We start from the raw sequence: 72,089 nt of genomic DNA on the forward strand, positions 1-72,089 counted from the left end.
CGGACTGTCAGTGTATTTATCCTCAAATAAAATAAATCTAAATGGTAAGTACCTTTCAATTCATTATTCGTAGAGCGTACATCAATAGGCCGTCAATTCGGGAACGTAATTATTACATTTAATTATTGATGAAATTCTTTTTTACGACACGAAATAAGAAAGTAAACTCACATATTTTCCTATTGGCAAACCCAGATCGCATTTAAGATGGCCGCCGTCTAATCAAAGCGCGCGCTTATTTGAAATCGTCATTTCGTGAACGGTCATTTCGGGAACGTTCCCGGACATGATGACACGTTCCCGAAATGACTGTTGCGTTCTCGGAATGATGATTATTATTTCCAAGGGCGAAACATTTACAATTTTTTAATAAATTTATTTTAAAATTTTGTTTCTTTATAATTACAGCATAATGGAAACTCCTGGTAAAGAAAAAAATAAAACAAAATCTCAAAAAAAGCTTAAAAAGGATAGTGCAGCTTATTTGCGCCAAAGAGAAAAGGCGAATGCTAGAAAAAGAAAGTTTTTGGATAAGATGACTGAAGAGCAGAAAGAAATTAAACGGGCTAAGGACAGAGAATATTATAGAAAAAAACGGCAGAGAAAAAAGTGAAGAAAATTACTGATATGACCGAACGAGAGAAGCGAAAGCAGAGAAAGGATTGGAAAAAAGCATCAAAAACATACAGAGAAAAGAAAATAAGTTTTGCAAATCAAGTGAGTAATACGCCACCACAATCAGATGACGACTTCGCCGCAGTACCTCCAGAGAAAAGACAAGTAGGTAGAAAAATCGTTCGAAAAGATAGGGCCAAAGCATACCGAAAAATAAAAAAACAGAATAAAATTATAATTGAAATGAAGCGGAAAATTGCATCTTTAAAGAAAAAACTAGTAAGAATAGATGCAAAAATAAAAACTGTTCCAAGTCCCATCAGGAAAGTTGATGCTTTAATTAAAGATATTTCTGTACCTCCTGAAGTACGCAAACAACTTATATTTAGCGAAGTATTGACTAAACAGTTGCAAGAAAAGGCTGACGTCTTACGAAAGAATTCAAAAGAGAGAGAAGCCTTTCATAAATGTATCAGTAGAAGCATTTTGCGAAAATACAAAATGTTACATATGGCCAAAAGGATTTTACCAACTAGACCGATGAAAATAAACTATACATCAATTTTAAAGTCTGATACCAAAGTTCGCAATATTGTTTTAAAGCAAGAAGTTCAACAAAAAGTCATTGATTTCTTCGAACAAGATGATGTAAGTCGAATGTGTCCATCTAAGAGAGACTCTGTGAAACATAATGGTATCAAAAAACAAAGACGCGTGCTTTTACACTCAGTTAAAAACCTGGTGTCAAGATTTGTAAAAGAAACTGGAATTGTGTTATCATACGCAACGCTGCTGAGAGCAAAACCATTTTGGGTCGTAGCACCAAAATCAAGGGATAGAGAAACATGCTTGTGTGTCAAGCATGCAAATTTTGAAGAAAAGTTCAATAAACTGAAATATGCAAAAGAGCTTAAACACGCGAGTTTATTGAACAATACACTTGTGATGTTAAGTCTCATGACTGCATGAATAGTTTATGTGAAAAATGCAAAATTCCTGAGTTCGAATCAGGAGATAATAGAGATTCTTTGACATATTTCACGTGGAAGTCCGTTCAAGAATATAAAATTGTAAAAGGTATTAAAAAGACTTTTAAAATAACAAAAAAAATCCTGATTTCGAACAGTTAACGAATTAAAAATTGCTTTATTTGAAGATATTCCGGCTATGAAGAAACACTTGTATGGCATTTATAGTTATAACAAATTGAAAAAAACTAAAAGACAATTTACGTGAAAACGAGGTGATGATACAGATAGACTTCTCAGAGAACTATACTACGAAGTACGCAAATGAAATACAGTCGACACATTTTGCTAAGAACCAATTATCTATTCATACAGGCGTATATTATTTGCGAAGCGGTAACAGTGATTTAAAATCAAAATCTTTTGCTACAGTAAGTGATAATTTAGATCACCAAGCACATGCCATATGGGCTCATATGAAGCCAATATTAACAACAATTTTGGAAAACAAACAAATTGACACAGTTCATATTTACTCTGACGGACCAACACCGCAATACCGGAACCGAACAAATGTAACTCTTTGGATACAAACATTGATTGTTGATTTTCAACAAGTGATAAAATCAACTTGGACTTTTAGCGAGGCTGGTCATGGTAAAGTCCCAAAGGATGGTGTAGGAGGATACCTAAAAAGAACAGCTGACAGACATGTTTTGATGGGTAATGATATTACAACAGCCTCAAAATTCGCCGATTTGTTCAAAAATGCTGCTATCGAAGTAAAAGTAATCCCAGAAGACAACGTGATTGAGGAGAAAAACCGCGTTCCAAAGTCTCTGGATGCTATTCCAGGTATAATGGACATCACAAAAGTGTACTGGCAAAAAGGACTAGACGTTTTAATACAATTATATCTATACGAACAAAGAGCTAAAACTATCGAAGCTTTCTAGCCTTTGTAATATGAGTGCAGTTGAACCTGAGGAAGTTTTTATACCTGCAATTGAATCTCCTGTTGACAAAGAGCCCATGATCACAGATAACGATTTCAGATTTAAAAATAGAGTAAGCATTTATAAATCTGTATACTGGTCATTTTCCTCGGACAATGAAGATTTAGAGACAATAACTCGTCGTCAGCAGATTAAAGTTAAACAGATTATTAATGAAGCAAATACGTCTTATGGCAAAGAAAATATACATCCAAATCTCGTATCCCCTGGGACATTCTTGCTTGTTAAAGTTCCTACTGAGAAGCCAAATGTTTGCTTCAGATATGTTGCTACCTGCCAGACATGTGTCGATGACGATGATGGAGAAATCTTAGTAACCTTTTTGAGATCTGTGCGTAACAATATTAGAAAATTTAAGCTGAAACCTAAGGATAATCCATATATTGATTTCGAGCAAATAATCCGTATTATTCCAACACCAACGCTAAAAAAAGAAAAAAGGCAAGAATATTATTATTTTGATAATGATATTGATGTTTTCGAAAAATAATAAGTTTTGTAAAAAATAAATAAATAAATAAATAACTTAGTTATTTAAACCGTTGTTTATAATTTAAATATTTCCTTATTTCTACCTAATTATATCAATATCATCATTTCGAGAACATTTTGGTCATTCCGGGAACGGTTGATCATTTTCGGGAACATTACAATATTTCAATAAAATACGCATAAATGGAGGTATTCCATATTATATATATATTTATTACATTACAGAACTTTTTTTCTTTACATATTACGTTAATTCGGTTATAAGAGTTTCAAATATTTTGAAATTTCTGAAATAGCAACTTCTTTAATTTTTTGACGTATTTTGCTTGTAGAAAATTTTGAATGTATTGATTTCATTATTGCTTATTCAATATAGATACATAATATACCCATGTTTTTAAACAAAGCTCAAATTCTGCGCTTTGTTTGGTTTTTGCGGATTTTATGAAACTTTAGGAAAACGTTCCCGAAATGATGGTTTTCTGCAAGATATTTACTACTAAGCAATATTACTAAAAAAATAAAGAATTCTGTGCGCTGCCCTGTAAAGGTTTAAAAATATACAAATTAAGCAACAGTATAAACTAATAGTCATCATTATAGCTTGCAATTTTTTTTGTCATAAAACCGATTTTGAAATTCGCAACCTTGGTGATTTTGAGCCATAAGTTCCTATATGAAGATATGCAACTCATTAGTACAAATGAAATTTAATACATTTAAGATAATAGGTCTATTTATAAGTTCGTGCGGTTTTACAACAGATGGCGTAACTTGATTATTATTCCATCGATCCACATTTCCAAACATTCATTGGAGAGCTACTGTCGTAAGGCACAAACGTCAGTATAAGTTTTTTATTTGAAGCGTAAACAACAATATTTTTACCACACTTGAAAATGTCGAATTTCGTGCCAAATAATGTGTTTTTGCGGGGAATTCTTCTTCATTATTTTAATATGAAGAAAAAAGCAGCCGAAAGTCATCGTATCTTGGTGGAAGTTTATGGTGAGCATGCTCTATCTGAGCGAACGTGCCAGAAGTGGTTTGCACGCTTTAAAAGTGGTGATTTTGGCTTGGAAGACGAAGAACGCGAGGGTGCGCCGCCAAAGTTCATGGATACCGAATTGGAGGAATTGCTCGATCAAGATCCGGCTCAAACGCAAGAAGAGGTTGCAAAAACTTTGGGAGTTGATCAATCAACCATTTCCAAACGTTTAAAAGCCATGGGAATGATCCGAAAGGTAGGCCATTGGGTGCCGTATGAATTGAAGCCAAGAGACGTTGAACGCCGTTTTATGGCATGCGAACAACTGCTTCAACGGCACAAAAGAAAGGGTTTTTTGCATCGAATTGTGACTGGCGATGAAAAGTGGGTCCATTACGACAATCCAAAACGTCGGGCAACGTATGGATACCCTGGCCATGCTTCAACATCGACGTCGGCGCAGAATATTCATGGCCTGAAGGTTATGCTGTGTATCTGGTGGGACCAGCTGGGTGTTGTGTATTATGAGCTACTGAAACCGAATGAAACGATTACGGGGGATGTCTACCGACGACAATTGATGCGTTTGAGCCGAGCACTGCGAGAAAAACGGCCGCAATACGCCGATAGACACGACAAAGTTATTTTGCAACATGACAATGCTCGGCCACATGTTGCACAAGTGGTCAAAACATACTTAGAAACGCTCAAATGGGATGTCCTACCCCACCCGCTGTATAGTCCAGACCTTGCGCCATCCGATTACTATCTCTTCCGATCGATGCAACATGGCCTGGCTGACCAGCACTTCCGTAATTACGATGAAGTCAAAAAATGGATCGATTCGTGGATTGCGGCAAAACCGACCGAATTTTTCACAAAGGGAATCCGTGAATTGCCAGAAAGATGGGAAAAAGTAGTAGAAGCGATGGACAATATTTTGAATATTAAATTTGTAACCATTTTACGTCAATAAAGTTTCAAATTTCGAAAAAAAACCGCACGAACTTATTCATAGTCCTATTATAAGATTTGAACAAATGTCGTAATTTTATATGTAGTTTTGCATTTGTGCAAATACTACCGCTGCTATTAGATTATAACACCTAATTTGCTGAATATCATTATATTAAGATAGATTGCAAATAAAATATTTACACAAAAACCAAAACAAAAAAAAAACTTTTCCGTTTCCGAAGTCCTGAAGAGCCAAAATCCTGTTGACAAGCCAACTAACTTTTTTTTTTAATTATTTTTGTATACTATTTGATGTCAATAATAACATACTATAGAATCAAAACGATCGCATTTTATTTTCTTAAAATAAAAATTTTTTTTTAAATATCTATAAAAAATAAGTATTTGACCAATCATCAAGCGTACATTTTTTTAATCTTCGTGAAGTGAAGCTGATATTAAAAAGGTTAACTGCTCGAGAACTTCAATGAGTGGCAAACTGACTGCTGTATCGCTGACGGAGTCTTCAGGTTACTTTGTAAATTGATTGTGTAGCGACAATGCTGGCAATGCCAAGTAACCAGTAAAATGAACAGAGTTTCAGCCCAAGTTGGCTTTAAAAATACATACGATCGCCATTTGAGACGTTTGTCTAGTAGAATACCTAAATATTTGACATTATCTGCCTGAGGTATTAGACCGTTGTGTAGAGATACGGCAGGGCACGCGCCGTAGCGAAGCGGGAAAATAAACTGCAGAGGTTTGGTTTCGTTAGCTTTCATACGCCAGGTTTTCAACCAGGAACTAACACTGTTGAGATTTTCTTGTAAGTAGTAAAAAGCAATTGAAGCATGGCTACTTTTGAACAATATAACTGTATAATCGATATAAGTGTCTGTATATGTGCTCTTCTTTAAGGGTAGGTCGTTAAAGGAGTGTCGGGTCCTAGGACACTTCCTTAAGCTACACCTGGAGGTTGATAGTTCCATCGTTTATTTTGAGAAGAAAATGTTTACTATTCAGGTATGATTTTAGAAGGATATAGTAAATATACAGTAGGCTCATTTTAAGATTATATAGCAGGCCTTCGTACCATACCTATTCAAAGGCCTGCGTAACATTTAAAAATACTGCAATTCAATATTTTTTCTTTTGGAGTGCTTCTCTAACTAATTTGCTACTTTTCCTAGAATAAATCTCAAAACTATTACATTTTTCAACTTACTTCTTACTAATAACCCAATTTTCATAAAAATGAACTACTATGCTTAAAATAGTAAACCCCTCAACTGTCGCTGTAAGTCAAAAGTGATGTGGTAATATTTTTTTTTTTTTTTGTAACCTAAAATTTTCTTTGTTGACTTTAGCAAAGTATGAGATGAGACTATTTTATGCCTTGAATTTTCAAAAGTAAACAAAACAATGAAAAATATACAAACAGATAACAAAGCATAATTGATTAATGGGTGGTAGAAAAACAGTACAAGTCAAAAAAGGAAAAAAAAGACACAGAAACTATAGAAACTGAAATAAATTACTTAAAAGGATATGTTGGATAAGTCAAGCAAACGAAATCAAAGTGTGAATTTAAAAGCACAAATCAGCATGTAAATAGTTCGTCTTACGCTGCTCTAACTTACTTAGCTGAAACAAGGCCATTACTGATGCTTGTTATTACTGATTTCGATTACTAGAGAAAACTGTTACCATCGTTTGCTGACTTTGTGTAAGAAGAGAAAATCTCAGAATAAAAGGTTGATGTAGTCACTCATTTGATTGATGAAGGCCGGTATAGGGCACACCTACTGAAATCATTACTCATCAACACATTGTGTTCAGCCACTTCTTCGATTTTTAGACGGAAATGTCGAAGCTCGAACTTTGCGATTAGCTATAAGGAAGAGTAGTCAATCACGTATGAGCTTGGATTTAATTTGTTTGTGACAGATGTCGTTGCTGAGCAGTGGACTGATGCCAACTTGAATTCAGATTTTGATAGATGAGAGCGACATTTTTTTTGCAAGAAAATATGTTGAAATGTATGTGCCTTTGCATATTAATTTTGAACTATTTTCTTTCCGCTTATGGTGAATTTTCTTTTAGGTTCACGGCCGTACGCATATGTACATCCACACTGGGTATTGAGCAGCGCTCCCTTTACTTGTACATATGTATGTGACTTACAAAACGAGGTGGAATGGTGAGGTTACGAAAATATTTCCTGACGTGAATTGGTACAGTAAATTATATTTTACACACATTTCAATAGTTAGACGGAATATGCTGTATAAAAGTACCTCGCATTCGATAGCAAAGAGATGGTAAAATGCAGGTAATAGCTGCCAACTGCGCTTTAGTCTAATGAAAAGTTCCGAACGATTGGTATCTACTAGCCTTTTTCATAGTAATATTACATTTACCTTCGCTAAGGCTGATTAGTTTTTGAATAGTTCTCTCAGGATATTTTCGATGGCTAAGTGTAGGCTCAGAAAACAGGGCGTGTGGGTAGAAAGGGGGCAGATTGCGGGTGGCGTTGGACGAGTGAGCTCAAGTGTACATGTGAAGAATTGGGTAGTGGCATGAATCGGGTAATAGAATAATATTAATTACTTTGTAACGGCAATTTTGAGACTCGTAACTAACTATGATGGCTTACAGATAGAAACTAACATTGAATCACGAAGCAGGCTCGTGATGTTTATATTTGATCCGACTATCTGTACACGACCTCAGTTCGTGATATTTACGTTTGGCCCGACGATCTATTCACATGTCTGGCTCGTCATATTCTTGTTTGGACCAAATTTTCATCACGAGTCAGACTCGTTAAGGCACGGAAAGGGGTTAAAAAGTAAAATTATTTAAGAATTTTGTTTTTCCAAATTTCTTTTGTATTCTTCCTTCACTCAATGTTTTCAAAGACATTGCAGGAGAAAACTTCTAAGCATGCATTTGAAATATTTTTAAAAGAAACAGTTTTTAAGAAACTTTTATTTCAATTTCCTTTATATTCTTCGTTCGTTAAATACTTTCAAGGACATTGAAAGATACAAATTTTACAAAGGACACTTTTCACAAAGGATACTTTTCACATGTTTTACAAAAGCATTTTTTTAAGAATTTTTTTTTATTTTATTCTTATTCTTCTCTCATTTCGAAAAAAATGCCTCATTAGGGACATAGTCTATTTAGACAATATGGAAAGTTAAAGGAACCTCTCAAAGCCGGTCGACTGAAGATGAAAAACTTCAAATGATATTTCTTCCATATTATGAAAAGAATAATCGAATAACAAAAGTAATATTTTCAAAGTTTTCCAAATTTTTTTTTTTTAATATATAATATTTAAGTACACCGAAGAATACAAATTTCAAAGAACACTTTTCAAATATTTTCAAACGCTAAATTTTATAAGAAACTAGTTGTACCCGGCGCGCGTTACTACCCCAACAACTAAAATAAATTTAAGAAAAATAACTTTAAAGAAAAATCAGTACACAAATATTCAATTCATTCTGAACCATTTTATGGATTTTGTTTGTTTATTTCGAAAAAATTGTGACATTACAAAGTTTAGTTTCAATTCGATGTTTATTGAAGTGCTGTGGGATACACAATATTTCTTGTTTTTTCATCTGGTGCGTAGACGAATAAATCAGAAGGTTTTCAGACACGTGAGCAAGCCGCATGGAGCTGTCCATGTCAGAAGCATGGATTCTCCAAATTTAATCCACACACTTGTAACGATTGTCCTTGTGCTTTGTTAATAGTCATTGCGAAAGCGAGTCGCACCGGGATCTGTAAGCGTTTGAATTCGAATGGCATATCTGTCGGGATCATTGGGATACGTGGCAACAGTACGTCTTCACCTTTGAATTTTCCAGTTAAAATTGTTGCCTCAATAACATTGTTCACCATTTTCTTGACTGAGTGTCTGGTTCCGTTGCAAAGTCGTAGTGGCGGCGGCATGCCTGACAAATCAAGCGAATTCAAGAATTCAGTTAGATAGCTGACAACCTCGTCTTGATTTTCCACAGCATCGAATGGTGAAGTTGATGGTATTGGCATCGATGTTTGCGGCTACTAATATAGCACCAGCCACTGATGGTCCTTGTAGTTTTGTGCAATGTTTGGGAAAACTTTTTACACCAATTCATCGATGCTTTCTGTGATCTTACAGCAGTTTGCTGGCAGGGTGATACATTGTGTAGATTCAACAATTTCCGGTTGCCCATTTCCAATATTCAAGAATTGTTTTGCCAAATTTCCAGCAGATGCATCCCGTTGTAGTTGTACACGCATGTTAGTTTTCAAATTCAATTTCTGTAAATTATGCCATAGTCTTAAATCATCAAGACATGCATTAAGTCCATCAATTTTTATGTCAATCGGTTGAACGGGGCAGAAGTTGCTACTCTGTAGCGCCACCTGGTGGCGAGTGGCATCAATGAGCATACTCTACAAACCTTCTCCGTGGAAAAATACATATATATACCAATTTTTATAATAATCGGTCTAGTAGTTTTTGAGTTCATCGATGACATACAGACAAACATTCTCTTTTATATATAAAGATTTTTTATTTTATAAGTTTCTTTTAAATTCTTCTTTCGTTCAATATTTTCAAGGACATTTTACTATACAAATTTCGAGGAGCGCTTCACACATGTCTTAAAAAAATATTTAAGAAACAAACTTTTTTTTATTTCCTTAACATTCTTCTATAGTTAGATATTTGCAAAGTACTAAAATTTCGAAGAACCCATTTCACATATTGTACTTTAAGGACCAAAATTTTTTTAAGAAACTTTCTTTGTAAAATTTACTTTATATTCCTCTTTTGGTTAATACTCATATTTCTATATCAAACGCATTAATTATTAATAATTTTTCGGATCCTAGCTATCACTTTGAAGTCATAGTAAACTACCTTGACAAGCTGAAGCGTAGTTAAAAACTCACACTTACTACAATTGAGCTCTACGATCACGCACGCATGGATTTTCTCATGTGTGGCAACAAAAAAAATTAAAACTTGCCGCACTGTGTAGTAAATATCCGAATACTAATATGCATATGTTCTTATACACACACACAAACATATGTGTTAAATGTTAATCATACGCCTGACAGCACTTCAGAGATTTTTTTTTTTAGTCCTTTCTTACTTGAGAAGAGTTTACCAGGTATACTATCGAACAATTTTAATTTACTCTTGCGAACATATTTGGTATGCATTGCCTCTATCTTCACTGCACACATTCAAGCAGCAAGCGAAGTGCGTAATTTCTTTGCAATAAGAACTGCACACAATTTTCCAGAATTTTCTGAAAATTGCTTACACAAATCTGTTCTGTGTGCTCTGGATTGTTGGCACGTTTCAATTTGCAATTGAATCTCGGACGCTGCTGTTAAATGTAATTAATGTAGAGCAAAATATACAATAGTGATATTGTGTTTGATGTGATAAAAGAATTTTCTTAACAAAACAAACAAAAAAAAGTTTTTACAAAATGTCCAAACTATAATCAACTACGAAAAAAAGTAAAAGAAAAATTTTTAACTTTAGGAAGCAGAGTAATTTTTAAATTAATGTTAGTATGTTTGAGATTGCAAAATTCACAACATAAAGATTTTGTATGCAATTAGTCTTTACGTTTTTCCATTAAACTCTGTTATATACAAATAGAATAGAAAATCCTTCAAGTTTCAAATTTAAACTAACCTGCACAGCAGCCATTTACAATATTTATTTTTGCTTAATATGTATAAAAACATGTGATGAATTCATTAAGTATTTTTGTATCATAAATAAATTGGTGCATTTATATACTAAAATCTTCAAGGGATATATTTTCAGTGAGAAATTTTTTTTTACAGTTTCTCAGTTTTTTGTTTACCATTATTCCGTTTTTAGATTTTTTCAGCACTTTCCAACATTTTTCTTGCATGACTGGCCATATGTTGCAAGGGCGGCCCTGCATAAGCGTGATTATAAAATGCCTGCTTACGCTCTCAATAATCTTTATTTACTCACTTCACATTAACTAATATTTAATTCCATTAATGAACTTGATGAACAGAAAGCTTCGAGGAAAAAGAATTTACTGATTATGATGAAGTGTGTTTAAAAATACAAATAGCTTTCTATTAGGATTCATCAGAAGCCTGGTTTGCTGCACTAAAGAAGCCATTTCATGTATAGAACAGTTCTATCATGAATACAGCAAGCAGTCAATTACTTGTTTAGTGCAGATAAAGAATGATTTAAAAACGAGGATGACAATAACTAAAGCTTGAAAATAATAGGACTATGAATAAGTTCGTGCGGTTTTACAACAGATGGCGTAACTTGATTATTATTCCATCGATCCACATTTCCAAACATTCATTGGAGAGCTACTGTCGTAAGGCACAAACGTCAGTATAAGTTTTTTATTTGAAGCGTAAACAACAATATTTTTACCACACTTGAAAATGTCGAATTTCGTGCCAAATAATGTGTTTTTGCGGGGAATTCTTCTTCATTATTTTAATATGAAGAAAAAAGCAGCCGAAAGTCATCGTATCTTGGTGGAAGTTTATGGTGAGCATGCTCTATCTGAGCGAACGTGCCAGAAGTGGTTTGCACGCTTTAAAAGTGGTGATTTTGGCTTGGAAGACGAAGAACGCGAGGGTGCGCCGCCAAAGTTCATGGATACCGAATTGGAGGAATTGCTCGATCAAGATCCGGCTCAAACGCAAGAAGAGGTTGCAAAAACTTTGGGAGTTGATCAATCAACCATTTCCAAACGTTTAAAAGCCATGGGAATGATCCGAAAGGTAGGCCATTGGGTGCCGTATGAATTGAAGCCAAGAGACGTTGAACGCCGTTTTATGGCATGCGAACAACTGCTTCAACGGCACAAAAGAAAGGGTTTTTTGCATCGAATTGTGACTGGCGATGAAAAGTGGGTCCATTACGACAATCCAAAACGTCGGGCAACGTATGGATACCCTGGCCATGCTTCAACATCGACGTCGGCGCAGAATATTCATGGCCTGAAGGTTATGCTGTGTATCTGGTGGGACCAGCTGGGTGTTGTGTATTATGAGCTACTGAAACCGAATGAAACGATTACGGGGGATGTCTACCGACGACAATTGATGCGTTTGAGCCGAGCACTGCGAGAAAAACGGCCGCAATACGCCGATAGACACGACAAAGTTATTTTGCAACATGACAATGCTCGGCCACATGTTGCACAAGTGGTCAAAACATACTTAGAAACGCTCAAATGGGATGTCCTACCCCACCCGCCGTATAGTCCAGACCTTGCGCCATCCGATTACTATCTCTTCCGATCGATGCAACATGGCCTGGCTGACCAGCACTTCCGTAATTACGATGAAGTCAAAAAATGGATCGATTCGTGGATTGCGGCAAAACCGACCGAATTTTTCACAAAGGGAATCCGTGAATTGCCAGAAAGATGGGAAAAAGTAGTAGTAAGCGATGGACAATATTTTGAATATTAAATTTGTAACCATTTTACGTCAATAAAGTTTCAAATTTCGAAAAAAAACATAAATTAAAGTTTTCGCTATCAATGTTTATGACTTGATTTTCATAAAATAAAATAAAATTCCAGAAACTTTTAAAATGGCATAGTAAGTGCGTAGATCCGGTCGAGCACAAAGTCATTTACCCCAAATTTAAAATTAATGTTTAAAATCCACAGCTATAACTTCCCCTCTTTTTGACCGATTTAAGATTTTGGAAAGGTTTTATTAAAAGAAAAGTTTAAGTTTTGCATTAACTTCTTCAATTAATTTCAAGCTACAATCGAGAAAACTCTTAAATACTGCTGTTTCTTGCACTTCCTCAATTCTGAAAATTATTTACTGCTAATTTTTTTTTAATTATTGTGAAGATAGTTATCAGTCATTTACTGATAGAATTATTAAAACGAATATTCTATAATAGAAATCCCTTCCTTTGTGGCAGACGAATTTAAATATTACTTTAAGAAAAGTCGAACATTTATTTTTAAAGAGGACAATTGAGGCATAAAATGTTCTACAAAATTAATAGGACTATGAATAAGTTCGTTACGGTTTTACAACAGATGGCGTAACTTGATTATTATTCCATCGATCCACATTTCCAAACATTCATTGGAGAGCTACTGTCGTAAGGCACAAACGTCAGTATACGTTTTTTATTTGAAGCGTAAACAACAATATTTTTACCACACTTGAAAATGTCGAATTTCGTGCCAAATAATGTGTTTTTGCGGGGAATTCTTCTTCATTATTTTAATATGAAGAAAAAAGCAGCCGAAAGTCATCGTATCTTGGTGGAAGTTTATGGTGAGCATGCTCTATCTGAGCGAACGTGCCAGAAGTGGTTTGCACGCTTTAAAAGTGGTGATTTTGGCTTGGAAGACGAAGAACGCGAGGGTGCGCCGCCAAAGTTCATGGATACCGAATTGGAGGAATTGCTCAATCAAGATCCGGCTCAAACGCAAGAAGAGGTTGCAAAAACTTTGGGAGTTGATCAATCAACCATTTCCAAACCTTTAAAAGCCATGGGAATGATCCGAAAGGTAGGCCATTGGGTGCCGTATGAATTGAAGCCAAGAGACGTTGAACGCCGTTTTATGGCATGCGAACAACTGCTTCAACGGCACAAAAGAAAGGGTTTTTTGCATCGAATTGTGACTGGCGATGAAAAGTGGGTCCATTACGACAATCCAAAACGTCGGGCAACGTATGGATACCCTGGCCATGCTTCAACATCGACGTCGGCGCAGAATATTCATGGCCTGAAGGTTATGCTGTGTATCTGGTGGGACCAGCTGGGTGTTGTGTATTATGAGCTACTGAAACCGAATGAAACGATTACGGGGGATGTCTACCGACGACAATTGATGCGTTTGAGCCGAGCACTGCGAGAAAAACGGCCGCAATACGCCGATAGACACGACAAAGTTATTTTGCAACATGACAATGCTCGGCCACATGTTGCACAAGTGGTCAAAACATACTTAGAAACGCTCAAATGGGATGTCCTACCCCACCCGCCGTATAGTCCAGACCTTGCGCCATCCGATTACTATCTCTTCCGATCGATGCAACATGGCCTGGCTGACCAGCACTTCCGTAATTACGATGAAGTCAAAAAATGGATCGATTCGTGGATTGCGGCAAAACCGACCGAATTTTTCACAAAGGGAATCCGTGAATTGCCAGAAAGATGGGAAAAAGTAGTAGTAAGCGATGGACAATATTTTGAATATTAAATTTGTAACCATTTTACGTCAATAAAGTTTCAAATTTCGAAAAAAAACCGCACGAACTTATTCATAGTCCTATTATTTGTCACAAAATTTCATAGACGGGTTACCGAAGACACAGAAAAATTAATAACTTCACTTATTAAATATATTATTATATATTGAGTGTATTTTGCAAGAAAAGCACTGAAATATTCAAGATATACGAGAGTTGCTTTTATATTTCTCACCCTGTGCACATCTTTTGTTTTCAGGCGCTGATTGACGTTTACATTGGAAATTTTGACATATTCGCCAATTCTACCACAAACGCACTCGAAACGTTTTGATGTGAGAGCCATATGAATGTTGTTTAGAGTGGTTTAAATATGCACCTCGCAAAAAAAAAAGGGATTAAGCGATGAATATTTACGTCCAATTATGTTTCACAATTTTCGAGGTTGACATAGATTAACAAGACCAAAACGTATCGATGAACTAAAACCATTATATGGCGTGAAAGCGCTATCACAAATCAATAGAATACATTTTCTCGTAGTGGCTATTTGCCTATCGACGAATTCCGATTCCGGGAAGGTCGTCTAAACATCGACGTTGTGCACCAAATAATTCAGCAAGATCGTCAGATAGGGGACGTGAGATAGAGGCGTCTTTTCGCATAAGGATGCTGAGTATCAATAAGATTTAGAACGATGAACTTAATGGTAAAAAAGTAGAATACGCGTTGGATTCCACGCAATTTAGAAAACACTCTGAAAGCGCCACTGTATAAAATGGTTCAAAGTTCAAATGAATGCAAAATGGCATTGGTTGTCATAGGGAAAATTTTGCAAAACAATAAAACCATTTACAACTACCTATGCTCATTTCGTCATTGTAAGGCCAGAAATTTTCTGGTAATTATATGTTGGTCCATTTAAAATATAAGAAAATATTAAATGTTTTAATGTTTAAATAAAACAAAACAGAGTTAAATTTCAGGCAAATTTATTTTATCTCGTTGAAAATATGACTCGTCTGAAGCAACACACATGGGCCAACGTTTAACCCAGTCCTCCATGCACTTGAGTCGTACTTTTTTATCTTAAGACCTCCACAAAAATATTTTCAAGAAATATTAACATTTACGTGGTCTGAAGTTTTTATATAAATAAAAAATAATTTGATACAATTTTTACTTTTTTTTTTGGAGTCGCTCAGCCAAATCTTGACCGCTTTAAGCTTCTAAGCTTTCACAGTTTCCATTATCCAATATTTCCTTAAACCAACAGATTGATTTAATAAGACAGAATATTTTCTTCAATAAATGGAACTATAAAAAATTTGTCGAAATAATTTTTTTTTTTTTTTGTATACTCTTTTTAATTTAAGCCTTTTAAGTATGAAATATAATATCCGGTAAATGCACATTACGACTGCTCTAGCAGTACTTGATTTATACGCATATGATTTGATTCTTCAGCTCGGGAATTACGTTGAACGTTTTGTCATAGATCATACTTTTGACGTAGTGCAAGAGAAAGAAGTCCAATGATGTAAAATCTTAAGAACTCGGAGGCCATTCGGCTTCGTTGTTTCGTGCGATAATACATCCTGGGAACTTCGTTGACAATATGACCATTCAGCTGAGTGGCAAGTGACAACATTGTCTTAAAACCACTTATTTTTTAGGCCCTTGTCATCAAACTCAGGCCATAAAAAGTTTGTTATGTTGACGTGGCATAACACGTTGACCGTAAGAGCATTAACGGCTTTATTTCCAAGGAAGTACAGTTTCCACTTTCCTAAGAAATAATTTGTGCAGTTCCCCTTTAACAACTGTTAGGAGGATGCCGATGACCGTATAGGAGATCTCTGAGTCCAATTCAGTTCCTTCCTGGCAAGTTCATCAGAAATTTCATTTCCGTCTATGTTCCTATGTCCTGGTACCCAGATCAGAAAAGTGTTACCTGCACACCTAAGAGATTTGATCTCATCTTACAGGAGTTTACTTATTTCGTTCTGCACCATGGCGTCGTCAGTCTTGATTGCGACTTGACTATCAGAGAAAATGTTAATATCTCCCTCGCCCACGCGTTCCCTAGGATTTTGCATGCCTGCAGGATCGCAAAGACTTCTGCTTCAAATACACTAAGAGTATTCGGCACTTGAAAGGAGATTAGTTAGAGAAAACCCCTGCTCATCTGAAAAAAATATAGAAAATACTTGAAATATCACATATCATAGGCATTTTTTGACTGTCCTGACCTTTAAGAGAAAATAGGTTTTAATGTTTCGAAAGGTGAATTTCGTAGTTGCTATCCATTTTATGGCTTGCCCGTGATTTCAGTGAACTAACCCAGATTTCACTTCTATCGACCTTGATTTTTCAGCACAAGGAAATATTTTTTTTTTTAATATCATAAAATTGAATAAATAATTGACGCGTACTTCTGTTAGGGGTTTGGCCGAGCTCATCCTCCTATTTGTGGCGAGCGTTGGGATGTTGTTTCACAAATGGAGGGGCCTACACTTTTATACCGACTACGAACGGTAGATACTTTTATGAGGAGCTTTTTCATGGCAGAAATACACTCGGAGGTTTGCCATTGCCTGCCGAGGGGCGACCGCTATTAGAAAAATGTTTTTTATTAATTTTGCTTTCACCGAGATTCGAACCAACGACCTCTCTGTGAATTCCGAATGGTAATCACGCACCAACCCATTCGGCTACGGCAGCCGCCTATAACTATAAACTAATAGGCAGATATAATCATAATCACATTTACGATTTGAAGCCAGGTGTGGAGAAGAGTAAGGCCCTTGAAGTAACTTAAGCAATTAATTTAATAATAATTTAAAACTTTTTTTAGTAATAGAAATCAATTTTAGTGCAATTTGAAAATTCTTTATATTCCTTCACAGTTCTTAAAATGAAGAATTAGCGGCATATAAAACATTAAGATAATAATAGCTAGATCAATCGCCACATTAAAATACTTGAACGATTCCCTCCTATAGCTCTGGATTTTATCATAATTAATCAACTTTAAATCGCTAAATAGTAGGAAAGTTAAAATATTCTATGGCTTACGTTTGTTTCTTATATTACACGAGAATCGATTGAGTCTCCTTTTTTACTCGAATGCACTTACTTTGAGATCTTAGAAGGCTTCGGTAGCACGTTATTTTTTGTTTTTGATCATTTAAGGATAATTAATATGTGAAACTCTACCATTTCAAGAGCCTTGAAAAAATTTCATTTGCTCTCAAATTAGTATAAATTCAAATTATTACTACGAATTTAACGAATTGATTACTATAATTATGAGACAGACTTTATTGTGTAGTGCTGTGCTATTAATATCGCCGAGTGGGAGACATTTCAACAAGTTACTCATACGCCATGTATGACATACTCCTATTTAGCTTTCATTGCGTTTCGTTTCTCATTTATTTCAGTCACGTTCCAATTACAATTAGTTACAATATTTATTCTAAATTAATGTACTTAATTGCATTTGTAATATTACACTAATAAGCTAATGATTTCTGTACAGATGATATGTACAGGCTTGTGTAGATGTAGGAGAAAAAGAATCTTAAGCCAACATGAAATAAATTTTGCAGCAAAAGCAAAATGTTGCTAAATGAAATGAGGAGGAAAAAATTCAAGTTAATTTTATGAAATGTCCGGAAATATAGTTCAGCCTAAATAATATTTGCGCGCATGATTGTGGTAATTAATGAATACAGTGCTTAGCCTATTTTCACACATACTAGTGAACGCTGTTTAAATACAGAACTGTCTCTGGGGCTGAAACTTTCATAAAACCCATATAATTTCTTAATGAAAAGTTCCGCTTATGTACCAACATGTTGTCGCGCTGTAGCAATTTTCATAAAAAGCGTACGTGAATCAAGAGAAATCGAAGTTTGTGTGTGTGATATGGATGTGCCAGTAAGTTTAGTATATTGAAAGTGAGTATGTATAGTAAGCTATAGTATGTGTGAGCTTGTGTGTTGAAGCTACTTACCAAAAATCGTAATCTTATATGCGATGTAGCATTCTGATGCCAAACACGAATTACGTACGTGCGTACCGCAACGAATGATGGAAATGTCACCTAGTGGGAATTTCACTGCTTTCGAGCAGGTGCACTACTAATGAATTTGGTACCAAGAACTGCTTATATTTAGCCAAATTGTGATACATTTAGAAAAGTCAAGGACAAATAAAGATTTTGTGACTTAGTAAGCTTTTATTGCTCTGCTTTGCTTCTAAGCCGTGTATTGAAAAGTTTATTTCTCCATATGAAATTTATTGATTTCACCTCTGCTGCTTGGAATGACAAACCAATCGAAAAGCAAAAGACGGCAGCAACAAATACTCTGTAAGTAGACAATAATGGTTGCTTTTATGAGGTTATACTCAGGGAATTAAAACCAAGACTAAGTTCTTTTAAGGAGTTAGTACCAAAGATTTTACTTTGTTATCAAGAAATTTATTTTATATTAAAATTTAATATACAGCTACAAGTTTTTTAGCCGTCTTTGCGCTTTATTTCAAATTTATTTACAACACATATGAAATACTACTATGAACAACACTTTTTTCCTGCATGGTAAATCCGGTCCATTTTATATTAGAAATGTATGACTGATATCTCTCAAGTTTGAAAGGCCTGAAAAATTATTGCAAATAACTTGACGGTTTGATATGATATGATCCACAAAAAATCCTAATACGGCGGATTTGAAAATTTTTGTGAAGCGTAAGTTATTTAAAAAGACTAAAATATTAATTAAATAATTATATTCGTAGCCCATGTTACGAACTAATGTGTGAAAAATAAGCTGCAAAAGTTTTATTTCGATCGGTTCACTACTTTTTTCTTAATTATGCAAATATTTTACATTTTATTTACAATAAGAAATGGCGCATTTAGAAAATCTGTTATCGAAAATTTGTTTTTGGTATGAACCCATTGACGGAGGAAGAAGAAGAAAGGATAGGAATGCGTATGAAAGTCTTCTGCACTCAGCTATGAGGAAAAATATCTTCGTTCATGCGAATATGTAAAATGGAGCTGCACAAAAGTTTTATTGGCTGTATCACTGCCCCTTCGCTTTCTCGGTACTTAAACCTTGACGATTATTGGTAGTGCTTGCGCACATTTCTGAAGTGCTGGGCTGGGCTGGGCTGTTGACTTAAACATGCCATCAGAACCAACCATGTTGTGGCGGTCAGCCTAGAGATGTCAGGTGGCGGTTCAAATAAATGAATAAATAAAAGCCACGGTTGGTGTGTAAAATATTATTTTTATTCCAAGTTTATTAGGTTACATCAATTGAATAAGTCGCACGAGTTTCGATTGAAGTTCTAGAATACGAATGACGTAATCAATTACTAGTACATATGTATGAGCGATCGGTTTAAACTCTTGCGCTGGAAATTAATTTCCAAACGCCGGTGACTGTATGGAATAGTTTCTCTCAAAGCTTTTAGCAGAGTGTATTTAACAAATTCATATAGCCGCAATATTTAAATGAATATAAATTAAATTTATATTATTTTACAACGTGACATATTTCAAATCAATCAGGAATGTGTAGTACAGCAAGAAATTTCTTAATATACATTCCTATATAGTTTTACTGCGTTTATACTACTTCGCGCATGCCTGAAATCTTCATTGAGGCTTTTGTTTACTTTGTGTAGAAGGAATTTTTCTTGGGAAATGCCCCTACTCTTTGGCCTGCAAATGGAATGGTGTGTTACCTAGAGAAGTGTTTCGCGTGTTGGGTATTCAGGAGTATTAACATTTTGAAGAATTTCTTTTGCAGTGTCCTGCCAAAGTTGGGAAAATGAATATTTCCTAGAATTTGGAATTTGTTTTGCTTTTTGAAATAAGCAACATGCTTTTTTACAGTTCATTCAGATGGCGTACATTGCACCTCTCACCAGCGCAAGATGTTGAAGGTTACCTATGTCAGAAGCCAAGGAAGTGTTGCAATGAAGAGCTACGCTTGTGATACCCCACAGGCGCGTGACAGCACACGGTCACTAAGCATACCACCTCCCAATTCGGGATAGTGGAGCTTCTTTTCCCTACTCACAATCAAAATCACTTGGAGGCAAACGAATTTAAAAATTATATGGAATTTAATAAAAATAATTTTAGTATCTTTACAGGAATTCTAACAGGGCATTGTGGAATGAATTTTCATCTAACTAACATGGAAATATATATAGCAGATTCTGTAGGGAGGAAGATGAAAACGCCGCCAAATATATGCTAGCATCTTGCACTGCTCTGATACGTAAGAAGAACAAGTACCTAAGTAAACATAGTTTACCAGAGGAGGATGTAAAATTCAATAAAATTGGGTGAATACTAAAATTTATTGAGGAAGTTGGGCTTCGAGAAATACTCTGAATTCATGAAGAGGCACAATAGACCTTTCAAGTAGCATTGCTAATTCAGCTCTACCCCTTTGAGCGCAGAGTATTTGCACATATTCTCCCTCTCTCTGCCGAGCTTACTGGAGTGATACATAATAATAACTCAATAGATTTTGAAATCAGAGAGCACACATTTTTCATGTTTACTGTGCCTATTCATCACGCTGAAGGGGGGAGCCTGCTTTAGAGGCTTCAAAAAATCGATTTTTTTGTTTTTGCATAAATGTGTTCCCAAACTATCCAAGAATGTGTCGTCAAAATTTCAGAAGCAAATTCAAAATATTTTCGGAGTTACAGAAGAAATTTCGGGCAAGCGTCGAGCAGGTATACGAGCGGCCGGATCGCTCAAAGTGCGATTTCTCGGTTTTTTATCTTTACGATTTTTCCTAATTGGCGGGAAAGATAGGGAAAAAGTTAAACGTCCTATCGAAACGAGATAACATTGATTGTATTCGGAATTAAATTCTCTTCTAGTTGAACCTAAAAAACCTTAAGAAAGTTATGACTAATCCACTTTTTAAACAATCTAAAGTGAATTTTTTTTTCCAAACAAATGATATTTTTTTTTAATTAGCGAAAAATTGTTGAATTTCTCACTTTTCGTTTAATTTTCTTGGTTTAACTAGAAGTTATACTATACTAAAAAAATTTTTTTTTGGGTTTTTGGTTCCTGATGAAAATTGCGACCTGCATCTTTCCCGCCGCACAACACATGCACACTCGAGGCGCCTCGGCAAAATGCTTGTACCAGGCATAATATGACATATATTTTAATGAAAAAAATTTAGAAGACTGTTGAAATATATAAAAATAAAACCTGAAAGTTTCTTTTGAATCGAATATTTCTTTCCTTCCCAAAAAAATCCACGAAAAAATCAATTTTTTGAAGCCTCTAAAGCAGGCTCCCCTTAATTGAGTTTGGTACACAGCGAATATACACACAAATAGCCATTTTTTTAATAACGGTTCCTTTTGTTTTCAAAATTTGTTTAGTAGTAGAAAGCAATTGATAAATTTAATTAATGCAGAGTAATAGTAGACAGCTGAAAATTTTATATGAAAGACTCTCCAATCGACAGAGTCAGTTTTGTTTTTTTGGAGTCTGATAATAAACTTTATGATTTTTAACACATTTTGCTTCTAGACACATCTCTTTTGTAAGTTCAGACATTTCTCATTCATAACAGGTTGAAGTAGCTCATTTGAGTAGGGGTTAGGGGCTAAAATCTGCTTTAAAAAATTCCTCGATTAATTCTGCTGTGAAAGTCTGAGGATGGAAATTGTATTTGAAGTCATTTTACTCTCTAAGGCAGAGTGGGTCTAGCAGACACCCTCTTTCATAAGTATCAGGTCAGTCCATAAGTTCGTGCGTATTTTACCCATAATTTCACTTTTGTACGATTTTTGCATACAAAAAATTATTCGCGGAATATAACGGAACTATTTATATTTTCTTTGATATATGGCGCATTCAACAAGTGATTTTAATCGAGAATAGAAGCACGTGGAATCTTGGTAAAAATGCAACAACTGCTGCTGCAGAAATAAAAATTATTCACGTAGAGGATACCGTGAGTGTAGGGACTGCGCAAAACTGGTTTTCAAAATTCCGAAGCGGTAACTGCGACGTGGAGGATGCCCCACGTGCTGGTCGTCCTGAAGTCTTTAACTCTGACGCCTTGCTCGAACTCGTGGAAGCTGAGCCAAATTTGACAGCCGATATGATAGCTCAGAGCTTAAATTCATCGCATGGAACAGTTCACAGGCACCTGGTTCAGGTGGGAAAGGTTACAAAGCTGGGAAAATAAGTTCCGCATAGACTTTCCGTCGCCAAGCTTTAGCAGAGAGTGAATGTGTGTTCTCAGTTGCTGCAACGGCTTGAAAATGAAAGTTTTTTGAACCGTATCTTTACTGGTAATGAAAAATGGGTCCTTTACAATAATCCTGTTTGCAATCGCTAACGGTTAGATAAAGATGAAACTCCAGAACCCACCCCTAGAGATGGCCTTCACCCCAAGAAGATTCTCCTGTTCATTTGGTGGGATTTGGCCGGTATTGTTTATTATGAACTTCTGGAACCAAACCAGACGATAACTACTGATTATTATTCCCATCAGCTATCAAACCTGAATGATGCACTTAACAAAAATCGACCGTCTTTAGTGAATAGACGCAAAGTTTTGTTTCACCACGACAACGCAAGACCTCACACCGCAAGGCAAACATTAGGCAAGCTGAACGAGATCGGATGGGAGCTAATGCCGCATCCACCATACTCTCCGGATATTGCACCTTGTGATTATCACCTTTTCCGTGGACTACAATCCCATATGAGTAACAAGAACTACTCCTCATAAGAAGCTATAAAAAGGGATATCGAAGCGTATTTTGGCTCCAAGAACAAATAATTTTTTGAGCAGGGAATTAAAAATTTGCCTAAACGTTGGGAAAACATTATAAACAATGAAGGAAAATATATTATTGATTAATAAATACTTTAAACTTCTTTTTTATTAATTTTATAACCACCTTTAAAAAACGCATGAACTTATGGACTGACCTGATATTAGCGTTTTTTCGTGCACTGTTAAGAGTTTTTGTTTAATTGTTGGAGTCCTTTCATACAGTTCTAACGCAAAATCAAGCTTATATTAGTAAATTGTAGATTTTTTACTTATCACCTGGGAAAATTGATAAGATCGAACTTTAGCAACAGTGAACATAAAACCTGGCAAACAAAAAAAAATTGGAACATCAAAGACCCTATGCATAAATATCTAAATAACCGTATTGGGTCAGTGCAAATCCATTGTTTTTTTTTCGCAATCTACGATGAGCTTGGTTGTTTTTGATGTTGCTATTAAATTGCTAAAGCTTTAGCTTATTTTGAAGATTTTTCTATAATCACTCAACTTCTCCAATAAATACTGGACATTCTGCTAGTTCTCCATTATTTTGCATACTCTTTTATATGCTCCGCTCGCTCTAGCAGCAGTTGAGCCAAACACTTCAGAAGAAATAGTATGCACCAACACATACATACATACTCTACCCAAGCGGTTGTTTGATATACTCGTGTGTAGTTCAATGTTGGTATATGTGTGTGTGTAACATACCACTTACATACTGTTCTGTTGTATTTTCCTTAGAATATGTCCACTCTTGTATCGTACATGCTTTCATACAGACTAATTGTCTACTTGCCATGTCTCCTTGGCGTGAACCGGACACATGCAAAAGTTTTCATTGAGTTTGTGAGCATGTACGAGTACTTAATGAAATTTCATTAGTAATTGATAGTCGTGATAATGGGAAAAAGTGGGGTGAAATGCAGATGACATAGTATTTGATTTCCGGCTTGGTTGTGGGCTTGATAAATTTAATAGAACGATTGGAAGTAAGTATTATGAAAGGCACAGCAACTATTACTTATTTTGCGTTGGCCTTAAATTGTCATATTCTAAAAACACCTTTGAATTTTTATCATTTTTCTTTACGCAAAATTCTTAAATCCGATAAAACTGAGCACTTACAACTATACAAAATTAAAAAAATAAAAGCCGAGTGTATTTAATATTGAATATGTTGTTGTTGAATATTCCAAAATCCGTCTAATCAGGCTTATCGTTGTTGCTTCTCATACAGGTTGTTAGATTAAGTATCAGGTGCTTACTTTTAGATGTATGAGAACTATCGATATCGATAATTATGCTTTAAGGGCTGATAATGGCAAACTGTTGTGACATTTGTGTGGTTTGGCAAGGAATCATGGATCATTTAACGCCAGAACAACACTTCTGAATTGGGGAAATTTACTTTGAAAAAAAAAAATCTGTTCGCGAAGTATTGACGAAGGCCCCAAAATGTGTCTTCGTCGCCGTTCTGAACTTTGTTGTTCGACTACGTGGAAAATTTTATGTAAGGATCTTGGCTAACGTGCCTACAAAATATAGCTCATACAAGAATTTAAGCCAATTGATCATTGTTTTCGTCGAATTTTTGCTGGTTGGTCACATTTAGATTCAAATATACAGATATTATGTTTTTACTACCACATATCCCTCCAGTTTTGCGGGAACATTTGAGAATCTTAAAAACTCGAAATAATAAAAATGGATTTCTTTTTTTAAATAATAAATAAATGTTCGTGTATGCATTAATGGTATTTTGTCAAATAAAACGTATAATTATTTATTGCTTTAAACAATTTATAGAGCAATCAGTTAATTTTGAAAATGTCTAAGTTTAATTTAAAAACATCATTTTTGCATGAAATACACACAAAATTTAATTTTTTTCAGTCAGGACTAAAAGAAATATAAATAAAAAGGTCGCATAATGAAAAAAAAATATTTTTTTCATTTATTCAAATGCAATTTATTATATACCTCAAAACAAGAAATATATGACTTTAACCACTTCCATAATTATGGGCATATACATATATATGTGTCTTACCATACTATTGGCTACTGTAACTATTACAAATTAGCTTTGCAAATTGTGCACAATTTTTAGCGTTATGAACCAGGTCGCCGACTGTTGCAATCCCAGTTCAGTTTCAATTTTTTCTCAAGCACAATAGCTGATTTCGTTCGATTCCCCTTCTTTCTTCAAACCTTTCTTGTAGCATCAGGTGAAATATTTCGTAATTTCACCACGTATAAAATGCCCCAAATAAGCAGACTTGCGGTTTTTTTTTTTGTATGAAACAGATCTGTCTATTCTAATCACAATATCAAACTTGTTACCTTATTGCACAAAGACATTTTCAAAGGCCGACCGGAGCACCACATTTCGAAAGATTTCAATAGGTTTAAGCGGGTTGTTTGTCACGTCTATGTTTCGACATCATGCTTTAAGCACTGACCAGTCATAACATTTCAGAAACCAGGTCCGAACATCTAAGGGTCTGGCGACATTTAAAGAAGACAATTTTAATCATTTTCGAATTTTCTTTTCTAATTTCCAATATATTTAAGCGACAAGCTCTATGGCTTGATTATTTATACTTATATATTGCAGTTCTTATAAATACTACCATTTCTTCTAACAATCATGTATTTGGTTTTCTTCACCTTTATATTTAAACCAATTTTTCTTATTGAATTAACTTGTTCTACCAGCAGCTGAATATCTTCTATAGTGCCGACCAAAAGGATTGTGTCATCCTCATATTATTTACAAACTGGTCCAGAGTTTGGAGAGCTTCTTGAAAACTTTTTTCTCTTCGGTGTATTGTAATGCAGTTCGTGTGTATGTTTCAAAAGTTTACATCTGCATTTTGATTCTAAAATAAGTTACTTATATGCACATCGGACATCTCTGCTATCAGAGTTTAGTGAAATTAATGTTTCAATCAAATTCTTTCTCACCGCCGATAAAGCTTGAAAATACATCTTTCTTCAGAATTTTGTATCAGATCTCGGATACCCATCAAAGCTTCTCACGTACCCATTGCTTCTCTGAATCCAAATTGCATTTGTCATATTAAAGATATATGCAAAAAAGATATTTAAATTTACTTAGAATTATCTTATTTAATTTAAATTTATTTTATTTGGTTAATTTTTTTATTTTATTTCATTTTATTTTATATTTTATTCTGATGTATTTTCATCGTCCTATTAATGATATGTGCAAACAATGTATTTCATTTTACTTAGAACTATTTTATTTAATTTAAATTTACTTTATTTAGTTTATCTTTTATTTTACTTCATTTTCTTTTATATTTTATTTTGGTTTATTTTCATCTTTTTAGTTTTTATATTATTTTATTTCATTTCACTTTATTAATTACATTTTCATATATTTTCTGAATAATTTCAAGGAAAATAAAATCTCTACACGTACTTCAGCTACCGCATAAGACATTTTCTGTAATTCTATGTAACAATTTCCTCATAACACGCAAGCTGCAACACTTTGGCCACAGGACTGCATTGCAGTATTTCTCAGTTATAAATATACAGCTTACATTCTCCCTGATGCTTTCAGCATTTTTGTCTGGACAATGGAAGACCTTCGACAATTTGTTTTTTCTTTTGTTTCTTGTTTTACAAACAAATCACAAACTCTCCCCTGAATACATTCAACCTCATAAATTCCAACAGAAAACCCTAGCAAATTATTCGTCAATTGCAAGACAGAAAGAATTAAGAAATTCTTTTTGCAACAATGCAAGGACAGCTGTGCCACCATAAAAAGTCTGCATACCCATGTATGCCTTCGACGCCGTAAAGTAGACACATACTTTCATATATATACTTACGATTTGTACTTTGTTGGACATAGAAGAATTCGTAATGAAAAATAAAACAAGCTTAAGTGTGCTCATAGTTGGTGGCAAACTGTCATAACTTTGCGTCAAAGAGTAGCCAATAAAGTAATGAAATTATGTGCGCAGTCAGAAGGCGAAATAACTTCATATTACTAAGTGAAATAAAGCCCGAGCAGAAAAGGCATCAGTTCAGATAAATAAAAATAAATATACATATGGACATATGTATGTGAAGTGCTAATATATGAAGGTTGCAGACGGCAGCAACAATTGGCAATCGATATTGATTATGAGCTAATTGAGTCTGACAGGCAATAATACATTTTTGATGGCCTTTACTGTTTTTGCGATGTGTTGATTTGATGCTATCGTTTCTTGGTCCTTTTTCTTTTGATAGATTGTGGGATGAGACAAAAGGTTTAGGATAGTTTTTCAGCATTTCAAACACTTAACTAAAGGGTTGGCTTTGACTAGTTGATAGTCCCTGAGAGTACTTGAGGGTCCAACGCAGAACAAGCGACAACTTTTAATGGACACGACGAACTCGATTCTCTTATACGGATGCGAAATATGGGCAGATTCGCTAAGGGTGTAATGCCGGCGGAAAACTCTGCAATCTGTGCAACGCACCTGCACTCTCAGAGTGGCTTCGTCATACAGAACAGTATTTGAAGCACCGGTGTTAGTTATCAGCGGAACCATCCCTATAGATATTCTAGCACAAGAGCGCAAACGGAGATGGGAGGTAAAAAACACATTAATCGCAGTACCATGCTTCTCCGATATTAGAGCTCAAACGCTCACACTTTGGCAGGCAAAATGGAACTCTCAACGGTATGGTAGATGCACAGCGAGACTAATACCCGATCTGAAAAAGTGGATAGAAAGAAAGCACGGTGAGGTTAACTATTACCTCACACAGTTTTTGTCCGGACATGGCTCCTTTCCCAAGTATTTTTTGGCGAATGGGAAAAGTGAGCCAACCAAACTGCATATATGGATAATGATGCGAAGCACACCTTCTTTAAATGCGAGAGGTGGAACTTAGAGAGAACAGGTCAGCAACGAGCTATTGGTGTGGAAATGATGATGGACGAAGAAAAATGGAATGCCGTCGCAAATTTTGTGGAGGATATTATCCGAAAAAAGAAGCGCGAAATGGAAGCTTATGCTGAAGAGCATTGTGCATAGATTTCTCAAAACAGGCGACCCTGGACGCAGGGTGGGTAAGTAAGTGCGTAGTAGTGACGGTTACTATATGGTGCGAAGGCATTTTTAACCAACCTCACCGCCAAAAAAAAACAAAAAATCCCTGAGAGAGTGAAAGTATTATGTATAAGTGGCTCGAGTGCAAAATCATCTATTTCCACTAAATTTAAAACCTTGAATAAATGCTGTGAATTTATGTTTCTTAGCTATGTTTTATTACCAAAATAATATTTGCCTAAAACAAAGGTTAAGCGGAGCTGTTAGTCCACAATATTTAGCATACTCTTTCCTATATTCGCCCACTTTTTTTTTTCTTTGTGTTGAGTGCAGTCAAATTGAAAAAATCAATTTTCAGTTAAATGCATTTAAAGACAAAAAAAGTATTTGCTGCAAATCGGGCACTTAGTAATTTTTCAAGCTCATAATTTTCTGTACATTAGTCCTTTTATGCCCTATGTCCCACGAGGGATTGAGAACCGGAAGAAGAAAAGTCCTAAAAGGGTGTTTAAAAAATTACTAAAAACAAAGCTTGACTGTCCCAACCCCTCAGTCGATTTTCTGCGAATGGGTTGTACACTCTCGGTTTTAACAGTCCCAAGTTTGTCGATACGGGGAGTAACACGTGGGAGTCTATGTTTGTGAATCACGCTGTGGGCTGTAAGCAGTGCAGTTCAACGATTCCGGCAAGTGATTTCTTGCGTTTTAGCCTTAACTTAGTTTTAATGATAGTGAATCTATAACTTCTTTATTCTGATGCTGGAAAAGATCGTGCGAGCTGCAGGACTTAATCGCTTGGATACAATTTTTTATTAGAGCGTACAAATCTTGGCGTATGCCGATGGCAGTGAAATCTTTTGTGAAGGTCGCGCTGTTAGTTCTGCCTTTTCCAAACTGGATAAAGAAACTAAGCGAATGGGTCTGATGGTGAACGAGGACAATATGAACGTTTTTTTGGTTCCGCACTCATATCATACTGGGTAACTATCAATACTTTGAACGGCAAAGAACTGCTGGTCTCAAGAAATGTTCTGTTATTCAAAAACAAGTTTTTTTTGAGTTACTCTTTATAGTAATTTCTCATTAAAAAAATATCTAAAATAAATTTTTGCAATTTTGACTCGTTCAGTAAATTTTACAATTTAATATTTTTTCCAAGTTGCATAGCGATTTGGAACGAGTTAGCATTCACTCAGTTATTATTAATCATAATCACATTTTTGAAAAGCTTAAATTTGTAGTCCTGAATTTGCCTACAACAAATATATCATACAATTATCTTACCACATCTCATTTCTTATATTCTTCTGCGGTTTTAAAAATGCCAGCAATCTGCTGCTAGCAACTGCAACATTTGATTGGAGTTGTGATTATATTTAATGGCATAGATAATGGCAGTGCCAACCAACGAGCAGGTGACTTCATGGGCCACTTATGATAAATGGTTGTATGCTAGCGAAAGTGGACTTTTTGCAAATCTATTTTGTTCACTCACAGAACGATTTTTAGATTTACTGTTACCTTACGATATCAGTTGGCAAAAAATAACTCATAGATGCTAATATTATTTTAAAGAGTGTTAACCAAATTACTTAAAAATTAACTAGGTTCGATCATATCGCATCGGACAACTTTCATGAGACAGTAGACCAGTATTTTCTAAACCAAATCAAAAATCCCATATTGAATTTTCAAAATTATGATTCTCTCAATTTTTTAATTAGGTGCGACACTAAGTGCTCGCTGTTTTTTGATGAAAATACAATTTTATTCTGAAACAAATTATTACAAGTGAATTATTGAAAGTATTGTCCATCGCTGGCTACTACTTTTTCCCATCTTTCCGTAGATCTCGTACACCGTTGCGGTAAAACTATCTACGGATCAAGCCATTTTTTGATGTCTTCATATGAATGGAACTGCTGAAAAGCTAGACCATGTGCCATCGATCGGAAGAGGTGATAATCGGGCATCACAATATCTGGAGGATATGGATATGGATACGATTTCCCATTTCAGTGTTTCCAGGTAGGTTTCAACGGGTTTGTCATGCTGTAGAATCACTTTTTCATGCCTCTCCGCGTATTTCGGCCGCTTCTCGTGCAGTGCTCCACTCAATCGCATCAATTGAAGACGATACCGATCCCCAGTGATGGTTTCGCTTGGTTTTAACAGTTCATAATAAATAACACCAACTTGGTCCCACCAAATGCCTTCGCAGCGTGAATATTCGGTCGAGGCGACGACGTAGAAGCATAACTGGGCAGTTCACATGACTTTATTTTCTTTGGATTGCTGTAATGAATTCATTATTCATCACCCCTCCTTTTCTGCCGCTGGAGCAGTTGTTCACATGCGAAAAAAGGACGTTCAACATCCCTTGGTTTTAACTCATAAGGAACCCAAGTCTCCTGTTTCTGAATCATTCCCAAAGTATGCAATCGCTGGGAAATGGATTGGTGGGTAACTCCTTATACTGAAACAAGCTCTTCTTGCGTTTAACACGGATCCTCATTGAGCAATGCCTCCTATTCAAGGTCTTTGAAGGTTTCTGGCCTTCCTTCACGCGGACGGTCGTCAACATTAAAATCACCGTCTTTGAAGCGGCGGAACTAATCTCGGCCCGTTGTTTCATTTAAAGCAACATCTCCATGCACTTTTTGTAGCTCTCAATGCGCTTCAGCCGCCGTTTTTTTCGAAAGAAAGAGGAAAATCAACACTTCCCGCAAATGACGATTATTCTGCACAAAATCAGGCTTTGAATAATACCCGACAGATGGATATATCGGACATATCTGACGTAGTATATGACATATCGTATCTACTGATGATGATAGCATTTTTGGTACAGCGCGTAATAAACGTACATGCTTATTGCCTAGTAGCGTTGAATAGTTATGATTTATTCCCTTATTTCAATTTGAATTTTTATATGTTTTTCTTTTTTGTTACAAAAATGTATTATTTTTGTTGTATAATTAGTAATGTATAGGTAATATGGATTTCATTGTAACTTCTTTTGCACGGTTCTTGGGGAAAATATTTAGAGTTTCTTTTTCATTTTACACGAGCTTTTAAAGATGTGGAACATATTCTCATATGTCGTATATATTTTTTTACACGATTTACACCACGGAACGTATCTACCGTGTAAACCCAGAGGTTGGGTGTACTTACGTAACCCTTAGCTGTAAGACACACAGCAATTCTAAGTTCAGAATCTGCAACAAATGCTTTATACATATTTATATATATCTAAAGAAATAAATAAAACAAAATATTTGCGACCTTTTCTTGTTAATATTCCCTCCCTTGTAGTAAGTATGAAGAGAAAAAGTCGTTACTTAACATTTTTCTGTATTTTTCTGTCATTTCACTTGAGGGCATGCCAAGCCGCCAAATTTCAAGAAGATCTCCCATACTCTCCCATATTCGTTGATCTTGTAAAGGAATATATTAACAATTTTTCCGAACTTTTCACAAAGATAGCCCTATCCCAGGGTATGTTTTGACATAATAAAGTTCAAATTCGGGCCTAGACAATCTCTTCCAAAATCATATAGGTACAAGCATTTTAAGATACAAATTATTAAAATCGGTCAATAATTGCCTTCTACCGGATTTATAAGACGGTGCGTTAATGTACTACAAAATATCTAAATTTGTTTTGTTTTAAATCAGACCTTTTCGATTATTTAGGTCTCTGAAATGGCGCATAACCACTTGATAATAAATAATTTTAATTACCTTATTGTGTGACTTTTTTTGAAATTTCATAATCCTTTTACACTGCGTTTTTCAATTATCAATTTCCGGTACGTTGTCCACAAAATCTAATAAAAACCTGGTTTAAATAAACCAAAAGCACTTACTTTAACGACATTTCCAATCTTGGTATCGTTTGCTGCTATATAAATATATTGGGTATGGGAATAAGTTTCCGCCTGCTGATACTATTTTTGTCTTCGCCATAGTAATATACTGGTGATTTCAAGGTGTATATGTGAGGTCTCAATCGCTGTAGTTGACATTCGTTTGAAGCATAAAGACCCTTTTTTATCTGACGTCAGAAATGTCTACGTTCGTCCCGAAAACAGCATTTGCGGGAAGTCATGCTTCATGATTACCTTTTAAAGAAAAGTGTAGCTGAAACGTTTCGTATATTGATGAATATTGACTGTAATCACGCTCCATCAAATAAAATTTGTAAGGAGTGGTTTCGACGTTTCCAAAGTGACAATTTCAACGTGAAGATGCTCAACTACAACAATTATGTCTAAAGGGTTGGATGTTCACAGATCAACCGTCGGTAAATGCAGCACGCGATGGGAATGGTCCAGAAAGCAGGTAACACCAATTGAAGGAGAGGTATATCGAGAGACGTTTGGTGACGTGCATGGTATGCATCTGGTGGGATTAGAAGGGGGTCATCTATTATGAACTCCTTAAATCATCTAAAAGCATCACTGGCGATCGTTACCGACTGCAGCTAATGCGTTTGAATTGAGCACTCAAAGAAAAGCGGCCGGAATGGGACGGTAGGACGGTAGACATGACAAACTGATTTTGCTGCATGACAACGCCAGGTCACACGTTGCTAAATTGGTCCAGAAATATTTAGAGAGACTAAATTGAGAAATCTTGCCCCACTCGCCATATTCCCCTTCGAATTACTACCTGTTCCGATCAATGCAGTCAACCCTTATTACAGAGCGGGTTACTTCTAACGAGAGCATCGCAAACTGGCTCAATGAATGGATCAAGTCAAAAGAAACCGAATTTTTCGTCAGAGGAGTTCGTATGCTGCCTGAAAGAAGGAGTAAAGTTGTAGCTTCCAATGGCACTTACTTCACGTAACATCATTTATTATTTAATTGTTTAAATAATTCGTAACTTTGGCCAAGAAAGGAAGGAAGCTTATTCCTATACCCAATATAAAAATGTGTACACTTGAGCTCACATAATTAAGTCACTATATCGTTTTACAATATTCGCAGTATTTTTCGTGGTACATTTTTTTAAATTAATTTTTTTATAAAAATGTTGCCAATTACTAATTACAAAAAAGCCCCAAAAGTATGCTTTTCATACAAATTTAACAAATTTCAAATATTGCCATCCAGATGTTCTACTGTTTAGTCAGAATCTTTAGAAAACTTCTGGGTATTCAATTTTAGATGTCATTCAGTTTTAGTATAATAAAGTGTTTATTTTTGATTTTTTTACGATGTGTAGAATTGAAGCACATGAGCTACAAGTATCAATACAAGTTTAAATACGTATATTTTACAGTTCACTTCTAATAATATGTTATCTTTGTCCTATTATGTTTACATTGAATTCTTGATTCGCCCTTTTATTACAATATATTATATTATTTTTTAACATAATTCATATTTAGTTTTACTGTAATATTTTCTTGTTGATTCAAAGTCCTAAGATATAAGGAAGAGATTATTGCATATAGATTCAGTCGTACTGCGACCAATAAATTTTACTCATACTCATAGTTTACTGAAACATCTAGTCGTTTTATTTTCTTGGTCACCGCGTTTAACAAAACTTCGACGCCAGTAGAAAGCATTGACCCTTGCGGATAGTTTAGTTAACCCGGAGATGCAACCATCTATCGAAAAATGTGATATTTAAACGGATACACAAGAAATATACACTTCTTTTCTAGCACTCGGAAATATTTTCAATCAATCTCTAAACGAACATCATTTCTTAAAACAAAAAGTTTAAATTATGACCACACAAAAGCATTACAAGGTTCTTCGTTATTTTTTGTGTCAACAATGAGTAGACAATTTATGATGCAGTCATGCTTTGTAACGTCCTTCATACATACTTCATACAAATGTGAAGCCGTAAGTAGTTACTTTTTTATTACTTTGCCATGAACATTTGAAAAGTCCAATCGCCTAATTGCCTAATTGCCTGAATTGCTCACGAAATTCGCAACTTTTATTTAACTTTCCCATTTAATTTCTTTTTTATTTTATCTCTTTATTTTATTTATATTTTGTTTACTGAATACAATTACTAATTTTTTTTCATCAATGATGTCATATGGAAGTGAGTTATCATTGGCCGAAAACCTTTAAAGGGATCTTCTGGTCTCCAGCGAAAAAAAAATCGATTTTTTTTTTGCATAATTTTGTTGTATGTGTATGCGAGAATACGCCACAGAAAGGATTTTTTGAAAATCGCATTTTTTCGCATTTTTCTGGGCACCGAAGTGTACCCTCCTCCGGCCGTTTTCATCATAAACTTTATCTTTAAACGCGTTTCCCCGAAAATCGTGTTTTTTAAGCATTTTGGTCACACTTTTCATAGTAGTTATACTCCGATTTCAATGGTTTTGGTCTTAAAAGGTTCGGAAAACTTACCGCTAAGTTTTCCCGTGTACGATTTTTGAAATTTTTTTTCATCCCATTTTTATAACCTTTTAAAGTTCAAAAAATGAGCAAAAAAAAATTTTTTTTGCAAATTGTTGCATAACTTTTGAAAAAAATTTAAAAAAAAAAAATCTGTCACGGGAAAACTTAACCAGGGCAACTCTAAAGACAACGCATATCTAATTTTTGCTTTCTTTCAATCCCCAAAAAAACCCTTCATTTCAGGGCCTCGAGACCAGAAGACCCCCTTAAGTTTCGTGAATATCAAAAAATGTTAGCAAAATGAAGATGAAAAATCAAACCGAAGATTATGCATTATGCATTATTATTATACTTAAAAAAATATATTGGGAAAACTAGCATATGTATGTAGATAAAAACTAAACTTCTGCAAATGCGATTTCTGTTTCTTTCGCAGTTTTATATTAATGGAGATAAGTAGATTAAATAAGTTTTTTTTTTCTAATACGACATTTACAGTAGACAGACTGATCTACCGAAATCCAAGGAAAATCGATATTGGAAGGTATCCCGGCGTTCTATTCTCTTCAAGTGCTCTCATAAAATGAGAACAGTATGCCGAATTGAAAGCATTTTGAACGTCTACTGTGACAACCGCATAGTAAATATTTTTTGCCGCCATACATTCATCTTTTACTTTTAATTGCCTTACTCGCAATGTTCGTCACTTTCTCAAGCGCATCAATAGTTGAGGGATGTTGTTTGAAGCCGAGCTGATTTTCTGAATGACCAGCCGTTTCATTCGTCAGGTGTGGCTGCAGGCGCTTACAGATCAATTTCTCCAAGATCTTACACTTTGTATCCATCATGCAGAATGGTCGATATGAACTTGGATCACCCGTTGGTTTATTGGGCTTCTGAAGTAGGTCCAGTCGCTGTCCATACTTTGGGAAATATACCTTCATTATATTTATTTATTTGTCGTCTTTGTTCGGCTTTATTCGGTATGTCGTCAAGTCCAGGTGTCCAAGCATTGGTGTTGCCCAAGCTCTGCGCTAGAAATATCGGACAATTTGGCGTCTGCCCTTTACCTCTTTTGACTTTTGTCACAACTATCCTGTACGCATCACCCCATGGGTTTTCATCAACTTTCTGGCATAGCTCTTTAAAGCTGGTGATCTTGCTCTTTTTATAACTTTCTTTAGCTCTTTGCGCTTCTTTTTGAAGTCCTCGGGCAGCCTTATGTATTCCGCCGACCCGTTACTCCTTTGAGAAAAGCTCCTCGCTCTATGACATTCGCTTCTTAGGGTGCTGATCTTCACCAGCACATTGGCTTTCTAGACAGGTTCTGCCTTTTCTTGCACATGACGCCATTATAGGCTCTACTTATATCCAGCTCCGCATGTAGGTATACGTTCCTCGCGTTGGATGGCTTCTTGTTTTCACCCTCCTGCTTTTATTTGCTGTTTTCCTTAAAGCTCCATGTATCCGCCTAGGTTCGTCAAAGTTCCTCATTATGGCAAGATGATCGCTGTGTGTATAAGGTTAGCACACCTGCCAGTTTGCCGAACGAGCAAGTGGTCTGCCGACGAAAGCAATGTCGATTATTGATCCCCGACCATTCATTTCGAATGTGTTTTTTCCACCTGTATTTAGCAGAACCATAGCTAATATAGAAAACGCCTGCTATCCCATTCCAGGGCCCACGCATTGAAGTCACCTACATTTACGGTTGGCGTTTCATCCACAAACCCATATTGCAGCTTTGCTTTTACAATTGGGGATCCACCTTACAGAGTCAAAGTTTTTATACTGGTCACTGAGCATCACCACATCCACTTTTTCCTCGAATACTCTCTGTTTTAAGAGATCTTGCGCAGCCTCGAAGTGGTTTAGATTGACCTGCTACACTCTCTTGGCTTTTATAAACGCTGCCTTGTGAAGAGGACATTTTCTGCTTCCCATCTGGTGGCTTGCGTTTTCTCTTCAATTTCTCTTACACCCTCCTCCAGGTAGCACCTCTTCAAGTCCAGCTTTTCTCTTATTCGGCATACTACCCAGCCGATCTTGAATTTCTGTGTTTCTAATAGTCGTCTCGCATCCAGCGCTGGTAGACTTATAACCGCAGTTTATGTGCCTGCATTCGCTTATCTAACATTTTTGATTGCGCCTTCCCTATAGGTTAAGCTAATTCACTTGTGCCTGTATCGTTTCGCCTATATCTTCTTTAGTAGTGACTTAATCTAGGTCGCGTATCTCCACCAGTCTCTCATGGGTTAAGACTTTGATTTGTGCCTGGTTTGCTAATCTCCTTCCGATATACGCCTGGGTTCGCCATTTGCTCTTTTTTAAGCTCGAGAAGGATCTTGCCTTGCGCCGTCTTTTTCATCAGCATTGGATTTTAAAGTGCATCATTTTTTTACCGTTCAAAGGATGTCACTGTACGCCATGTTTCCAGTAGGTGCAATAACGATCGCGTCTGGCCTCGGGGGCTTAGTAATTATTTTCTTCTTAACTGGTATAAAGTGCGTACAGCCGTTTTCTTTATCTGACTCATTCGCCTTCTTGATACCACTATGCCCTTGTTTCTCTTGCCCGTTTTAGACCTTAACTTATCGCCTTAGTTATGGTATTTTTTTTTACTTTTTGGATGGTGTCTCCCGACGAGCCTGCTTGTCATAATATTGTCTTCGTGTATAGGGAGTGGGCTGAAACAGATAGGAACGGGTATACCCTCGGAGACAATGCTCCTACCCCAGTTTCATGATGCCTGTTCTTCACTTTAACGGTCCTGGGAAACATGGACGGACCAGACCTCGTTCCCAGCAACGCAGACTACTATATGAGCCCAAAACACACTCCCTGACTAAGGCCCGAAGGGGCTGGTCACTGATACACCCTGCGGCTAACAGCTCGATAGACCAAACTCACATCACCCTCTTCACATTAACGACAGATATGGCTGTTAAAGTGTCGAGGGACTCCCACTGCACCACAGCGCGTACCGGTCTATTAACAGTCGCTCCTACACCGGTGAACAGACGAGTATATAACTCATCATGCCCACATAGGATGCGTGGAGTATATTTTCTAATAGGCGGTGTCTTTTCAACACTGTCATAAGAACTTCATTGGATCTGTGTTGGCTTTTAAACCGCATCCTACGCTCCTGATCGCTCATCGCCGATTGCTTATTCGTGTGGACAGCGGAGTTGCGAAATAACTGGCCTGCTAACACATGCTTACGGCTATCCGCAATTTGTCGACCCCCACAGTAGCTTAGAGCCCAACTTAGTCGTCTGATCTCTGGGGAGCGTAGGCTCCGGAAACCACACATCCGTGCACCAAACGACAACCATACGCAAGAAAATTACGTGATACGCAAACCATATAAACTGAATGGCACTAAAACAAACGAATGCAAACGGATCGTAATTTATTTTCAATTCACAATAATTTTCAAGTTTCATCATGCTTTGGATCATCATTTTGAAAATATTTACTAATAGAAATAAAATATAACCATGGATGCGATTTTTTTTACATATGAGTTCTAGTGAAACTGTTGGAGTAACGCTAACATTTCATCACTCCACTTTGTTCCCCGGTGTTCTGCTTCGTGGAGTTTTGATGCGAAGAGGAGTATCTGCTGGCGTCCATAGGCCTGGTGAGCAGCTATGACAAGAATTTGCCTCCTCGTCACTGAAATCACTGCCACTGATATTGGTTGATTTTTGCATAGTCGCGGAAGTTCCAAATGGTGGTAAATTTCCATTTCCCTCTAAGCAAGCCTCAAGTCCAGCTGCCTCTATAATCATTTCTTTACTGCCAGTAATTACATTTCGCTACAGGGTGTTCCACCACTCCGCTGTTTGGAAAGCTTTTTCTTCGGCTAAAAATATACTATACACACCGCTAAATTATTATAGCAGCAGAACTTATTGGAAATTTTTTGGGAATTTCTTTGCTTCTTAATTAGTTTTAATATTAATTTTATGAGTTTTAACTTTATGCAAATAAAAAAAATTGAAAAACTTTGAATGAGGTTGCAAAAATTGTGGTATATAAAGTTTCGAGTGGCTTAAAAATCGCGTTCATTTTTTAACATTTTTCGCTGACGGTGTGGGCAGTTCTCTTCTATATATAAAAGGTGGTTAAATTTTAAGGGCCGATATTGAATGTAAACCGTACCTAAACGTCAAGGTTTTTTTTGCATTCCGTTTGACATTTGTCAATTTCAGACTAATTCAATTTAAACTATGGACAGACATATAATCGAGCAATGCGTTAAAGTTATTCAGGCTTATTATGAAAACGGGCGTTCAAATGAAAATGCATATCGCGCACTTCGTGATTTTTTCGGTCAAATCAAATGTGCGTATAATCGGAAAAATTGTGCAAAAGTTTCAGCAAACCGGGTCTGTAGGAGATGTGAAAGCACCAGTGCATGCTCGTACAGCTCGTACTGCAAAAAACATTGCTGCTCTTCGCGATAGTGTGGTTGAAGAGCCACCCACCTCAACTCGTCATCGTACCCAACAATTGCACCTCTCACGCTCGTCGTTGATGAACATTATGCATAAAGATTTGTATTTGCATACTTACAAGGTGCAATTGACTCAAGAACTAGAGCCCCTTGACCATTTCAAGCGTCGTCAATGGTCAGAATGGTGGCAGGAAATGGCAACAGTGAATGACCAATTTTCGAAGAAAATCATCTTCAGTGATGAGTCACATGTTCACCTCAGTGGATTCGTCAATAAGCAGAATTGCCACATTTGGGCGAATGATAACACAGGCCGACAAAATTTAACCAACATTCAGACCCAGAAACCAGACTATATATTTCCGAAGGTTTATGATGCGCTGAATCCAAATCTGGCCTCAGAATTGCTCTATCAGCTCTGGTTTTCGAGATATCCTAACCAAAAGGTGCAAAAAACCCCATTTTTGCCCATATTTGAGGTTATGTAGCCTTGCAGATGTTTTCTTTCACCAAAATTAAAGGATGGCATCTTTAAATACAATCCTTCTTTTTTCAAATGGCGTTTTGTTTGCTCAAATATCATTTTTTTCGCAGAGATATCGCATTTTGAAATTTTCATGTTTCGAAATTTTCCTACACCTGAAAATCGATTAAGATAACATAGACATGATATATTCGATTACTAATTTTCTTGAATTGAGTCTTATTTTTCTTAAAATTTTGTCTCACACCATAAGTGTGCTGACTCACCACATCCCTACACTATCTAACCTTTGGGTACCGAGTCACACACAGCCCTAACCCCTAGAAACCACCCCTATCATACCGCGAGCAGGCTAACCCACATAACCGCAAGCAGGCTTTCCCACAAACTCCAAATTTACATACTATTAATCCATATATTTCAGGCCCTCAAACCCAAGAAAATTAGTAAGCGACTATATCATGTCTATGTTATCTTAATCGATTTTCAGGTGTAGGAAAATTTCGAAACATGAAAATTTCAAAATGCGATATCTCTGCGAAAAAAATGATATTTGAGCAAACAAAACGCCATTTGAAAAAAGAAGGATTGTATTTAAAGATGCCATCCTTTAATTTTGGTGAAAGAAAACATCTGCAAGGCTACATAACCTCAAATATGGGCAAAAATGGTGTTTTTTGCACCTTTTGGTTAGGATATCTCGAAAACCAGAGCTGATAGAGCAATTCTGAGGCCAGATTTGGATTCAGCGCATCATAAACCTTCGGAAATATATAGTCTGGTTTCTGGGTCTGAATGTTGGTTAAATTTTGTCGGCCTAGTTCCATTAAACACGAAAGATACGATTATCGTAAAAACTCAAACTAATAAATTAATTTTAGTTATCAATCCGAATTTTGCATGGACAGAGAAGCAGATATTAGTTTAAATTATTTCGGATACTTTTCCTTGTAGACTAGTGTAATCTAAGAGTAATTGTCAAAAAACCAATGCACCCACAAAGAGTGACTGTTTGGTGCAGTTTATGGGCCGGCGGCAACATTGGGCGTATTTTTTCCAAAATGAGGCCAGGCAGTTACTGTGAATAGTGCTCGCTATCGTGAGATGATAACGAACTTTTTATGGCCCGAATTGGAAGATATGAATGTGGACGATATGTGGTTTCAACAGGACGGTGCCACTTGTCACACAGCTAACGAAACAAGGGATATTTTGCGCCAAAAATTTGATGGCCGAATAATCTCACGTCGCGGCGATGTCAATTGGCCGCCAAGATCATGTGATTTGACACCGTTGAACTTCTTTTTTTGGAGCTAATTGAGAAAAACGGTGTACGTCGATAAGCCAGTAACAATTCAAAAGCTAAAGGATGAGATAATTCGACACATTAACGGCGGCCGCCGTGGTCGAATGGGTTGGTGCGCGATTACCATTCGGAATTCACAGAGAGAACGTTGGTTCGAATCTCGGTGAAACACCAAATTAAAAAAAACATTTTTCTAATAGCGGTCACCCTCGGCAGGCAATGGCAAACCTTCGAGTGTATTTCTGCCATGAAAAAGCTCCTCATAAAAAATATCTGCCGTTCGGCGTCGGCTTAAAACTATAGGTCCCTCCATTTGTGGAACAACATCAAGACGCACACCACAAATAGGAGGAGGAGCTCGGTCAAACACCCAAAAAGGGTGTACGCGCCAATTATATATATATATATATATATATATAACGGCATAGAACCTCAATTATGCCTCAGCGTCATCGAAAATTTGGACCATCGGATAGAGGTGTGCCGCCGAGGCCACGGTGGCCATTTGGCCGATATTTTGTGCTATGCATAATTGAGCCATACCAATATTATCATAGTAAGGAGAAATCATAATAATTACCTAAACAAATTGTATTTGATTCAAAATCAACACCGGCCCTTGAAACTTAACCTAAAGGGTGGCTAAAAAAACTTCCGTGCATTCCTTATATGAAGAAATTGGATAGGACCGTCAGTCCAAAAATCTTAAAAAAAAAAATAGTTTTTAAAGCCACTTGAAATCTGCGCTTTAGTGGCTATAAAACTGCATACGAATTCTGCATTCTGACTAAAAAGTGTAAAGTTTCGATGGAAATTTGTTGATTTTTTTTAAATTTGCACAAAATATTAAATGTGAATTTCTATGGTTTTTATGGAAGAATAAACTGTGTTTTCACAAAAAAGGTATTAAATTTAATACAGAAACACAAAAATGGAAAAATCGTTGATACGTCCCTGTGCTCTAATTACTTAACGCCGTGTATACGTAAGATTACATGAGTATATGTAAGTATACATATATATACGAGTAATATTATTATTTATTATATACATTTATTATTAATATACATACTATAAGGTGGCATAGATTTACTATATTTACTTACAAAACTCTTCAACTTCTACGGAAATGACATTTTAAAATAGTTCACAGGCATGAGTTTAACTCGTAATATTTTTACATAGACCATTTTAAATCTATATCTAATTTCATAAATTTTTGGCTCTGCGTATTTAATACATATTTATCTAACACACAGTACTTTGAATCTAAATGTTAATATATAAGTAGTAGCCCAGAGTGTTTTCATGCGCCCTCAGCGAACGATAAACAAATTCAGTCACTGATTCATGGATTCACAAACAATTAGAGCTTAAACTTGACTTACAACGATTTAAGAACATTAGTCATTACTATATACATACATATGCACATATTACAGAAGTACAGCTAGTTTGAATATCAGGGTACGAAGGCAGTATTTATTTATAATATTAACGTAGAGCGAGGCGGACGCATATACGGCTACATGCACAGAAATACCATCAAAGTGGATTTCGCAGCAACACAAACTCTTTCCTAATAACAAAAAAAGAAAAAATGCTGCTATCTGCAACAAAATCCACTCACAACTACGTTTGTGTGCTCACATCCCGCTGACGATATCTCCTATAGTTGTACCAGGCCTCCAAGGCATACAAACAGAATGCGACATATCCGAAAAACTGCGAAAAAAGAAAAAAAAATGTATTTAAAATAAATATTTTATTATTTTAAGATCAAACTCACCGCTGCTATGGAGTATGTCACCAAAGCCAAAGTCAACGCCGCAGAGGATGCCAGAAAGCACATTACCGCCAGTGTGGCGTGGAAATACAGCTCATATTTAGAAGCATTGCAACGATGGCGCCGACAATGCCGCATTTCACAGAAATGCTCTAGAAAAACGAGTGCACTGCCACAACAAGCGATAGCCATTACACACAAGTAGACGAGGCCGCGCAAATTGGTCAGTGGCGCTGAGCTGAGTAAGATGCATAAAATACCACTCAGGGCAAAAACCTATAAAAAATATAAAAGCACAGAATGAGGAAGCAGAAGGAAAAAAATTAAATAGAAAAAATGCTATGCGTTGAATCATAGCTGCGCGCTTACCATACATAGCAGTTTCGCCAAACCGGAAGTGCTTCTGCCATAGAGCCGATCATAGCCGGATGGGGAACACATTTTTAAGTACAACTATAACTGCTGCATGTATGATCATATGTACATATGTATGTAGAGGTAACTTAAAGGCGGTTTTGTGGAGTTAGACCGACCTTGAGTGCGCGAGATCACTTTGCTGTTGATGGGTGGTAATTTAGTTTAGATTGCGGTTGCATAAAAAATCACTTATCCTGTGTTGCTTGTTTATATTAGCTTTTTTTGGTTTTTTGTTAGGAATTTCTTTATTTCAATAAAATATGTGTTTGAGTATTATAAGACGGCACGCATACATATATACATAGATTTTTCTGCGTGTTCATGAATTTCTTTTTTTTCTGATACTTGAACATTATTTTACATTTCAATACATTTTTATTTTGGAGTATAAACCAATTAAAAACTTATATTAATTCATAAATTTTTCATGTACAGTAGGTTCTGTTTTTATGCGGCTTTTTTTATGCGGTTTTGAAATAGTGCGGTTTTTTTTAAATTAAAAAATGCATATCGACCTATCGGGAATTGCACATATAAACAAGATTCTAAACCAGCTAAGCAAAACCTCATCACAGATTACATTAGAAATGCTAACCCTACAAGTATGGAACCGCCTGCATCACCATCCAGATCAGACGTGTACATTTCCTCAATTGACGGAAGTGATTTTAGGCCAAATCCTAAACGAATGCGCAACATGTGGGTATTGTCTGATTCTATTTCTGACGTAATTTTATTTTTCGATTCTGACGTTTCTTAAATAAAGATATAATTTTCAAAAATACAATATTTTGTTTGTGCGATTTTATTTAATTATTTCAGATTCATGCGGTCTATGGAACGTAATAGTAATAATATGGGACTAGTGCCCTTTTATATGCGATTTTATTACATTATTTCAGATTTATGCGGTTCTTAGCACTTTTGAAACGTATCTATAGTTTTACTATAGAACTAGTAGCTTTTTTTATGCTGTTTTTTTTTTATGCTGTTTCTTGCGGAACGTATCTACCGCATAAAAACAGAATCTACTGTATATCGTTTTGATTTATTTCTTTTTTTCTCAATCTTGAACATTATTTTCCATTTCAAAACATTCTTTTTATTTGAATATAAAATATTTAAACATTTATATTGTTCCATACTTTTTATATAATTTCTTTCACCAGTCTTATCTTCTCCAAAAGGAAAAAATACCCAAATCACTGCTTTAGGCGTATACTAAAATGTTTTAGCACTTTTATCTTTTGCACTTCACAGCCAAAAAGAAAGCAGCACAGCAGCACAACCGGACGCCACTTGTCCGCTCATTTGAAACACACTACGGCTACTGACCGGCAAAGTATTATATTATTACTCACTCATTTTCTGTTGATGACTATTTGTTTTTTCCCTATTCTCACACACACATACAAGTTTTTGTATACTTATAAGTATACTTACATATTTCTTTGTGTACAAATGTATTTGCATGCATGTGTTTTCAATTGTTCTTTTAGTCAAAAAAAAAAACAAACAAAAAAATCAAAACATAAGAAGAAATTGCGCTCTGCTTTAACGCTCACTTAATCGCGTCTAAATGAGTTCAACATACATACATACATAAGTTATTTTTTATCCGAAACATTCCTAAAACAGTACAACTAAAATTTGCCGCGATTAAAAAATTCAGAAGCTAATTACACGCATGCATACGTACATATGTATGTAAATATTGCAGGGAGGCACCTTCTCCGCTAGCTATAAAAAACAACAACAGAAAAGTAATCGCAAAATTTCAACTTTTTTTAAAGCATATCAACACACTCGCGTATGTATGTGCAAGCGCATGAATATGCAATATTGTCAATAGTATTCATTAACAATACCAACTTTCACGCAAACCGCTACCGCCGCTTATCATCTATCGCTCAACTACACCACAATCATTCCCATACGCCTAAGTGCCTCTCATTCCACTCGCCAGCTCTCGCAACAACTCTCACTCTCTCATCTGCTATTCGTTCACTTGATTAAATTTCGATTAAATTTATTGAATTAAGTAGTCACGGTTGTGTTGCCAGCTTGTGGTTTTTTTTGGCTTTGAGTATAAAATTGCGTGCGTTTTTTCGTTCGTAAATAATAATAATCTAAAAATTCAGTATATCTTACAGATTTGAAAAACAGATTAATGCTAAACAATTCAGTCAAAACTAAATTAAACTCATAGTTTACGTATTTCATTTTAGTGAAGAAAATGTAGCATTTCTTATATTTTACAGAGACATGTTGTTAGAGAATACTTAGAATCTACAATAGTTAAAGAATTAAATCAGTATCTTTGAAGCAATTACTTCGTGGAAGAAAAATCTAGGCCATTGTGATTTAAAAGCATTTCAAATTATTTCATAGTTTTAGAAATCCAAGTTTATGTTTACAAGTGTTACTTAAACCTTAAAAAATATGTTTTTTGAGAAATTTTGTTTTTATTTGTATGGGCATAATCTAACATGGCAAAAACTTTACAAAATAGCCAATAAAAGTAGTTTACTATTACGTAATGATTTTTCAAATCATTTGTATGTATTAAGCATGCCCCACAAATGGTACGAATTGAAATCAAACCGATTTTTAAACCTATTTCGGAGATTTTTCAAAGAAAAGATATAAACTTTGCTCTAAACTGCGGGATAGGACATAAGTGATGTATTACGAGTAATAGCCGTTTCTTTGAAGAAATTTCTTTAAAATTTGAAGAATTTATTTCTTTCCCCACAAATATTTAAAAATATTTTGGCAATTAGAATGATTTCAAATCACATGGTTTTCAGAGCATACCTGATAAAGTTAAATAAGTCGCCAAATCTGGTTTTTGAGAGTCACCAAGATAAAAGGTCGCCTTAGAGTATATTTTAATAAATTGCGGCACGCTTACCGCACAATAAAGATGGTAAAAATAGTATCGCTAACTATGAATCTGAAATGAGAAAAAAAAATTAATATGACGGATCCAATACTCACACTATTTTTTTTACAAAATGATTAAAATTTCTTACTAAAGAGTTGTTTGAGATGAGATAAACAAAATTAATATGACGGATCCAATACCTACAGTATTTTTTTACAAAATTATTAGAATTTCTTAATAAAGAGTTATTTTGCGACTTACTTCATACTAAAAGTTTTCCTTCCGACGTCTTTCAAAAATAAAATACCGACTATTGCCTGTAGTATCAACTACTGCTGGCAATGTTACGAAACAAATAACATACGCCAAGCCTGAGAACTGACAATTCAGTCGAGCAGCAGAAGGTGGTCGGCATGGATATATAATATAAGATTTAATTCGGATCATTTCATTTTAATTTTCTTTATAAAATCTATTCATTAAATTGGTATCTTCGCTATAGCTATAGCTATAGTAGAAATTACATTTCTTTTCACTTTATTTGAATTGATTATTTCGTTTTGTCTAGGTTATCAAGCTTTCAAAAAGAAGCCTATTTGGCCAAGATAAATAAATTTAAAGCATTTTGAATGCTTAGTTCGAATTTTAAAGAAGTTATAGTTGTAAGTTAAAACATATCTTAATTAAAATCAACTCAAAAACAAGTTTAATATGTAATTCAATAATATGCATTCTAAAACAAGCTTTTGACTAAAAATTATGCAGAACAGCGTCAACCAAGTTCACGAACAAAATTGCCAAGCACTAGGAAGAGATATGAACATTTTAATAAAGTCATCCTGTGCTAGGTAGTTTTATTTACATATTTGGAGTGGAAGAGCGAAAAGTAAAAACCAAACATTTGTGAAATTTACTATTTACAATAATTACTCGAATCGGAAGCTCACTGTTGTTATTAGGTTCATTAATATTAAGGTTTTTTTTCCAACAATGAACCGTTGCTTTATTAAAACTTAATCGGGCATACAAGTTCTCGACCTTCATTTCAAAACGCTTCTCCTATGATCTTGTGTTTCTGGTGCCGATCTTATATATTTATTGGTACTTTCACCCTTTGTTGTGTGTTCTTCTCATTTTTGGTTTGCGTATTGATATTTTTCGACAAACGGAAGAGCTACAGTTTCATGCCGACCCGAAAAGAAGCTAATATTTTATGAAAAAAATTTTCAGGGTAGAAATACACTGGAAGCTTTGCCTGCCGAAGGGAGACCGCTATTAGACAAACCGTTTTTTTCTACTATTTAGTGTTCCGTATCCGGGGTTTCGAACCTGAAGTCTTTCGAATGAAGCTTCTAACCTAGATGAATTAAAAGAGACTAAAAAGTTGTGCAAATGCGGCTTTATTTCTTCAATAAATAAATAAAAAGTTAAAATTGTGCTTATTTTACAACACAGTTTTAGATATTAAACGCTATTTTTTATTTGGCTTATTGGTCAACAGGTTTAAATTTGTATTATCAGTACTGTTTATGATTTATTTTTTTATCTTTGGTTATCAATGGGGTTTTTTAAATATTCTTTTCTGCTCGTGAAAGGGTAATTTTAAATTTTTGACAAGAGGTTTTCTTCTTTCTATAATTCATAAACGTTTTGCTTCAAATAACCTACCGCGTTTTCAAGCTTCACCACCAATTGGCAGGAATTGAATTGAATTTAAACTCTGTTCCTTTAGCTAATAAATCCGATTTGATTCAAAATAATTCTACTAGAAAGAGATGCGCATATTAGTACAATACTGAACCAATAATCCATCTATATTTTTCTAACACAGATTTTTTCAAAAAGAATATTTATTTATTTTATTTTATATATTAATTGAAAAAATATTTTAATATAAATACTAAAATATTTAATAACAATTTATGATTATATGAAAACAGCGCTAACAGCGAGTTTAAATAGTATTATTTTCTCAAAACCAATAAAGAACACGTTTTCGTTATAAGGTACATATTAAAAAAAAAACGTTGCTCCTACAAATCATGAAATCTCGTATCCTTCAATACGAAAATAAAAACAAATTATACAATTTTTTTCCGTTTAGGATCAAAACGTAGCTAAATAGAAATATGATAATATAATCTTGCCATTTTCCCCTCTTTACCGTACCCCATTTTGCATCATAAAATAAATCTGGCAACCTTGACCTTTATTTGAGCACTCTCTGCTCTACTTGTGTACACACTTACATATGTACACACTTTTAAATATTTGCGTCCGCGCTTAACATTTAACACATGGGCACTTAATTGTTATAAACAAATACTTGTACATGAGTATTTATTTGTAACATTTCGTTTGTTCGAGATAGCTGCAAAACGTATGGTTATGCAGGTTCAGCTCGTTTTTGATGGAATATAATACTATATATCTGAAATATTTTTCTTTTTTTTTCGTTTTGCTTTTTGTTTAGTCGTGTACAAATTGATAAAATTATATTATATGCTGCATTGTTTGAACTTCTCCAAAATTTTTGGGCTATACATACACACGTAGGCACATAATTATACATATATTAATCAAAAGATAAATTAATATGTGTACAAAAATGTAATAATTAGTCTGGCATATTTATTTACATCAATACATAAACATTTCTTACTAAGTATGCGGTGCTTACTGAAATTTTGGCGGACTGCATTAAAATCAACCGAATACTCGTATAAGCGAATCCAGTGGCAGGGCGGGCGGTTCGATGTTGAAGTGGAATAAAATCATTATGTATGGAATGTCATATCCTTCACATTTCCGCTATCTGCGGCTGTGCATAATGGCTTCTATCCGAGAGTTAAAGTTTCCTATAATTTGCTGCCTGTATGTAGATCCTAGTGAAGTGGAGCAATATCCTGGGTTATGTTGACTTTGAGGACATCGGCCGGTTAACCTTCCGTTACACACCTTTTCGTAAAATCTTCAGTAGGGCATCCATGACTGGCCAAACCCCAATGTATTTACTTGCATTTTTATGGGAATCTGTGGCAAATGCGCCACATTTACAGTTCATTCTTAAGTATTGAAGGTATAAACCTATTTTTAGTTTCATAACTTTTTCATTTCTTTTGGCATGTATTGAGTTACCTACAGAAGCAAAAATAATCGCTCAAAATATTTTGGCTTGTGAAAAAAAATTTGTGTGAAGTGAAGCTTCTTAGGCGTCGATGGACGAGCGAGAATGGAGAGTAAAATTTCAAGGTCATGCAACGTTTTGGGCATTTTCGTTCCGCGAGAGAGAAAAAAGATATAACGTAGAGGAAAAGATGAGAGAGAGAGCTGTACCTTATACATATGTATCTTAGATACACTTTAGGCTATTTTTCCTGAGTTTTTCCTTGTGGTTGCTAATTTATAGTGAGAAATAACACGGCATACTTTTTGGCGCTTGTTTGTTGGTGCAAACTTGTAGGAAATATATTTTTGGTGCTTATTTCCGTTTCCTGGCTAGTGCTTGTGCGTACTATAAAGTGCTATCCATTCCGGCGTCGGATTTATTGGTATTACCTTACGGTAATTTGTACCGTTGCTGCCGTCCTGGAATCGCTGTGTTTCTGCGGGTGATAAACGCTCGGAGTAGTGCGCGTTGTTGCCACCGTTTGTGTTCGACGTTTACCTACACCGATCGACCCTTCTCCGTTTTTTGTAAATTTTGTCTATTTGTATTCTCTACAACTGTTGTGAATTTATTTAGATATATATTCTATGTCTCTCTCTCTCATTCTCTCTTGGGGCTCTCCCTCTTTTTTGTCTGCCTTGAAAGTTTCACTTCTGTTATGTGCACTTTTTTTTTTTTTTTGTTCTTTATTTGAACTCATTTTGAAGAAAAAAAAGTTGATTCCAATGAAATTTATTGGAAAATATGAAATTATATTTATTTGTGGATTCAGTGGAAGGCAAGCAAAACATGTATACGAGATTTTTGAGTGCTGTTGACTTACTTACTACTTACTTACTTACAAAGACGACAACCTCTCTTTGCTTTGAGTGGATCGGCACCGGTTGGTTGACTACAACATTCCCAGGGATAGTAATTGGGTTGTTGAAAAATGATTCCATAGTCAAACGAGTAGTGAATTGAGAAATATATATATTTATACTCGTATATAATTGGTGCTTAGACCCTTTTCGAGTATTTGGCCGAGCTACTCCTCCTATTTGTGGCACGAGCCTTGATGTTGCTTTACAAATGGAGGGACCTACATTTTTAAGACTACTACGCGTGAGCCGACGGCAGATATGTTTTTATGAGGAGTATTTTCATAGAAGAACTACACTCGGAGGTTCACCATTGCCTGCCGAGGAGTGACCGCTATTAGAAACAACTTTGTCTTCATTTTGGAGAAGATTTCGGAGATTCGAACCTACCAACCCATTCGGCTACGGCGGCCGCCAATTGAGAAATAACGGCTGGATTATTCATACGAGTTCATCGATGTTGGCATGGGCGAATGAGTTTGATAAAGTCGTGAAAAAGTTTTTGTCTCGCATCACATGTTCTAATCTCCTCAATTTCCTTGCAAATACAAAATGTTGCCAATGCCATGACATCCAACATATTGCAAACGAAAGCAAAGGTTTATCGACTTCTTGGCCGTCTTGATGTGGAATGTGTGACCATTTCATCCATGCAATGGACACCAGCTTTGTGTGCATTATTACAAATAATGGGCGATCGTTTTTATGCTTCGCCCTCACAAGCTTTGGAATAATGAACCGTAGTAAGTAAATTAACCACTCTATTCCTTTTTGGTACATAACTGCTGATTGTTTTTTAAGTTTTTCATTTTTCCATTTCTGGTGGAATGCAGGGTTTGTTGGATCATATGATGTCAACTAATGCAAGTCCTATATCAGCGAGGTGCTTAGTTCAATTCAATGAGACGAAAAAGTTATCGGCTATTATTGTGCGGCCACTGTTCGCATATTGGATAATTGCACCATCACATGTTCCCCTTTATCAATTTCACGCGCTTCTCCTTCTGATCGGTCATAATATAGATTTCCTTCCTACTGAAATTTTGTTTGGGAGTCACATACTCATCAGATTCTTGTGCCGTATTTCGCCGGTTTTTAATTTAAATGTAAGTTTATTTTGTTAATGATTTCGTAATGTTCTGTTTGACAACACTTTGTGGTGAAACAGTAACCAGCTGACACATTTTTACGGAACAATTCAAAATTTTTCACTTACCCACGTGCACGATCTACAATTCTACGGAACGGAACGGTGATGTTTTTCATTTTCATGGGGCTCTCATTAGTTTAATCGTGTCAGGTGACATGCAACGTACGTTTAAATTGGTGAGTGTGAGCGCCATGAGAAATAGAAACTACGCAGAATATATGCAGATCCGACAAAAAAGGGCAAAGAAACGACACAAAAACCGGTACATGTGCAAGTATAGATTAACGAAACCAACGATAGACTGAGTCTTCTCGAGGCCCTATACTCCCGAGAAGAATGAACAAGGAAAACCAAATATGTGCAAGTAAGCTAAGTGACCATAAAAGATAGTCTAGCAAATGCAGATTTTCAAAATGTATCATATTTCCCTACACATGTATAGGGGTCTAGCCAGACCCGAGGTGCCCAACCGGAGGTGTAACTTTTTAAATTCTTTTTTTCGTCCTTCTCAGCATGTCGCAGTCATAAACAGCGCTTTGTGTATCGAATCGCCACGGAGGATGGGAAATAGTGCCCATACAACAATATGATGCAAATAAATGAGTGCTCGGCTCCAGGAGATACGCCAAAGCCAAGAGTTAAGCCGGATCTTTATCTTTATCATGATATGTCTTTCGCAGGACTGGAAAGACATGGCGCGCTGGGAAATGCTCGAAAGGAATGCTATGGTCAACAGTGAGCTCTACACTGCTCAGCTACACCGCGTCAATGAGGCTATTCGACTGAAAATACCTGATCGACATGGCCAAACCATACTACTTCACAACAACGCTAGGCCGCATGTTGCACAAGTAGTCAAAGCCGCACGCTAAGCACTCGAATGTGAAGTCCGTCAGCATCCATCTCCGATTACCATCTTTTCCGCTCCCTGTCAAACCATATGAAGGGCATTACCTTCGATGACAAAGAGGTGCTTAAAAACTCGGTCAGTAACTTCTTAAACATCAGACCAAGCGATTTTTGGCGGAATGGCATCAACAAATTTATCGTGAGGTGGGGAGAGGTTTTACACAGCAGCGGCGAATATATAATTGATTAACTTATTGATATAATTATTGTTTTTGGTTTAAATAAAAGTCTTCGGTAAAAACGCTACGAACTTATTCCCCAATCCAATTTTTCTTCTGCTTTGTGCATTAATGAATATGTTTTAGATCACGTACAAGGTTGTTTAGAATTTCTGACCCAGTATACAGGGCTGCCCATATTCGTCGGACCCATCTGGCAACCCTGTATCTTTTGACAGAGACGTCAGGTCGCTTAATGAAATACCGCGTAGGAAGCGTCAGTCCAAGCGGATTTTTTACCATGGAACAGTACACGCTTCGCGCGCGCTCCCAAATTGTTGAAATTTACATTCAACAAAAGAAGTCAAAAGAACAAGAAGAAGAACAAAATCATAATGTCCGATGAGGCTCATTTCTTATTGAATGGGACGGTAAACAAGCAAAATTGCCGTATTTACGCCACTGAAAATCCTCACGAAATTCACGAGGTACCTCTTTACGACGAAAAAGTCACTGTTTGGTGCGGCGTTAGTGCGAAAACGATTATTGGGCCGTTTTTCTTAGAAAATGAAGATAGTCAAGCTGTTACCGTCAATCAGGAGCATTATCGCGATATGATAATCACTTTGTGATTCCAATTATTCTGGTTTCAACAAGACGGCGCTCCACCACACACAGCTCGCACTACAATTGATTTTTTGAAGAAATTGTTTCCTCGTCGTTTGATGCCGAAAAATGGCGATTTTGACTGGCCACCACGTTCGCCCGATTTAACGCCACCTGACTTCTTCTTGTGGGGATATTTAAAATCAAAGGTTTATATTAATAAGCCAAAGACCATAGAAGAGCTCAAGAACAACATCCGTGGGGAAGAAATAGAGTAGAAATAGCCGCTATTCCAGCCGAAATGTTAGCTAAAACTATGGAAAATGCTGCAAAACGGGCACAATACGCCGTGCAGGCTCAAGGCGGCCATTTGAGAGATATCATATTCAAAAAGTAATGTCAACAAATCTACTTGAACCAAATAAAATGATTATTATCGTCAACATCAAAAAAATTGTGTTTTTCTTTGATTTAAAAAAAAAACACATGGGTCCGTCGAATATGGGCAACCCAGTAGAGTTAAAGTAAGAGAGGTTATTGTCCAAGAGTATGGAAAATTTGCATGGATATCCTCATATATGTACATATGTAGATTTTTATGTATGTATTTCTCTACTTAACTACGCCATAAATGTTTTAAGTCTTTTTCATACAAAAATGAAAATGAACCTTGCCCTACAATTACACCAAGCCTCAGCCTGCCTCATTAAATTTCAATTAATAAAATTACCACATTAATTAATTTCGAATACAAGTAAGTGCACAACCACATATTCTGATTTTTTTCAGAAGTTATTAACGATATCATATAAAGCCATTTGTACAATCAGAAAACCAACATATAAATAAGGAAAATGAACGTAACAAAGGACGAAATTCAGCAAAAATATAAACTAAACCTCTTCGAAACAATGTTGGCCAATTAATAGCGGGTTAATGGAACAAAATTTATTACAATCCATCGAGCCCTTAGGGCTGCGTGAATGATTGATTGGCTAATTATGCCAGCACAAAGGAGTAATGGTGTAACAAAGGCAACAATAAACTCAAATAATGGCGTGCAAATAAAAAATAATGAAAGTAATAGTTGAAAGAAGAAATTGCACTAAGCCACAAGAAATAAAATTCAAAGTACAATCAAATCAAAGATATGAAAGAGCGGACGCCACTTAGGTGCCAAATTATTATGTATGCTTAAATTAAGAATCACTCAAATTAGTGCTTGAATGACAACAATGGAATGGAGCGTCGTTGTCAAAGCAACCACAAAATTCCACCACAAGCTCATGTGTGCAGCACTTAAATCTGTCAGGATAATGTTCACTGCTGTTTGTTGTTGTTTATTCTTGTATATGTACATACATACGTATTGCCTCTAAGGGTATTGCGCAGTTAATATCGTTTAAAAGTGAGTTAAATTGGCGCGTATAATTATTTCATTAATTTAATTGATACGTCTGCATTCATCACGGCGACACGACAAGTGCCAGGGGGGTAGAAAGGGTGTTGGAAATGCTTGCGTAGGGTGTTGAAAAAGCGACAAATGCTACTGATTTTATTGATACATCAAAGCAAATAAAGCTGGTGGCGCAAAGCTTAAGTGCTGCCCGCGGCTGACGCTTTGATACTTTGTTCTGCACTCCCCTGTTGTTTGCCTCGTCTTCTTAACTCACTTTTGTGCTTAAGCTATCAATATCAATAACTACTTTCAACGTTTTTAGACTCAAATTATGTTCGCTCATTTGTTGGCGCTCTGCCGCCCTCTCAGTTGTAAGTAATGAGTTAAATTGATTTTATTTACATCAACTAAGTCAATTAATATGCCTGGCCGCTATCTAAAACCCGTCTGTTGTTCTTATCGATGCTGTGGGATTTCGTGCCCAAAAACCTTTGTCTGCAGTCTGCGTTGCCTAGCAATTTAACTTTTTGTGCAAATTCAACTTTTTGTTTCACTCTCATTCACTGCCACTCTCACACTGGCTCCCTATTTAAAAAGTTATTCCACTCATTGTTTGCTCTTCATAGTAATGGATGTAAGTATTTTGAAAATTTAAATAATCAAATTTAATTGTTCACCTATACATGCATACATACATAGATTTGTGAATAAATGTTCCTTTCAGTCATTTATACGATTTTACGTTAACTTTTTCATCAAATTTCAACAGCTTTTTTGTTTAGTAAATTCACCTAAATTGCCAATTAACTATTTACATTGTTTTGCATTTAGCAAAAGTTTGCGAAATCACTTTGATGTGGTTATTTACCTGAAATAAATTGACAGTAATTAAATGAAGGACAATTAGCGCGGTGACAAGAGCTCTGTTTTTATTTTTATTTGCTAGTTAAACACGAAGCGTGGGTATTGAATAACGAATCAGACGCTGCTATAGATAAGTTACGCACATTCGAAACGCTAGCTGCCGCCAGGTATATAGCGGAATCCCCTTTCTCGAATACAGCACCTCTCGCTTCTGTAAGAAAAAAGAGAATAGAAAATCTTCCCTCCCATATCGTTTTGCCAGGAAAATGTTAAGTGTAAAAATACTCGTAGATCAAATGAATGTTTATCACAATTTCACTAAAAACATTTGTACCCCTCCTGTCTATGAGTCAACATACCATCAAGGAAGAGCTTATCATTGCAGAACTAAAACTACGAAATTTAAACACAATAAACTGTAGGCTACGCCAAGCGGAGTCCTTACTGGGAGAATGAAATCAGAAGAAATTTAGATATCTCATTAACCTCCCTAGAGGCAAACTTAGAATGCTTAAAGACATTCTCGCTGCTCATCTCACGACTCTTGGCGATACTGCGACCTACAGTGGCATACAAAATATTTGCAACTGAATTAAGTTAATGCGAATATAATCAATTTTATAACATTTGTTTTTCCTTTTTTCACTCCTCTCAGGAGCATAGGGCCTCGACAAGACTTGTCTTGCGTTGGTTTCATTAATCTATTTGAGAACTGACAGGATAGGTGATTAGCCTGCCGCTACCAGTCCTAAGTGGTGGAGATGTCCACCTGTCGTTGCTTAGGAACAACGCCTTCTTTACTGCTTGGAGCGCCATCTGTGTTTCACATTTTTCTGCAGAAGGATCGCACAGGTCTTCGCTAAATTTGGTGTGTCTGCGCTCTTACCGCGGTTGCCCGCTTCCTCTTGCAGGCGCCACTGATGCAATGTATAACCGTGTAACTGTTTGTTTGTGCTTGTTTTAGCAGCCACAATGCAAATAATGCGCTGACTATTGTGCGGGGGTAAGGATGGAATGGCTAAAGTTTTGGGTTTGAGAAATGAGATTTTTTTTTCAGAAATAGGGAAATTAGGTAAATTTGGAAAAGTGCGAGGACCGTGCTTTTCGTGGGATTCGAATTCGCCTTTATTTATTTAGATACATATATGTATACATACATATAATTGGTGCGTACACCCTTTCTGGGTGTTTGGCCGAGCTCCTCCTCTTATTTGTGGTGTGCGTCTTGATGTTATTCGACAAATGAAGGAACCTACAGCTTGAAGCCGACTCCAAACGGCAAATGGTTTTTATGAGGAGCTTTTTTGGCAGAAATACACTCGGAGGTTTGTCATTGCCTGCCGAGAGACGACCGCTATTAGAAAAAATTGTTTCTTCATTTTGGTGTTTCACCGGGACTCGAACCTACGTTCTCTCTGAATTCCGAATGGTGGTCACGCACCGCCAATTTATTTACATTAAGAAAAAAGGTTAAGTCAAATTTCATAACTCGTTTGTTAGATGGAGATAAAAAACTGCGATAACATCTATATTCAATTAGACAAAACAACTGCAACTTAAGAAAAAGGTACATTATTTTAACTAAAATAAAAGAAAAACTTAATACTTTCCATGAAATAAGGGGTCTGGCGAAAAATGCGGCCTCATGTTTTTTAAAATAAAACATATAAAAAAATATATTTTTCGTAAGTTCACTATTTCTATTCAAAATAGGACTCTTAATAATTATAAGTGAAAAATTACCTTATTTAACCCTTTACTGCATATGGGCCCATATATGGTATTGCAGCTTTGATTCAATTTTATCTCCAAATTAAGTATTACAAAATAATTCAAACTGTTTCAATCCATCAAATATGTATTTAGCAACAATAAAACGCAACGGGCGGCCGCCGTGGCCGAATGGGTTCGTGCGTGACTACCATTCGGAATTCAGAGAGAGAACGTGGGTTCGAATATCGGTGAAAGATAAAAAAATTAAGATAAAAAAGTTGTTTCTAATAGCGCTCGCCCCTCGGCAGGTAATGGCAAACCTCTGAGTGTATTTCTGCCAAGCTCCTCATAAAAAATATCTGCTGTTCGGAGTCGGCTTGAAACTGTAGGTCCCTCCATTTGTGGAACAACATCAAGACGCACACTACAAATAGGAGGAGGAACTCGGCCAAACACCCAAAAAGGTTGTACGCACCAATTATATATATATATATATATATGTAAAATATAGAGTATGACATTTCGAAATAACCTCACTTTGGTGCAAGTGGATGAAAAAGCAGAATTGAGGTGCGAGTGATTCATTTTCAAAAATGATGGCGTAAAACGTAAGTACTTTTTGACAAAAATATTTACAATTGGAGTCGACGGATAATTTTGTAATTTTTTCGCTTTTCAAAGTTTTCTATACTTTATAACTAGTTTCTGTATATATGTATATGCTACCGTGAAACAAAAATATATACAACTTTGTCCGTATTGTTCTTTTAATATCTCTTGTAGACAATTAAAAAAAAATTATTTCCACCACGAAACAATCTTTTATTAATTCACCCAGTAAAGAATTAAATGTCCACCATGAGCCCGTCTACAGGTAAAATTCGCCAAACAGTCGACTCATGAACGTCTAATTGTTGAGAATGTTGAGATATCGACGTTGAATGTTATTCACTTTGAGCTACAGAAGCCATATTCTCAACAGAACGTCCAGTTTTTGGTCTGCCAGTCCTTTTTCTATCCTCGAAAGAACCAGATTCTTACAAGCTCAAACCAATCTTTGAATTGTCGACTCATTTGGAAGATTATTTCCACCAAAAGAAAATCATGAATTTTGTGATATATTGTTCCTTAAGATTGGCCATTTTCGTTATAAATTTCAACAATTTAACGCGTTGCTCTCTATCGTAAAATTGTACATCTTTCACTTTGATAAATATCATTCGAAGTAAGAGCAAAAGAACGTTGAAGATGACAAGAGAAAGCAGCACGTGCCCTGAAAGAGCTAGCAGAAACCTTCTAGGAATGCTGCGAACAATGAAATATTGATAAGAGTCGAGAAGGGGTAGAAATTTATTAAAGAAGTTGATAATACGTAATTATTTGTGAAGTCCGTGGGAAGACTTTGCTTTGAAATATGAAAGTACATGAACAAATTTCAAATCTAAACGAAGTATTCTAAGAATACTTTCTCTTGTGCAGAGCGTGGTTTGAAATCCAACATATTGCATAACAGTGTACAGGCACACCAGTGAGGCTGCTCACTAATTGGTTTGTGGACTATTTTCTTTTCTACCTTTCTTTACTGCAAACGCAGGTAAAGAATAGCCTGATGCAGACACAGCAGTGATATTTACCTTATTCACTTAGAACTCTTGGCACATTATGAAGACGTAGGTATCGTAGCGAAAATCCAAAACTCTTATTGGCTCGGACCATGTTATCGTATACTCGTATGGGCAATGTAGCCAAATGGGTTGGTGAGTAATAACCATTCGATAGAGGACGCTCTCGAATCGCCGGGAATGAAAAATCAAAGGATAGAAACAGTTGTTTCTAATAGCAGTCGCCCCTCGGCAGGCAACAGCAAACCTCTGAGAGTATTTCCGCCATGAAAAGGCTCCTCAAAAAAACCATATGCCATTCGGATTCGGTTTAAAACTGTAGGTCCCTCCATTTGTGGAATAACATCAAGACGCACACCACAAATAGGAGGAGGAGCTCGAGCAAACACCCAAAACAAATTTATATAAGTAACATCATATTTTTGTATTTTTGTCAGTTCTGCCAATTACAAAAGGCTGTGCTGCCAAACTAACGACGAAAAGCAAAACGAACAGAATTGATGAAAAATTAACCATCTCTCTATCAGGATCATATCGTTGTTGCTGCAGTTATCTGAAAAATTTGTATCCGGTTTCCGATTATTCATCATTGGAACACAGCTCCTGGTTACTATAACAAAAAAACTGTACTGTCATACAGAAATATGTATGTATAGTAGGTCGGGTCGATTTGTGGGGAGGCAAAAAAATCGCCTATTGCTCTGTGAAAATCATATTCTAGGGATCAAAATAAGAAACTTTGCGGAAGGAACCATACCTCTAAAACGAATTCTGATGTCCCCCAATTTGGGTTGAACTTTTTAGTTCTTTTCTATAACTCACTTAAATTAATTTTTTCATTTACATATCGTCCCCTTAGTATAACAATAGCCTACGTGCTCATAGGCTATTATTTTTTGACTAAATAAATTTCTTAAGAAAAAAAATAGATATTATTATAAATAAGTAAAAATAAAGAAAAAACATAGCCATTTAGCTGATTTTAGCTACCCAAAAGTTCGACCCAAATTGGGGGCATCAGAATTCGTTTTAGAGGTATGGTTCCTTCGACAAAGTTTTTTTTTTTTTGATCCCTAGAATATGATTTTCACAGAGAAGTGGGCGATTTTTAAATCGACCCGCCCTAATGTATAGATATACTCAAATCTATAATGACTACGCGATTAAAACACAATTTTCAAAATAATCGCTATCAGTTTAGAAACTTCGGCCCTAATAAGAATGTTTTTACCTGCCTTGCTTTTGATAAACAACATAAAAACACCAGAAAATATTATTTTTGTAAGGTGCTAACATTTTTATGTGCCCCACTGTATTTTAAGGAAATAAATTGAGGAAATTCTTTAATTTCTTTTGTTTTTTTTATTGCTTGCACTAAAACATTTACGTTTTTGCAAGTGAATAATAAATAGTTTTTCTCTACTGTATTTTCCCAAAACTCGCAGTACCATCTGCACGCTTTATTCCGGTAGTAAGGACAATAGCAAAGTTTTCTCAATTAAATTTTTTTTTCTTAGATAAGCAATAAAAATTGCTTTCAAAGAAGGAATTATTTGCAAATTCTTCAGATTTTCCCTTCCGCGTATTTATAGCAGCTTACAGACATTTTTCAGCTAAGCAAGAATTGACTATAAAAGTTAACAGTCACGAATAAGTTAACAACAGCGGTTTGTCTGCGGCTGTTAAGTTTTGGAGACTTTGAGGGCGTCATCTAGCGAGGAAAAATTATTTTGGCTGTTAACAATATAGGGATAATTTAACATAAGTGGTTTACTGTTAACTTAACAGGGGATTTTGTTTTATTTACAGTATACTGTTAAGTTCACATTTTATTGGAAATATTGTAAATAATTATTTTATAACCAAGGAATTAGTAAATATAAGCACGAAATTATGCAACTTTCGATATAATCAGAACCTAAAAATCTATAAAAATGGTTTGACTAAAGGATAAAGTTATGTCCTTAGTACTATAAAAAATTATTTCATATACGTACAAATATTTTATTGGTTAAGCCATGGATGAATATAAAAAAATATATCTTATAAGGAAGAAAATCTACAAAAAAATTGTAAAAAAGCAACGCAATTTTTGAAGCACATCAAACTTTCTTTTTATTAAAAACTGCATACTCTAAAGTTTTCTGCAGATTCTAATTAAAAATTTGTAAATTATAGGTATAATTTGTTGGATTTTTCTGAATTTCATACAAGATTAGATACATTGATTCATATGGCTTTTACTAAAGAACGAACTGCATTTTTATGGAACATTACTCGAAATTAATATTAAAAAAAATAAGTGTGTCAAAATTTCCAACCAAAAGGATACGTGAAGGGTTTTTCTAGGGCTCTGTACATGTACCATATAAATTATGTGCAAAATTGTCCAAAATTATTTTAAAGGCTTTCCATTTTCGAATTCACACTCAAGCCTTTGCACAGTGGAAATTTTTCGATAAATTTTGTTCAAAAATGGCGACAGTAACCAAACTTCGCCCGATTTTAATAGTTTTTTTTATTACTCGTAAATGATTTTGGAAGAGATTGCCTAGGCCCGAATTCATTCAACACCAAAAACGTATACATAAATTCGTTTAAACTTTTGCTCACCTAACTAATGCTCACCTTCTATGTTTGACCTCGAACTGACCTTCAATTTGACCCCACAAGGGCAAACGGACAATTAATTCGGATTCAAACACCTGAAAAAGGTATATATAATTTTTTCTCCATGAAAAAAATTTGTTTTTAAGTTTCTTGCTTAGCTGAAAAGTGTCTACATACTGCGGAAAAGTGCAAAGTGTCTATTATATCCGGAAAGGAAAAGCTGAAGGATTTGCAAATAATTCCTTCTTTGAAAGCAATTGCTTATCTAAAAAAAAAACGTTGCTATTGTCCTTACTAACGGAATAAAGCGTGCACATGGTACTGCGAGTTTTGCGAAAACACCGTAGAGAAAAATTTTGAAAGAAATGAAAAGCGGTTCTGCTTAATAAATACTTTTTACCTCAAGTGATTTTCAGATATTTAATTTTAATTGTATTCCTAGATTGTAGGTACACACCTAGAGTCACATTGGGCATAAAAAAACTGAAGCGCTGGAATTATTGAAAGTGGTTTTTTTATTATTAATTTGCAAAAGCGTAAATGTTTTATTGCAAGCAATAAAGAAACAAAAGAAATTAAAGAATTTCCCATCTTATTTTCTTAAAATACAGTGGCGAACATAAGAATGTTAACACCTTACAAAAATAATATTTTCTGATGTTTTTCTGTTATTATTCAAAAGCAAGGCTGGTAAAAACATTCTTATTAGGGCCGAAGTTTTTTAACTGATAGCGATTATTTTGAAAATTGCGTTTTAATCGCGTAGTCATTAGGGATTTAGTATATCTATACATATTTCTGTATAATAGTTTTAATTTTTTATTATAGTAAATAACCACTTTTTGGGTGTTTTGTCGAGCTCCTCCTCTTATTTGTGGCGTGCGTCTTGATGTTGTTCCACAAATGGAGGAACCTAAAATTTTAAGCCGACTCCGAACGGCAGATATTTTCTTATGAGGAGAGAGCAGAAATACACTTGGAGGTTTGTCATTGCCTGCCGAGGGGCGACCGCTATTAGAAAAATGTTTTTCTTCATTTTGGTTTTTCACCGAGATTTGAACCTACGTTCTCTCCGAATTCCGAATGATAGCCACGCACTAGCCCATTCGGCTACGGCGGCTGAAATAAATTAGAAAACCTTTTATCACAGAGATGAATTTCATGTTGAATGAGTTTTTTTGCACGAAATTTAATGCTACACTTTTAGTTATAAACTTCTACGCCAAATTTAACAAACATTTAAATTGGTTAACTCTTACTACATTTTTTTTTTTAAATATGCGAAGAATACATCCACATATGTAAGGTATATGTAATTATTTTAATCATCTTTCGTCCATTTCAAAGCTGCATTCGACAGTACAAAAAGGAGTTAACTGTATGCCGCGATGTCTGAATTTGGTATCCTCACAAAACTAATATGGCTTTGCAAGATGACGTTGCTCAACACCAGCACCGCCGTCAGAATTGGGAAGGACCTCTCCGACCCGTTTGATGCCAAACGAGGTTTCAGACAAGCTGACTCGCTGACGTGTGACTTCTTTAACCTGATGTTGGAGAGCATCGTACGAGCCGCAGAACTTCGGAGTGGCCGGAAACCCACAAAGTGTGGTGTTGTGTTGTTGGATGAGCGAGAGCGACCTCCTGTATTCTTTTATACATCCTGAATTGATGCGCGTTGATCGCTGCTTGACTATCAACAAAAATGGTAAGGTTTGCTGGAGGTAAGTCCATCAGTCTTATCGTTTTTACTGCTTGGTCTATAGCGTAGATCTCAGCTTGAAAGACGCTACACCAGTCTAGGAAACTTAATCAGCAATTTCTACAGATAATACGACCGATGTATGACCATTAGAGTGTCCCAAAAAAATTAAAGTGTTTTTTTTTTTTAACGGATACCCTCTTATTTTGTTTGAATGGTCTCAAAACATCTAAAAACAAAGTTTCGTCTATTTAGAATCACGGCAACCCGTGCCGAGTTGCGCGGAAACCTAACGGTACTTGTATAGTACGGCGCGCACGAAGGGTCGGATTGATTGCGTGTAATTACTTGTTTGTTTTATCAGTAATCGCGTTTTTTTCGTGTAGTCAACATGTCAGTGGAGTTACGAAGTTCCAAAGAGGAGATATTTTTAATAGGGGACTAAAACATCAAATTACCGGTTCTAAACTTCCCTCTAACGGGCAAGTACTGGCAGTTTGGTTCTATAATATTCGTGAAGTGAACTTAAGTGTCAATGGAAGTGCAAATATCACAATTCGTGAGTGTATTATTTATTGGGAAAAGGCACGTATACCGACCAGATCAATATCTAACTGTGTTAATGAGAATTGCAAAAAAATGCGAAAAAACTCAAGAAGTGTTTGAACAGCGTCGACAGGAGTTTGTTTCAAACTTAAACAATTTGTTTGACATCGCACATGCCAATGCTCCTCAATCGATTAAAATAAATGAAGATAAGATCTTCTTGCAGCGCCAAGGAGAACCAGGTCGGCCCGGTCACTTAGCCGGAGTGGACAAAAAACTAACAAAAAAAAGGAAAGGACGCGCCTTAGAATCATCGAGGAGGAAAAGCGACGTGGTAAAAATTTTTCATCCTTAGCACCATCAACATCATCTTGTGAACCACCACTAGAAAAGTCATCTTCTGATTCTGAAATAATAGAATTAGAAGAAAATAGGCCCAGCGCAAGAGAAGCCTCCTCTCAGCCCGATAAAACTTCTATGCGGAAAAATATCATAACTCCAAAGTTAGTTGCCGCATTAAGTGTGTTAAGTGTGTGAGATTCTGTCTTTATAATTGAAGCTACTATTGAGGCTCTGGGGCACAATATGGATGAATTCCCTATAAGCAAGTCCTCCATCCATAGAGTTCGTACGGAAATGCGAAAAGAACGGGCTGAAGCTAAAAAAATTGATTTTCACAACAAGGACCCGGACACGGTAACTGTCCACTGGGACGGAAAACTGTTGCCAGCTCTAGATTTACGTAAAAGTAAAGAAGAACGCCTACCGGTAGTTATTACGTACGATAATAAAGAACAAATTATTGCTGTTCCTAAATTGGATAGCTCGACAGGAAGGGAACAGGCAGACGCAGTTTGGGATGCTATTACGAACTGGAACCTTGAAGACAAAGCGCAGATTATCTGTTGTGATACTACTGCTTCTAACACAGGCCGCATAAATGGAGCATGTGTGCTTCTCGAACAAAAACTGGGTAGAGAAGTGCTTATTTTTGCTTGCCGTCATCACGTTTACGAATTAGTATTTAAAGGCGTGTTTGAAGCGAACATCAGTCAAGTAACTACAAGTAACAGAAAAGCTATCTTGTTTTAATGTTTCGGAAATTGACAAGCTGCTAGAATTCTACAAAACTGAATTAACCAAAGAAATCGTTAGAGATGACTATCGCGAATTAATTGAGCTTTCAATTATATTTCTTGGCGGAGATTCAGAGAAGAAATATAAGATTCGGCCTCCAGGTGCTATGCACCAGGCTCGATGGATGGCGAGAGCCATTTATTCATTCAAAATATCGTTACTTAGCTCTCAATTCAGAATTTCAAACAAGGATAAGGCAGCTCTGTTGGACGTATGTCTGTTCATCGTGACATCCTACGTAAAACCTTGGCTCCAAGGATTGCTAGGACTGAAAGCAGTTAATGATACGGCAGAAAGAGCGGTTAAGTTAATGCAAGACTTCCATGGTTTGATCACTGTTCAAGAGGAGCAAAAACAATTTTTATTACGTTGCGTACAAGAACACGGACAGGTATATCCCGACTGTAAAAAGCAAACTTTGAAAAGAAAATTCGATGATTCATGTCCCTTTTATAATAAAAAGAAAATAAATACGAAATATGTGTTTTATTTTTATTTATTTAATTAATCTAAAAATTCAATTAAACTTTTCTCTATTGTGAGCCTATAGCTTTCATACTACAATAACTTTTAAACTTAAAGTTTGACATCAAGTCGGCACGGGTTAATGACATCCGATCTCAATAATATTTTATATTTAAGTTTTTAGAGTCAAATGGAAAAAAAATAAAGGGTATGCGTATTGAAATTCCGAAAAAAAAATTCCCCCTTGTAGCCTGGGACACCCTAATGACCATACTTGCTTTCATTTAGCATACCTGCCGCTTTAATCCTGGAAGCAGATTTGGCAGCTATCCCTAAATATGTAGGATCACTTCCAACACCGTCTGAGGTGTCGATCAAAGCGCACCTGTTATTCCTACACAAGCTAATTGTTGGACTTTTATGAGATTCTCTAGGTAGGATTATGTCTGCACCGCTTCCCTCCACACGAAAGCTCCATAAGTCAAAATGGGTATGATGATCATATTGTACGCCCACTGGTTGATATACCGTTTCAGGGCCCATTTTTTGCCAAATGTCCTCTTACAGATAGAGAGTATATTACAAGCTTTCTTCACCCTTTCCTTGGTGTTCCTTTTTCGAGAAAGCTTTGAGTCCAGAATTATGCTCTATTTATAGATGGTGTCCTATATCTTATAGTGAACAAAACTAACGCTGATTGCATGGGCCCGCATCCCTGTCATCAGGATGACGACATCGTCCGCATAAGCGACTATCTAAAGCCTTTTATTGCTCATGGTAATCTGCAACTCATTTAAAACTAGGCTCCACAGTAACGGTGAGATAACACTCCCTGTGGGGTTTCTGTGGTAACTGTTTTACCTAGACTAGTGATGCCTAAGTTCACGGTGATTACTCTGTTAGATAGCATATTGCCTATCCATCGAATGATCTTTTCGTTCGTACCTATGTTCGCCAACGCTGAATTTATCGATTTCGCATAAACATTGTTGAACGCTCCTTCTATATCTAGAAAAGCTATGCTTTGGGAATAAATACCCTGAAGATAGGGATCTCCTAAGGATCTTAACTTACCATAAATTAATCGTTTCTATAGACTGCTGTAACATAAATGGTATATTTCCGTCGGGTCCTCCTGACTTGTAGGCTTGGAAGGAGTCTGCCGCTCAGGTTACCTTAGTCTCGTAGACAATCTTACTTATAAGTTCATCTATCAGAATTCCAGAAGTGCTAGAGCTTTGTACATGGTTCGTCCATTCTTGTCATCCAGAGAAGTGTATTTGCATGAGATATTTAAGTGTTTCCTCCCCTTTTTCTTTGAAGCTGCCATTTGGTATTTGCAAAAACTTTTTTTGCAAAGTCCCTTGGGCAGGCATTTGCCAAGTCTTGAGAACTGAGATGTGTCCTTCAGTTCTTCGCAAAACCTCCTATAGAATTCCTACTTTGCTTACTTTTTTTGCCTCTTATAGGTATTGAAACTATTTGGATAGCAGCCCCAACCCTCTTTGACGCCTTTGCTGCATTGTGAAGATTTCTTGTTCCTCTTCTTAGTAGTTTGAGCTCCCTGAGTTTGCCTGATTTTTTGGGGGCCTGCTTACTGAACAAGATTAACGAAAAGCGTAATCTATTGCACATGTCAACAAATTGACGTTATTTTCCAAGCGGGAGACGTTAGTTGTTTTCTCCGCTTTAGGGGGATATAACTTAGCCATAAGCTTAGAGAACATAAACTGGATAGAATTTCTCAATGGACATTCTTGAGCAATTGCATTCAGGGCTATGACTGATTTGCTGACTTTAATGCTCAAAATTATTTTCACCTAGTACACTGAAGCATTCCGCTGTAAAGCCGCCAATCGAATTTGTGCTAACGAATTTCGGCATTCGGTTACTTTTCAGCCCATTCTGCATAGTGTTTGATCTGCATGCTGCATGCTGGGTTTTGCTGAAACGTCTATTGTTAAACACTGATTTATCGTTCAGCCTATACAGCCTGTAGTCGATTTTTTTATATGTGGCTTGTTTTCCAAGTGGAGCGCTGTAACAGAACTAACTTTTTGCTTTAAGCCACCCCTCGTGAATTAGTACTTTTTATTTATTTATTATGCAAGTTAATGAGCCAGCGGAGAAAAAAATATATTTTTTGGAATCTATGCTCCTTCATTTCACGATAGCCAACTGAAACTTATAATATATTTGCCTTAAATCTATGCCAGTACAGTATTGGTTTACTTTAACGCAGTGGGAGTTCCCACCGTCTGGAAGTTTCGCGTGCCGCAGTGTCACTTTGTATGATTCGAGCTGGAATTATGTGGTTATGTGGAGTGTCCTTGTCATGTTATTCGAATGAGTATAGAGCCCCCCATACGCATGCGCTGCACACTGAAAATAAACTTTGAATTTGAATAGATTATGCATTATTACTATTTTTATTATCATTATTGATTATTTTGTTAGTAGTTAGTTATTTTACTAATATTTTTCATCAATATTATTATTCATTATATTACTATTCCTCAACTATTTTTGAAAATTCCATACTTTTTAATCATAATTTTCAGAAAAATGTTTGCAGCTTTACTAATTTTTTTCCTTGTTCACTCCTCTCGGGAGTTGTCTTGCGTTGGTTTCGTTAATCTATTTGATTTTTGACAGGGTAGGTGATTAGTCTACCGCTACCAGTCCTAGGTGGTGGAAATAGAGCGCCATCTGTGTTTCACATTTTTCTGCAGAAGGATGGCACAGATGGTTGAGGACTTCGCTAAATTTGGTGTATCTGCACTATTACCGCGGTTGTCCGCTTCCTCTTGCTGGCGTCACTGATGCAATGTGTAACTGTTTGTTTTTGCTTATTATAGCAGCAATTTTACTATAGCCCATTGTATTTCCATACAAAAAAGTCCAAATTTCAAGTGACAGTTTCTGACAATTTTTTTTTCTAACGGTGTTGGGTGTTTTCTTCCATGTGAAAAATTGTCGAGCATTCATTATACGGAGAAAATTCACAAAACCACCAAGAGAAAAAATTAGCAAAAATCAATGAAATTTTTGAGCTATGTATTACAAACGTACACCCTATTTACTACAATGCAATGGGCTATAAAACTTTCGACCCAATATGTTTCTCTAAACTCCGTTTAAAAAGAGTTGAATTATGATCAAACTTTTTAAATTTTTTTTTTTTACTTTTTACAAAGTTTAAGACTTGGACTTATGTGGTTTTTCCAATTGAATGAACTATATCTCCATAAAAAAATTAATAAAAAAAGAAACAAATAAGTTTGCAAAATTTGTCAATTAGTCCCTGTACTATAGTTATTTAACGCTGTGTTTGTAAATGTGTGGTCAAACACCTGTATCTTGCACTCATGTCTCATTCAACAGTGACGCCACATAAATTAAATCAGCTTAAGGAAGCAAATAAATATTTTCATTTCATCTTGTTTTTTTTTTCTTTTTCGTTAGTTTTAAAGCCTTTTTCACTCATCAACTAGTTATTGACTTCAATTTCAAATGCAGGCACAGGATTAATGACCAAGCTGACATTAAGAGACGCAATTAAGCGCGGCACTTTGCGCAATTACTCAGTGAGCACAGTGGGCTGGCCGATTGATTGCAACACCCGGGCGAGCGATGCAACTCTTCTGTTGAACCGGTGTAAGTAATAGCATTCATTCAACTTCACTTTCATTCCTACAAATTTCATAATTGTATGTATGTACGTACATATAGGCGTATGTGTGTAGAAGCCAGCAATTACTTTTAAACCCAGCAAGCAATTTTCGGAACGCTCCTAAAAATGAGTCATAAAATGCCCTTTTACATTTATTATGGCTTTATTATTAACTAACTTTCTAGATTATGAAATTTTAGAACTGATTTCGAGGCCGGATAAACTATAGTTTTATAAGTGGTAACAATAGTTTATAATTTTTTTTTTGCACAAATTAAATAATTACCCTGTTTTTTGATTATTTAGAAATTTTTCATTGTTCGGTCGTAATTTTGTGGATTTCGTGAAAAAGTAAATCTGTGCTTGTTTCTGAACCTTAAAAGCCATAAAAGGCAAACCTTATACAAAACCTTATATACAGAGTTCGATTGCAAAGTAATGAGCCTTATTTTTTTAAGCAGTTTTATTAAACCTTTTGGCTTATACAACTAATATCCTTCAAAATAAGACCCTTGAGCGTCAATACACCGCTGGTAGCGGTCCTTCCACTGCAGGAAACATTTTTTAAACTCATCCGCCGGAATTGCGTTCAATTCGGCTGTCACAGTTTTTTGGATCGCCTCGATGGAGTCGAAACGCCTCCGCTTCAGCTTTCTTTTCAGGCGAGGGAACAAGAAGAAGTCCGGAGGGGACAGGTCTGGGCTGTAGGGAGGGTGGGGAAGCACCGGAACCCCCATCTTGCCCAAAGAGGAAGGCGGTGTGCGCCGGCACATTGTCGTAATGAAGGGTCCAATTGTTGACGAGGACGGGCCGAACCCGGGCGACGCGGTTTTTCAGCCGAAGGAGCACTTCTTTGTAAAACGCCGCGTTTACAGTGCTTCCTGGAGGTACAAACTCCTTGTGGATGATGCCTCGAGAGTCGAAAAAGATGATCAGCTGCATTTTCGCCACTGCAAAATCCTAACACACTTTTAAAACAGCTTTCACAGCGAACTGGGACCGGTTTCTAGTGGAAGGGGAAGGTCCAAAGATCATTTTCCCCTACCAGCCGATTCCGTTGATCGCTTGGCAAACGCTCGGCGCGGGAAGGCTCACCCCGTACAAAAACAGGCAAAAAGTGTTGATCAACCCACATGATAATGGAATAAAAAATTCATTGAAAGCAATGGCAGAGTGAAAAAGTGAGAGATAGCTTCTGTAATTTACTTTCAGATTTCAAAGCACGTACTCTAGGAGTGTTGAGTATATGAATTCACACCCATCTTTATTTGAAGTAACATCGTAAATACGCAATGTAAATAGGGACTACTTGTTAAGTATTTAGGATATTGTAGTCAGGTTTGTACAAAAAAAGTTTTTTTTAAAACATTGAATATTTCTTATTATATTCAAACAAAAATTTTTTTTCATTTTTATAATTTTTAAATTTATTTGCTGCTGAAAATTTTGGTATAAGGTTTTTAAAAAGAAATATTTTGGTACTTTTTTATAATTTATTGTTTAATTTTTGATTTTTTAGACTAAAATATACTTTTTAAAAAAATTCTTTTGGAAAAGATTTTTATTTTCTTGTTCAAAATTTTTTGGGGAATCATTGAAAGCTTCATGGCGAGACTCCCATGGATTTTCAAATTAGATTCGAATGTGTACTACAAACCAGTGAAAATTCAGTGCTTAAGCGAAACGCTGATAAAACTATTATTTTGGTCCAATTTGTGAAGGTTGATCTAGTCAGTTATTAAGTGGTATAAGAATGTACTTCATAATAATTTTTTTGCTTTAGAATAAATCGGAGGAAAATCTTCAGAGACATTGACCGATGAAAATTTCGAAGGACATTTTTTGGCTTCTTTCCATATGGATAATAGTAAATAACAAACAATTTTAAGCTTTTTTTCAGAATTTCTTTTTTATATCCACAGTAAAACTTGAATGATATTGAGTGATAAAAATTTGAAAGGACCGTTTTGAAGCAATGCTTCAAATAAGTCAAAATTTTCTTTGAATTTTTGTTTTACTTTTCATTTTTTATAACGAAAGAACAACAAAACAAATTTTCTTTCATAATGTTTTATGTTTTTTAATAAATGGAAAGAAAATCTTCAAAGGCTTTGAGTGATAAAAATTTCAAAGACATTTTTAAATATTTCGAAAGGGATAATTGTACGTACATATGTCACGATTAATATCAATTAATTAATTGTTATGTTCTCGATTAATTCAAAATGTTCTTTCGGAATCGAAAAAAAATCTTCAAAGATAGGGAGGGATAAAAGCCTATAAAGAAATTTTCACTTTAATAAAAATTTAAGTTTACCCAAGGTAAAAATTCAAAATTTCGTTCATATTCTAATTTAATTTCTCGAATCTTGGTTCTTCAAATTATTTTAAGAATATCCTGGATATAGAGTATAAAAAAATAAAAAGGACACTTATAATATGTTTCAAAAAGAGTAATTGAAAGCAAGAAGTAATTGAAAATTTTCTTTTAGAATGTTTTTAATCAAAAGAAAATCTTCAAGGATAAATGCAGGATATAAGGATCTTCACGAGTTTTAAAAAACTTAATTGTAACCAGCAAAAAAATTGAAAATTTCTTTGATATTTCTATTTAAATTTTCGAATCTTGGTCCTAAGTAGAACTTTGAAACAATCTTAAGAAAGGCCTGACGTGCTGACGAAAAGTTGAAATGAACTCAAGTTTATACTCGTACTGCCATTGAACGTCCGTATCGCTCACGTTTGAAATTTCACATGAGTGCAAAAAAAACAATTATTTCTGCCGGAAGGTTCTATAGGTTAATGTACCTATATTATTTTTTGAGAAAACTAATTGAAATTAATTTTTTTTTATTTTTTTCTTCTCGTATTTTAAACTATCATATTACAGGATCCGGCGCTCGAAGTGTAACCAATAAAAAAAGGCTATAAATTTAGTTTGGAAAATTATTTTTATTCAATTCAAAGTAAGAAATGTGTGAAAATAATACAAAGTTAAGAATTAATTTACTTTTGTTCAAAATTACCACCTTCTGCCTTGACTATGTCCTTGAGACGGTCCAGAAACGAATCGCGCGAATATAACTTTCAGGTATTTTGGCCCACTCGCGGACAATGGCTTTTTTCAGCGCCTCGAGACTGGTGAACCTTTTAGTTCGGACCTTGCTCTTCATCTATCGGACTCGCATCTGGTGAATTTGAGAGCCATTGTGTGGACGTTATGAAGTTCGGAAAGTTGTTTTTTAGCCATTCTTGGTTCACTCGAGCTTTGTGAGACGGTGCCGAGTCCTGTTGAAACGTCCATGGTCTGACACGGGTTCAAAGCAACCTCCAGAATACTTTTACGATAATAACGCCCCAAAATACCCATCTGAGGTTACAGCGGCCCAAATTATTACCTGTGGCCTCCTGGTGGCCAATTGATGACTCAAATTCTCGTATGAACGGTGGGTCAAATAAACCCTATCGTTTTGGGAGTTTACGAATTGCTCAGTTTGAAAAATTTTCTCGTCAGAAAACACAATGTTCGG

At 35.8% G+C, this 72,089-nt stretch overlaps 1 protein-coding gene across 2 annotated transcripts; it reads right to left on the bottom strand.

The window, feature by feature from the left end:
• Positions 1 to 41,614: 41,614 nt before the first annotated feature.
• On the bottom strand, positions 41,615 to 44,401 carry LOC128858217 (uncharacterized). Of its 2 annotated transcripts, XM_054094292.1 has the most exons (4): positions 44,235 to 44,401; positions 43,042 to 43,228; positions 42,676 to 42,948; positions 41,615 to 42,611 (listed from the first exon to the last, which is right to left on the bottom strand). In XM_054094292.1, the coding sequence occupies exons 2-4, from the start codon at positions 43,111 to 43,113 to the stop codon at positions 42,519 to 42,521; spliced, it is 438 nt and encodes a 145-aa protein (XP_053950267.1). In that variant the 5' UTR covers positions 43,114 to 43,228; positions 44,235 to 44,401; the 3' UTR covers positions 41,615 to 42,518. The 2 variants fall into 2 exon arrangements, with proteins under 2 accessions (XP_053950267.1, XP_053950266.1); XM_054094291.1 differs by lacking the exon at positions 44,235 to 44,401 and having other exon boundaries at positions 43,042 to 44,209.
• Positions 44,402 to 72,089: the final 27,688 nt, after the last annotated feature.

This window comes from Anastrepha ludens, chromosome 3, assembly GCF_028408465.1.
Source record: "Anastrepha ludens isolate Willacy chromosome 3, idAnaLude1.1, whole genome shotgun sequence".
NCBI classification, from domain to species: Eukaryota; Metazoa; Arthropoda; class Insecta; order Diptera; family Tephritidae; genus Anastrepha; species Anastrepha ludens.

Bases quoted from the DNA above. Each gene is read 5' to 3' on its own strand.
- LOC128858217 (XM_054094292.1), bottom strand. From the start codon at position 43,113: ATGTGTTCCCCATCCGGCTATGATCGGCTCTATGGCAGAAGCACTTCC. The intron at 42,949-43,041 runs GTAAGCGCGCAG...TATTTTTTATAG, and splicing joins TGGCGAAACTGCTATGTATG to GTTTTTGCCCTGAGTGGTAT. The intron at 42,612-42,675 runs GTGAGTTTGATC...CTTTTTTCGCAG, and splicing joins TGACATACTCCATAGCAGCG to TTTTTCGGATATGTCGCATT.